Source organism: Zingiber officinale, chromosome 2B, assembly GCF_018446385.1.
Source record: "Zingiber officinale cultivar Zhangliang chromosome 2B, Zo_v1.1, whole genome shotgun sequence".
Lineage (NCBI taxonomy): Eukaryota > Viridiplantae > Streptophyta > Magnoliopsida > Zingiberales > Zingiberaceae > Zingiber > Zingiber officinale.
The window spans coordinates 12,706,693-12,778,781 of NC_055989.1; the positions used below are offsets into that span (position 1 = coordinate 12,706,693).

The 72,089-nt window shown below is 39.4% G+C and overlaps 1 pseudogene; it reads left to right on the top strand.

Moving 5' to 3' along the window:
* Nucleotides 1-38,758: 38,758 nt before the first annotated feature.
* Nucleotides 38,759-40,707, top strand: LOC122048157 (annotated as a pseudogene).
* The last annotated feature ends 31,382 nt before the right edge of the window (nt 40,708-72,089 follow it).

Consider the following 72,089-nt stretch of genomic DNA (forward strand, 5'->3'; position numbering starts at 1 on the left):
TGGATGCATGATTCATAATTTTGGGCTTGCTTTTGTAGTTTCTCGAGCTAGACGGCTTGGTCGTGGTTTTTATTTTTATCCACAGTAAGTGCTCGTTCGAACCCCAACAGCTGCTCAAATTGGCTCTCCAACTCTTCCTTTAGTTGAGCCACCTAAACCTATAGTCGCTCGGCTAAGGCTTGGGATATGGTTGTTCCCCCGATCGAGTCCTGTGATAGTTTACACTCGTGTCAACTGGGCCAACCTCTGGCACATTGCTAAATAATCCACCCAAAACTATCAAAATAAAGGAGCGGCTAGTTGAATCATACAGAAAAATATAAGTGTTTAAGTGCCAAATAAATTTACCCCAGTGAAGTGTTGACTAAAGCGGTCGAAAAACTCCTCGGGAGAGCTAGTCATCGCTTAGGCTCGGACATCTACCCAAGTTTAGGGTAGGGGCTTTGCATTCTAATCTTGTGCTCTAGGATGCATGACTCACTTCGGTCAGGATAACGCCATTCATTAGTAGGCAGCTTCAGGACGATCGTGATCCCCCTATGTTTGCCCGAGTCGATAGGCTCAGAGCTGGATTTGGTTTGGCACTTGGCGGCAGTGATTGAGTGTATTGCCGAGATAGGTTGCGCAGGTTGGACTGGAGGTGGTAACAAGAAGGCGACTGGTTGGGCCGGAATAGCTCTGATCGATAGTGCAAAGAGTGAAGGCATCCTATCAGAGGAAGCTGGAGTGGATCGATCGATTGTAGCTTCAAGGATAACTAAAGTGAAACTCTCAACCCAATCAGATGGAGTTCGAGCGGTTGATGCCTGTGTTGAAGCTTGAGGTAAAGACGCGGCTGATCAGACTGGCATGTCCCTCAGCATCCTTTACGACGTTAGAGAAGGATCAGTGGATTGGCAAAAGTTGTTGACTCAAAAGGGACAATTTCTGGTAGCATGGATGGTCGCACGCACCGAGGGGTGCAGGATCGAGACATGCTGGTGTTGGAGTGTATACTGAAAGCCTAAGCTTTGTAAACATTCATTATGAATAAAGAATCACATTTGGTCTAATTATCTACATTTGTTTTGTAGTTGTTCATTTAATTTATATTGTAGATAACATAGTATGTGGTGTCACATACAGAAGATGATGTTATCAGTACCTTATAAATTATAAACAGTAGCTCACGACCAGAATGGAAAGGAACAAACCATTAGAAGGTCGTAGTGTAATTAGGTATTAGTTTATCTTGACTATATAATTACACTAGTACACTCAGAGTGTATTGAGTAGGACCATTTGAGGTCGTTCCTTTTATACTGACTTTATAAAGGAACAAAGACCTCAGTTATTATGGAAGTGTGTGCTCTTAATCCTAATATAATAACAAGCACATATGTTTGATATTTATTTCTTTAATTTATCAATGGGTGAGATTTAGTTCGTTGAATCAATAAACCCGATAAATTGGGAAATGGTATCACTCATAGTGTGTGTTGTTGATTATAGAAGGAAACTGTGTCCTAGTGATACTAGGTTGATAATGTCCTCAAGAGGAGCTCATAAAGATTGTCATGTTAAACCCTGCAGGTGGACTTAGTCCGACATGATAATAAGGTTGAGTGGTACTACTCTTGGACTTAGATATTAATTAAATGAGTTGTCAGTAACTCACTTAATTAGTGGACATTCGATATCTTAAACACAGGGAGATTAACACACTCATAATAAGAAGGAGCCCAAAAATGTAATTTGGGATTGGTGCGGTAGTTTAATGATAGTTCTCTAGAGGAATGAATTATCATTGATAAAATTAAGTTGTGTGTTCGGGGCGAACATGATGCTTAATTTTATCGGGAGACCAAAATCAATTCCTCCTCTCGGTCCCTATCGTAGCCTCTTATTTATAGAGTACTATACCCACATATACCAACCTTCTATACCCACCTAAAGGGGGCCGGCCAAGCTAGCTTGGGAACCAAGCTAGGGCCGGCCTAAGCTTGGGTTTAAGGTGGCCGGCCCTAGCTTGAACCCAAGCTAGTAGGGCCGGCCATAATTAAATAAAAAAGAAATTTAATTTTAGATTTTATTATTATGTGGAAGATATAATTTAAAGAGAATTAAAATTAAAATATCTCTCTTGTAAAAGATTTACAAAAGATTAAAGAAAGAGATTAGATCTCTTTCCTTATTTGTAGATTGGAGAGTTTTTTATTTTCTTTAAAATTATTCACATGTTAATAAAATTAAAATTATAGATATTTCCTTTTATTAACCATGAAGAGATTTTTAAAGAAAAATTTTATTTTTTAAAATTTCCAGAAACAAATAAGGAAAGTTTTAATTGTTGATTAAAACTTGTCCAATTTGCTTCCTCTTGATGTGGCCGGCCATTAGAGTTTATTTGGGAAATTTTATTTTATTTTTCTCAAATAAATCATGTCAAGGAAATTAAGGAAATTTTATTGTAATTAAATTTCCTAATTTGCCTAGGCCAAGGAATATAAAAGAAGGGGTGAGGGTGCCTTCACAAGACACAACCTCTATTGTTTTCTCTCCCTTTCTCCTTGGTGTTGTGGCCGGCCATTACCCTCTCCCTCTCTTCCTCTTGTGGTGGCCGAATACTTCATCTCTCTTGGAGTTCTTGTGGTGGCCGGATACTACTTGGAGAAGAAGAAGAAGAAGGAGAGAAAGCTAGCATCTCTTGGAGCTTGGTTAGTATTTTGATTTTTTTCTTTGGTAAAGTTCTTCCTTTGTGGTCGAACCTTGCTTGGAGAAGAAGAAGGTGGTTGGTGGTTTCTCATCTTGGTAGATCGTTGCCCACACAACGTCCGAGGTTAGAAGAGGAATATGGTAGAAGATCAAGAGATTTTTTCTACAAGGTATAACTAGTAATTTCTATTTCCGCATCATGCTAGTTATTTATGGAAATAATACCAAATACAAGAGGCTTACGTTCTAGTATTTCGAATATGTTTTTTCGAAGTTGTGTTCTTTTGTTTCTTTCTTTTCCTTGTGATTTGATTGTTCTCTTTGGTTAACCTAAAGTTATTTTAGGAAATTAAATATTAGCTTTCTATTAAAGGTTTTGTCTAGTCGGTGGTGGTTGCTCCCATATCCAAGAAGGTCATGTGCCTCGCCACGTCAGTACTGGGAACCTTTGATGGAAATTAATATTTAATGAAATTAATAACTTAAGGAGACTTGGGTCGAACGTGTTAAGTTCCGCAGAAGATCCAAGTCAAAACCTAAAAGAACAAATAGATTAAGTTTTGGATCAAACGTGTTAAGTTCCGCAGGAGATCCAAAATTTAATTTAAAAGAACACATGGTAGCTAGGAAAAGGTTCAGATCTTTGTACAAAATTTTGTGGAACCTATAGGCTTTCCGAGTAGCAACCAACAATTGGTATCAGAGCTAGGGTTTTGCCTCTGTGTATTTGGTATTTAGTTTAATTATGCACATGTCATACATAATTTAGGCAGGTTAATAGTAGGATGCGCTAACTCTATGGATGCAGGATCCAACTGTTATGACTTTTAGTTAATTATGTGTGTGATTGGACCCTTGGACATGTCAAGGACAATTTATATGTGTGTGCATGATTGTATTAAAATACAGCAGGAGCTGTATTTAGTTTTATTAGGATTTTATTTTTGATCTAGATACATGTACATTCCTTTTATGGAATATAGGATCAAAATGTAAAATTCTATTTATGTCGCGGATCGAATCTTGCAAAACGTGGAACCTTCTAAGGACCAGAGGCGCAGCGGAACTCGGAGCAAGATGGATGCGACAGTTAGACCCGATGGCGGTGGCCAAATATGGCAGCAGCTTCGGATGACAACACACGGAGGACAATTAAAGATAAAAACCATAATAGTTGAAAATTAGATTTTCTATTTATTGCTTTTATATTGTGCTGTGTGTGCATGTTAGTTTACAAGTTTAGTAGGCTAGCATAGTTAAAATTCCTCATTTATAAATAACTAAGTGGGAGAGGGATTTTTAAGTAAATCCCATGGTCTCCATTACTGGTTTGTAAGTGATGCAAACAAGCTTGCGCGTTGGCTCTGAGTGCCTTCCTCCATAACGGATGAGCTTGTTTGCGGATCACTAGAACAGACTTCCATTTTTGGATGACTATAGGAAGTTAATTAAGAGCGTGTGATCTTCCCCAACGGAAGGGGCATAATCTTATTAATGGACTTAGTGTCAAGTAATGGTGTACACTTAGACACATCTAATAGTATCCTCCCCAACGGAGTCACTGCTATTATGTGTGTGACCAAATAATACCAACTATTAATTTTATTTGTCAAAAAGTTAGGTTGACAAGATAATAAAATTAATGGGTTAAAACCCTCCTTTTACAAATGTAGAATTTGTATACGTCCACACTAACGTGGCATACAAAATTCACGGTGTTTTAAGGTGTTGGTTAATTTAAAATAGTATTGTTTGAGGAATCAATATTATTCTAAATTTAGAGTTCTGACCAAAAGTTATTTGTGATTCTTAGGAAGACTTTCAACCCACTGTCCATCATACTTCAACAAAATAGACTTACTGGACCAAATTACATAGATTGGAAAAGAAACCTGGATATTGTTCTTACTGCTGAAAGCTATAAATTTGTACTAACTGAGCATTGCCCTGATGCACCCACTGGTGAATCTACCCAAGAGGAGATTGAATATCATAGGAAATGGGTAAAAGCGGATGAGATGGCGCGGTGTTACATTTTGGCTTCAATGTCAAATGTATTGCAACATCAAGATAAAGATTTACCAACGACTATGATATTATGAACAATCTCAAGGAACTCTTTGGTCATCGGGATAGGGCTTCTAGGCAAGAAGCTATGAGAAAGATAATGACACCACCATGCAAGAGGGTACTCCTGTAAGGGATCATATCCTAAACATGATGGCTTATCCGAACGAAATACGATCCTTGGAGGAGAAATTGATGGGGAAACCCGGATCGATATGATCCTCCAAACCCTACCTAGAAGTTTTGAGCGTTCGACTGAACTATAATATGAATAAAAGGATTTATTCATTAGGGGAACTACTGACAGAACTTCAGCAGAAGGGTTATTTCGTCACAATGCTCAAATTCACTATGTTGAAAATGGTTCTACTTCTAAACCGAAAGGTAAGAAGAAGAAGAAACAAACTGGTTCAGCAAAGAAAGTGAATAAATCTCGAGTACGGATTTAAAGCTGGAATGAAGAAGCCGAAGGGTAAGTGCTTCATCTGCAAGCTCGGGACATTGGAAGGCTGATCGTCCTCGTAAGAACCAAAACAAAGGTATATCTCATACTCTAGTTGTTGAAACATGTTTAGCGGTGTTATCTACCAAAACCTGGTGTGTAGATACGGAGCCACTGATCATGTCTGCAATTCCTTGCAGGGGTTCCAGAAAACCGACGACTATCTGAAGGAGATTATCGTCTATATGGGCAATGCTACTAAGGTGGCAGCTGTTGCAGTGGGAGACGTCTACTTATCTTTTAGTAGAAATAGAAATTTTGTTTTAAGAAATTGTCTTTATGTACCCGGTTTTAGAAAGAATTTAATTTCAGTTTCTAAACTGCTTTTAGATGGATATTCAGTTTCTTTTCAGTAACGATGTAGTTATTAAAAGAAATAAAGTGATTATCTGTTCTCGTGCATTAGTTGGCGGTTTATATATTTTAAATCCAAATTCTTCCACAAAGCAAAACATGGAAATTTATAATTCATCTTCTAATTCTAATAAGAGAAAAGAACCTTCGAAATGAACCAAGCATATCTTTGGCATCTAAGGCTTGGTCATATTAACTTAAGTAGGATTCAGAGGCTTATAGCCGATGGACTTTTAAGTTCATTAGAGTTGGAAAATTTTCCAACTTGTGAATCTTGCTTAGTAGGTAAAATGACCAAGAGGCCGTTCAAGGCCAAGGGGTATAGAGCCAAAGAAGTGTTAGAGTTGGTTCACTCTGATTTGTGTGGTCCTATGTCCGTCCGGGCAAGAGGAGGTTTCGAATATTTCGTCTCTTTTATAGACAACTATTCAAGATACTGGTACATTTACTTGATGCACCGCAAGTCTGAGTGCTTTGATAAGTTCAAAGAGTACAAGGCTGATGTGGAGAAACGTCATGGTAAAAGTATCAAGACACTACGGTGTGATCGTAGTGGCGAGTACCTCTTAGGAGAGTTTAGGAGTTACTTATCAGAGGTTGGGGATTCAATCCCAACTGTCTGCACCTGGTATACCCCAACAGAATGGTGTGGCATAATGAAGGTATATGACTCTTATGGAAAAGGTTAGATCAATGATGAGTTATTCAGAATTATCAAATTCGTTTTGGGGATATGCTCTGAAACGCAGAGTATATTCTGAACTTAGTACCTTCTAAGTCAGTACCCTCTACTCCCATAGAATTATGGAATGGGCGTAAGCCTAGTCTAAAGCATATTCGGATTTGGGGTAGTCCAGCACATATGCTGAAGGGAGACACTGATAAGTTGGAATCACGTACAGAAGTTCGCTTGTTTGTAGGATATCCCAAAGGAACGAAAGGTGGTTTATTTTATAGTCCTAAAGACCAGAAGGTCATTGTTAGCACCAATGCCCAGTTTTTAGAAGAAGACTATATAATGGATCACAAGCCCAGTAGCAAAGTTGTTTTAGAAGAACTTAGAGAGGACACGTCTACTTCAGTACCAACAGTACAAGATGAAGTACCACAAGAGACTGCAACACGTGTCACACATGATACACAACCACAGACAGTGCCTCGTCGTAGTGGGAGGGTTGTGAGGCAACCTGAAAGATTCATGTTTTTGGGAGAGTCTTCGGACTTGATCCCAGGTAAACATGAACCTGATCCACGATCATATGATGAAGCACTTCAAGATATAGATGCAACATCTTGGCAAAAGGCAATGAATTCTGAAATAGAGTCCATGTACTCTAATAAGGTCTGGGAGCTTGTAGAACCACCTGATGGTGTAAAAGCCGTTGGATGCAAGTGGATCTACAAAAGGAAAAGAGGGACAGACAGGAAGGTAGAAACCTTCAAAGCTAGGCTTGTTGCGAAAGGGTACACTCAGAAAGAGGGAATCGATTATGAGGAAACCTTTTCACCGGTAGCCATGCTTAAGTCTATCCGGATACTCTTATCCATTGCTGCTCATATGGATTATGAGATTTGGCAAATGGATGTCAAGACAGCTTTCCTTAATGGAAGTCTTGAAGAGAACATCTATATGAAGCAACCAGAAGGATTTATTGAAAAAGGCAAAGAGCATCTAGTATGCAAGCTCAATCGGTCCATTTATGGACTAAAGTAAGCTTCAAGGTCTTGGAACATCCGGTTTAATGAAGTAATCCAGTCATATGGATTTATTCAAAGTCCGGATGAGTCTTGTGTATATAAGAAGTGTAACGGAAACCTGGTGGTATTTCTTGTACTATACGTAGATGATATTTTGTTAATTGGCAACAATGTCAAGGTATTATCAGACGTAAGGGTATGGTTGTCCAAACAATTTGATATGAAGGACTTAGGAGAATGTGCACACATTCTTGGGATCAAAGTTATAAGGGATCGCAAGAAAAGAATGTTGTGTCTATCCCAAGCTTCATATATAGATACAATCCTTGCTCGTTTTAGCATGCAAGACTCCAAGAAAGGTTTCTTACCTTTTAGACATGGAGTAGCTCTATCTAAAGAGATGTCTCCAAAGACATCAAAAGAGATAGAGGACATGAAAGCAGTTCCTTATGCTTCGGCTGTAGGAAGCCTAATGTATGCAATGCTATATACGAGACCGAATATCTGTTTTGCCGTAGGCATGGTTAGCAGATATCGAGTAACCTGGACAAGGACATTGGATTGCCATAAAGCATATATTAAAGTACGAGAAGGACTAGGGATTATATGCTAGTTTACCAAGCGGATGATGCTTCCTGTGGGTTACACGGATTCGATTTTCAATCAGATAGGGACAATAGTAAGTCTACATCAGGCTATGTGTTTACTTTAGGAGGTGGAGCCATTTCATGGAGGAGTGTTAGCGAAATGCGTTTGACTCAACCATGGAAGCTTCTAAGGCAGCTAAAGAAGCAGTATGGCTCAGAACTTTCTAATGGACTTAGATGTGATTCTGGTTTGCCCAAGATCATCACAATTTATTGTGATAATAGCGGCGTTGTCAACTCCAAGGAACCACGAGCTCATAAGGCGAGTAAACATATAGAGCGCAAGTACCACCGATACGAGATATCGTGAAGCGAGGAGAAGTTGTCATCGCCAAGATTGCATCACGGATAACCTGGCGATCCTTTCACTAAGGCCCTTCCCGAAAGCAGATCGGCATGTGGAGGAATGGGAATCGGATGTATGGTAGAAGATATGGCAGCTTAGTCATTAGTATAAGTGGGAGATTGTTGGAGTGTATACCGAAAGCCTAAGCTTTGTAAACATTCATTATGAATAAAGAATCACATTTGGTCTAATTATCTACATTTGTTTTGTAGTTGTTCATTTAATTTATATTGTAGATAACATAGTATGTGGTGTCACATACGGAAGATGATGTTATCGTACCTTTATAAATTATAGTGAGCTCACGACCCGAATGGAAAGGAACAAACCATTAGAAGGTCGAGTGTAATTAGGTATTAGTTTATCTTGACTATATAATTACACTAGTACACCTGAGTGTATTGAGTAGGACCATTTGAGGTCGCTTTTATATCGACTTTATAAAGGAACAAAGACCTCGCTATTATGGAAGTGTGTGCTCTTAATCCTAATATAATAACAAGCACATATGTTTGATATTTATTTCTTTAATTTATCAATGGGTGAGATTTAGTTCGTTGAATCAATAAACCCGATAAATTGGGAAATGGTATCACTCATAGTGTGTGTTGTTGATTATAGAAGGAAACCGTGTCCTAGTGATACTAGGTTGATAATGTCCTCAAGAGGAGCTCATAAAGATTGTCATGTTAAACCCTGCAGGTGGACTTAGTCCGACATGATAATAAGGTTGAGTGGTACTACTCTTGGACTTAGATATTAATTAAATGAGTTGTCAGTAACTCACTTAATTAGTGGACATTCGATATCTTAAACACAGGGAGATTAACACACTCATAATAAGAAGGAGCCCAAAAATGTAATTTGGGATTGGTGCGGTAGTTTAATGATAGTTCTCTAGAGGAATGAATTATCATTGATAAAATTAAGTTGTGTGTTCGGGGCGAACATGATGCTTAATTTTATCGGGAGACCAAAATCAATTCCTCCTCTCGGTCCCTATCGTAGCCTCTTATTTATAGAGTACTATACCCACATATACCAACCTTCTATACCCACCTAAAGGGGGCCGGCCAAGCTAGCTTGGGAACCAAGCTAGGGCCGGCCTAAGCTTGGGTTTAAGGTGGCCGGCCCTAGCTTGAACCCAAGCTAGTAGGGCCGGCCATAATTAAATAAAAAAGAAATTTAATTTTAGATTTTATTATTATGTGGAAGATATAATTTAAAGAGAATTAAAATTAAAATATCTCTCTTGTAAAAGATTTACAAAGATTAAAGAAAGAGATTAGATCTCTTTCCTTATTTGTAGATTGAGAGTTTTTATTTTCTCTTTAAAATTATTCACATGTTAATAAAATTAAAATTATAGATATTTCCTTTTATTAACCATGAAGAGATTTTTAAAGAGAAATTTTATTTTTTAAATTTCCGGAAACAAATAAGGAAAGTTTTAATTGTTGATTAAAACTTGTCCAATTTGCTTCCTCTTGATGTGGCCAGCCATTAGAGTTTATTTGGGAAATTTTATTTTATTTTTCTCAAATAAATCATGTCAAGGAAATTAAGGAAATTTTATTGTAATTAAATTTCCTAATTTGCCTAGGCCAAGGAATATAAAAGAAGGGGTGAGGGTGCCTTCACAAGACACAACCTCTATTGTTTTCTCTCCCTTTCTCCTTGGTGTTGTGGCCGGCCATTACCCTCTCCCTCTCTTCCTCTTGTGGTGGCCGAATACTTCATCTCTCTTGGAGTTCTTGTGGTGGCCGGATACTACTTGGAGAAGAAGAAGAAGGAGAGAAAGCTAGCATCTCTTGGAGCTTGGTTAGTATTTTGATTTTCTTCTTTGGTAAAGTTCTTCCTTTGTGGCGAACCTTGCTTGGAGAAGAAGAAGGTGGTTGGTGGTTTCTCATCTTGGTAGATCGTTGCCCACACAACGTCCGAGGTTAGAAGAGGAATACGGTAGAAGATCAAGAGGTTTTTCTACAAGGTATAACTAGTAATTTCTATTTCCGCATCATGCTAGTTATTTATGGAAATAATACCAAATACAAGAGGCTTACGATCTATTATTTCGAATATGTTTTTCGAAGTTGTGTTCTTTGTTTCTTTCTTTTCCTTGTGATTTGATTGTTCTCTTTGGTTAACCTAAAGTTATTTTAGGAAATTAAATATTAGCTTTCTATTAAAGGTTTTGTCTAGTCGGTGGTGGTTGCTCCCATATCCAAGAAGGCCATGTGCCTCGCCACGTCAGTACTGGGAACCTTTTATGGAAATTAATATTTAATGAAATTAATAACTTAAGGAGACTTGGGTCGAACGTGTTAAGTTCCGCAGAAGATCCAAGTCAAAACCTAAAAGAACAAATAGATTAAGTTTTGGATCAAACGTGTTAAGTTCCGCAGGAGATCCAAAATTTAATTTAAAAGAACACATGGTAGCTAGGAAAAGGTTCAGATCTTTGTACAAAATTTTTGTACAGTGGAGCCTATAGGCTTTCCGAGTAGCAACCAACAGCTAGAGGGGGGGGGGGGGGGGGGGGGGGGATAGCACTCGTGGATAATTTATTTATTTTGAAAAACTCAGAATAAGCAGCAGAAAAAAAAAGAAACAAATACAATCGCTAACATATTTCTTTTACTTGGTTCGGAGCCTATAATAACTTCTACTCTAAGGCCCGCAATCGTTGATCGCTTACGTTAGGCAATTGCTATAGATTTGAAATTCTTTATAAATATATAAGTACAAGTACTGAACTTAAAAATAGATTATACTAATAATAAATGATTAGAAATTGGTTCGTCGATTATCGGAATAGCAGCTGAGCGTTATTGAGTCATTTCGATGTAGCGCGCAGCTTAGAAGATCACTGTGAATGATGTTGTTCGAAGTTGCTGGTCGAGACCCCTTTTTATAGCCTCTTTAGACCTGATCCAGATTCTCTGATCTCAGGATCAGGTTTGACTCGACCCGAATCGATCGACCAATCCCCTGGTTCGGTCGACCGAACTTGCTGAACCTGCCCGACCTTCCGTCAGATATAACCTCTTCGGATAGAGCCTTCGTTCGATCGACTGATCCCGTCGTTCGATCGACCGATCAGCCGATGGTCTCTGTCTTATCTGATCCGATCAACCTGGCTCAATTAGGTCACTGCTTCATCTTCATTTCGGTCGATCGATCTCGAGGTTTAGTCGATCGATCCCTCGATCGAACCCGGTCTGATCTCTGAAACTCTGATCCTGCTACACTAAGGTTCGGTCGATCGATCTGGCCATTCTATCAACCGACCAAGGCTAAGTCTGACCCTACAAAACTTGTTAGTTTCCTACAAAATAGAATTAGACAAATAGCAATTAATATGTAAATAAATAACTTGACAGCCTTCGGACTGCTCGGTTCTGATATTAGATTTCCTCCGAAAACTCTAGGTCGAACCAACGCCTATTGTTCCCTTAGCGAGGAATGTATTCTCACCTACTTCTCTCAAGAGAAGTTATCTGTTGCTAGACCGATCGTCTAGACAGATTGGACTTTTGCTCAGCGCCCGAGGCTTTTGTTGGAACCCTAAGGTGTTTTGATGTGATCAAACAAGTTAAGTTAGATCCTACTTTGTCTAACCCTTGTGTCTAAGTGTGCAAGAGCTTAGGAACACAGGAAGTCGAGCGGAAGACGCGTCTAGTGAGAAGGACGACACGGGAGAGAGCCGACGGGCTCGGTGCATCCGAGAGATGAGGTGGCAGCGGAAGAGTACACCGGTGGACGAGAAGAACGTGCGCGGCGTTCGAGGGACGAGAAACCGGGAAGGAATGCTGCTCGAGGAGAAGGCCGAAACTTGGGTTCGGGTGAGCCCTATTCCGGATGGCCGAGATCACCCAAGCTAGCGGAGCTAGAGCGAAAGACCTAGACCGAGACGAGCTGAACCGGAGCAGAGGTCCCGGACCGAGAAAAGTCAACTTTATTGACTTTCTTGGTCCGGGCGCCCGGACCCAGATTTTGACCAGGATCGCATCAAACACGATCTGATCGTTGGGGGATAAAATTTTATCCCCCCAGGGCGCCCGGAATCCCTTCGGGGCACCCCGACTAGTGCTATAAATATAGCACTGATCTGCACAGTTAAATCAACTCACTTGTAATCAGTTTTCTCTGTGCTTTCATTTCTGTTCTTTTTATTTGTGCTGTCAACGCTGTAAAGAGGCTACTCCGCCCGAAGGAGATCATCAGATAGTGCACTTACTTTCCTTGGATTAGCAAACCCCTGATTGCAAACCAAGTAAATCTCTTGTGTCTGATCTTTTCATTTAGTCTCTTCTTTTTATTATTACAAGTGTCTATTAATTAGTTGAATATTCGAGAAAGGTTTGTGGTTTATTTTTGTAGGTAATTCACCCCTCCCCTCTTGTCGGCCTCCAAAGGGACCAACAAGTGGTATCAGAGCAAGGCGCTTCAGGAGGACTAACCGCCGATCGAAGCAACGAGATGGCCGGACCAAGCATCGTTCCACCAAAATTCGAGGGGGACTTCGCAGACTGGAAGCGACGTATGGAGGTATTCCTAAGAACTGATTTTGAAATTCGGTTTATTATGAAGTATGATTTTGTAGCTCCGATGAATCAAGATGGAGAAGAAAAAGAAGAGAGTCATTGGACAAAGAAGCAGCAGAATGAGTCTGTAGCGAACAGCCGACAAAATATCACCTGCTGAGCGTGTCGCCGCCTCAAGAGGTCAACCGCATCGGAAGCTATTCATCTGCTAAATAACTTTGAGAGAAGTTCCTGGAACTCCACGAAGGCACGTCCGAAGCAAAGCTCGCTAGAAGAGACAGCCTCCGGAACAAGCTGATGAACATCCATCTGGAAAAGGTGAGAAGGTAGCCAATTTACACGTGAAGGTAAAAGAACTGATAACTGGTCTCGAGAACCTCGGAGAAACGGTAACAAATCGGGACACAATACGCTACGCACTCAACGCATTTCCCAGAACTTCAGAATGGACATCAATCGTCGACGCTTACTACATTTCAAAAGACCTGGAGGTAAGTACTTTAGAAGAACTGTTCTCCACTCTTGAATTGCATGAAACCAGGTGTGCAGGAACAAAGGAATCAAGCCAGATGATCGCACTAAATGCAACCAATAAGGATGAACCCGAGTCAGATTCAGAAGACGATCAGGAAGCATACATGGTAAGGAACTTTAAAAAGTTTTTTAGATCTAATAAATTCAAAGAAATGCAGAATAAAAAGAATCCAAGAAATAGAAGAAGGATGCGTTGCTACTAGTGTCAAAAGGAAGGACACCTAAAAGAGGATTGCCCAGAACTAAAGAAGGACAAAGGCAAAATTTTCAAGAAGCACAAGAACCTAAAAGCTACTTGGGACGACACTTCATCAAAATCTAAAACAAACAAACAAATCTATACAAAGAAATGTTCCCCGGCAACGGCGCCAAAATTTGGTAGCTATCAAAATTGATGTCACAAATAAACTCCCAAATTAATATTATGATCGAAAACCCACAACTACACAAAGAAATGTTCTAGTATAAGGGTCGAGTCGAATTTGCGAGGTTTATGCTAGAAACAAGCTTGTCTTGGATTGAGAACACTCTTTTTGGGTTTTCTAGTTATAAAATGGGGATTTGGTATTCAAAATGAAATAATAGAACTAGAAATGAATTCAAAAACTTCAATTACCTATTGCAGAATTAATTCTAAGAACCAAAAGAAATAAAACTTCAAACTATTCCTGTACTGATCTATAAAGCTGCAAAAAATGCAAAACTTCAGAAATATCTCGCACTAAATGAAACTCAACCTGCTATAATTATTAAAACCTGCACATTCTGGATTCATCTAAATTAAACTAGAAAACTAATCTTAAGCTACCAGCAATTAAAAGAAACTAAATATGCTTAGCTAACCTAGTTTACCTAATGCAGAATCAAAATGCAGAATTTTTAGCTCTGTACATTGCAAAACAGAGCTCAACGAAAACTTGTCACACATCTAACTAGTCACACTAGACATTAATTACTCATTTATGAAACTTACTTATAAACTAATGAATAGCTTAAACAAAAACACAGCAGAACCTGTTGTGCTAAACAGAACACGAAAACAGAACTAGGAAGAAAAGAATACAAAAACAGAACACAAGCAAGAACAGATTCGTTTAGCAATTAAAACTGCAAATAAATCTAATCTATAAACTATCAGATTCAGAAACAAAGGTGCAAAAACAAGTAAACCTAAATGAAGAAACAAACTACAGGAAATCTAAACATCCCTACACCTAAATCTCGGACCAAACTTGTCTTCTCATTGCCGTCACACAAGGAATCTGCAGAGAACACTCCAACAGAAGCCAGATAGTGTCCTCAAGCTCAAGACAAACTCAGATTCACTTGTATCAGCTCACAAATCATCAGCTAGGTCAGTTTCTGAAATGGTTCTCTGATGCACGCTGCTGCGTTTTCTGAAGCTGGAGTCGCGAGCTGGACGAAGGGAGCAAGGAACGTTGAAGTGCTGTCGGAAAAGGGTTCAGAATTACTGGAGGACCACCGCCGATAATCCCGTGAAGAAAGGGAGGCTCAGACCAGAAGAACGCCGCTGGTCTGAGCTGGAAATCGCAGCTCGCAACTACAGTGCTCCGCCCGCCAAATGTTTCGCTGATGAAATACGATGGATGGAATCTGGTCATCGGAGGTTGAGGAACTCCACGCCGATGAGGACAAGCTTGCTCGAAGATCTGGAAGAAGGAAGGGAGCCGCGTCCGCGCCATCACGAAAACTGGCACGATGAACAGTAGCGCGAGCTCACTGTTCACCGTGCCAAAAATTCCCTTTTATACCTAGGGTTTGGTCCAGCTGGGGTTTGGCTCGAATCCAAGCTCAATTGGGGTCAGTTATGGTTTTGGGCTCCATTTGGTTGAGTGAACCATGCCTCCACTTGAATCATGAACCCATTAGTATCCTACAAGACCAAATTCACATAATGAGAAATAAATCATGCATAAGATGGAAAAACATCATAAAGCTCATAAAAACCTTGTTTGGGGAAACATGATCAAAATTGGAATTAAACATGTGCAAATATATAAAGAACACCAAATATTAACCCAAAATTAATGTGTCAATTCATAGCTTATCAAATCCCCCACACTTATTTTTGCACGCCTCGTGCAAGTGAACCAACTAAAATAACAACTAATATGGTACCTCCTTCTCCTAACTAGTCTTGATCATGTCCAAAAGAAAGTAAAAGGAAGTTATATGTAAGTATCAAGTTTCATAGACTCACACATTCATGACCTCTATTTTCACCTTGGTTCAATACTTAGTAAATTTCATCCATCATGAATAAAGTGAGAATGATAACATTTCTAATTCTCCCAAGGTAATTTGAGGTGGCTCTCTATTAATCTCAAATCTTGCAAAGGTGGAGGGCACTCAAGCTACTCTTAGCAAATCCACTACCATAAGCTTGCTTTTCATCTAATTCAACCTTCATCACAATATCAAGATGCATAATTATGAAAATTCACAACCATTGGAAAGTAGAGCAAATTAAAATGTAAAGGGAAGAATTAATTCTGATAGAGCAAATAAAAAGATAAAGTTCAACTCAAGGTGGAAGACATGGAATTAGAATGCTATGTGATGTTCAATTTCAGCCACGCATGAAGTTCTGCATTTCTTCATCCCATTGCTTCTTGTTACTGATTTGGTTTTGTAAACACACCAATCTGCACTCTTCCTTTAACTTCGCTCCATTCCCAGTGCAGATTGTATAGCTGCAGTGCAGATTGTATCCTCAATTTTCAGAAACTGAACTAGCAACTAACATTCTGTTCCTACAACTCCATTCATTTCCTACGCTGCAGCTTCTTCGAAATCCCCAATTGAATCTGAAATTCTGCACTCTGGAATAGCAAGAAAACCTTGGAAGAAAGTTAATAATTTAACTCCATTCATTTCAGATTAAAATAGCAAGATAACTTGGCACAATTCAACAAATTGTCTTTGGCACAAAACTGGTCTGCCTTTACTCCGAGCTAAATCAGGATGCAGTTTCTTCTGCAAATGTTCACTTCTTTTCTCTTAACACTCTATTCTGCATTTGACAGGCAGTAAAGCTTACTCTCTTTCCCTGTAATAGCACAAAAATTTCAGCTTGGATTTACTTTTTCTCACTGCAGTAACAGTCCAAAATTCAGGCTGCCATTTTGGTTCAGTTTCAGTTTCCAGCTTTGTTTCCTTGTTTGGTATACAATTTCTTGTCTTAAATCTTGTAAACTCTGGAGAAGAAGGATAACCAATTATCAATACTAAGTGGCAGCTAGATTTCAGATTTTGCTATGGTCATTAGCCCCTTAAACTCCATTATGCACTCTAGTTTCAGCTTTCCTTCAATGCTAGACTTTGTATCAATCTAACATGTTCACCCACAAGAAATTTTCAATACTCCTTCATATTGTCTCTACAGACCCTTTACAATGCATATCCAAAGTCCTTCCATTTTCCAGCAGCTCTGGCTCATCGCAATTATCATTCCAAATTGGCACAAAACTGCCATTTTATTTTCTGCAAAACTGCATCTTCTGATTTTCTGCACTATACTCATTCATGTCATTTCAGCAATCCCCCTCTTTGTTTTCCTTGCTCAATTTCAGATTTGACACTCTATTTCTTGGATTGATTATCACTTCTCAACATCACTATCTTCTCTATTCTTATCATTCAACCCATTTCAGCTTTTCAATTACTATCCAGTGTCATTGCCATTCCATCTTGCAGTGTTAAAATGAATTTTGTTAGAAGCTACTGATGCCACATTCCATTTGTTACTTCATGTTTCAGCACTTCATCTGAGCTTCAATTATCCTTGAGATCATTCCTGAAATCTTGATACTCCATTCATTCCAAAGTTCCTGGATTTGTAAAGCTTCCAACTCTTTCAGGACTTCACATAGAATTCTGAACTTCAGGTTTGAACTCTTGATATCTCATCTGATGCTACTGCTTACTCAATTCAAGCTTTAACAATTTATTTCCATAGATCTTTACAATCAATGAATCAAATAGTAGCTTGAATTTAAATCTTGTATCAGCTTATAACATCAATTAAAAGTTCCTGCACTTCAGAATTTCAGTAATTCTGCAACTTCCGGAATTTTGTCCAGCAATTTAATAAGGAATGGAAAAGTAATAAACACAATTCGCTGCTGGTAATACAAGAATTCCATTTAGTTCCCAAAGATTTCAACGTTGATAATGAGATAATTGCACATACTTGTTTCCATTTGCACAGAATTCTGCTTTTCAGATTTCCTCACTGTATAAAGTTCTAATTTGCTGCACTTTTCTTCAACTTTTCCAAGTAAATGATAATATGTTCAATTGCTTCATTGATGAAATGTTAACCACCAATTGAATTCCTCATTATCATCCATTGTGGGCAGATTTCTATAGTCACAGAAATTCATTATTTCTGCATTCTTTTGTGCCCAAATAGGTTCCTGAATTCATCTTTCCTTGTTTTGCAGACTCCATGAAGGGTAGCCTACCATTTGTTTCAGCACATTTTTAAATTTCAACTAAGCTTACAATCATTTGAATTTTGCATTCTGAAATTTGATACAAACTGATACTAGATTTTCAGCTCAGCACTTGAATTTCGACAGATTTCCAATCTGGTTCCAGAATTCCAAGCTGCACAAATACTTCATCTCGCATTCAAATGTATCAAAACTTGGAACAAACACTCAACAAACTTCCACTGTGCTTCCTCATTTTAGCATTCTTTTTCTAATTCCAGCACAAAAGAACTCCAATTTCAAACTAAACACTTCCCCCACACTTAATCATTTGTCCGTCCCGGCCAAATAAAATCATCACATATCATCCAAATTAACCACATCCAAAGAAATAAAACATAAGAAAAGAATAAAGATATGATGAGTCATGACAAGAGAAATAGCAAAAATAGGTGAGGGCAAAGTGATAATGGAGTAAGTTTCATAAAAATGACTCAACAATGATCTAAAGGTATAAATCAGATTTGAAGCAAGTTCTAGAGTGAAATAAGCTATAAGTGCATCACTCAAAATAGGCTCAAACCGCACTAGGGATATAAAAGTATCATCCATTCCATCAATCAAGAATCCATCACTAGTATCAACCTATTGCAATCCTAGAGTTCAATCATGCCATAAAGTCTTTAAACATGATAACCAAATTTAACATTCCTTTTCAAATCCCTAAAAATGATACAAAGAAATGTCAAAAGAAGGAAGTACCATTTATTCCAAAAACAAAGACTATCAAACTCAAAGAAATAGAAACTATCATGAACATAAAACCTAATGTCCAAAACTAAAACTATGCAAAAATAAAAACTACTAATGAGACTCAAAATTTATTTATGCAAGAAAATTCTAAATGAAACCGAAACTTCTCCTAACAAATAAGAAAAACTACTAAAATCTAAAATTTATTCATTTGCAAAGAAACAGAAGATAAAGTGAAACTCCCCTCTAACTCGGGTAGATAGCATCAACATGTTCTATTTCCTCCACCACCAAGCCCTTCACTTCTTCATGAAACTTTTTAAGCCTTTGTCCATTAACTTTAAAAATACGGCCAGTAGACATATCCTGGATCTCAACCACTCCATAAAAGAAAACATTAGTAAAACAATAAGGTCCTTCCCATCTAGATCTCAACTTACCTTTAATCAATTTGAGACGAGTTGATATAAAAGTACTTTGTCACCAACTTGGAAGTTTTTCACCTCAATTTGTTTGTCATGAAATCTCTTGGTCTTTTCTTTATAAATCCTTGAGTTCTCATAAGCTTCCAATCTAATCTCTTCAAGTTCTTGAAGTTGCAATTTCCTTTCTTCTCCAACCGTTTCACTATCAAGATTGCATGCTTTAACCGCCCAATACGCCCTATGCTCAATCTCCACGGGTAAATGACAAGCTTTTCCATACACAATCCTTTATGGAGACGTTCCTATAGGGGTCTTGAAAGCGGTCCTATAAGCCCATAGTGCATCTTCAAGTCTTTTGCTCCAATCCTTCCTATCTGGTCTCACAGTCTTTTCAAGAATTGATTTCACCTCCCTGTTAGACACTTCTGCTTGCCCATTTGTTTGAGGATGATAGGATGTAGAAACTTTATGTGTAACCCCGTACTTATGTAGCAAAGTCTTCATGTGTCTGTTACAAAAATGAGACCCTTGATCACTTATGATCGCCCTGGGTACTCCAAACCTGCAAAATATGTGAGACCTGACAAAGCTAACAACAACAGAAGAGTCATCAGTCCGAGTGGGAATGGCCTCCACCCATTTGGAAACATAATCAACTGCCAATAAAATGTAAGCAAAACTGAAAGAAGCAGGAAATGGACCCATAAAGTCAATACCCCAAACATCAAAAATCTCACAAAATAATATGAATTGTTGAGGCATTTCATTTCTAAGTCCTATGTTCCCAGTTCGTTGACACCTATCACATGATCGATAAAAAGCATAAGCATCACAAAAAAGGGTAGGCCAATACAAACCACATTCTAAAACTTTCCTAGCAGTTATTTGTGGTCCAAAATGTCCTCCACACTCAAAAGAATGACAAAAAGTAAGTACAGACTGAAACTCAAAGTCAGGTATGCATCTCCTAATGATCTGATCACTACAAAACTTCCACAAATAAGGATTATCCCAAACATAGAATTTTGAATCACTTTTTAATTTATCTTTTTGAGCTTTTGAAAATTGTTTGGGATAAACATGTGCAACTAAGAAATTCACTAGATCTGCATACCATGGAGACTCACCCTGCAGCTGTAGAAGCTGCTCATCCCTGAAATCATCATCAATGGCCGAATGGTCCAAATCTCCTTCTATCCTGCTCAAGTGATCTGCAACCAAGTTCTCCTTCCTGCTCCTATCACGTATCTCTACGTCGAATTCTTGAAGCAGAAGCATCCATCTGATTAATCTAGGCTTTGCATCAGGCTTCTTGAGGAGATACTTCAAAGCTGCATGATCAGAAAAAATAATCACATGAGAACAAAGAAGATATGATCTGAACTTATCTAAAGCAAAAATAATAGAAAGAAGCTCTTTTTCTGTTGTTGTGTAGTTTGCCTGAGATGAATCCAAAGTCTTAGAAGCGTAGCAAATAACATGTGGTGCTCCATCCACTCTCTGTGCCAGTACAGCTCCCACTGCATAATCTGAAGCGTCACACATCAACTCGAAAGGTAAGGACCAGTCTGGGGGTCTGATAATAGGTGCTGAAGTAAGAGCCTCCTTCAATCTGTCAAAAGCCTCTCTGCACCTCTGATCGAAATCAAACATAACATCCTTCTGAAGTAGCTGAGACAATGGTAGAGCAATCTTACTGAAGTCTCTAATAAATCTCATGTAGAATCCTGCATGACCAAGAAAAGCTCACACCTCCCGCACGCATGCGGGGTAAGATAAAGAAGATATAGCGCTAACTTTAGCAGGATCTACTTCAATGCCCTTCCTAGAGACTATATGACCTAAAACAATGCCATGCTCTACCATAGAATGACACTTTTCAAAATTTAAAACCAAATCTGTGTCGATACATCTACTCAAAACTCGAGACAAGTTTTCCAAACATGCATCAAAAGAAGAGCCATAAACAGAAAAATCATCCATGAATACTTCCATGCAATGCTCTAATAAATCACCAAAAATATTCACCATGCATCGCTGAAAAGTACCTGGAGCGTTGCACAATCCAAATGGCATCCTACGATATGCGAATGTACCGAAAGGGCAGGTGAAGGTAGTCTTCTCCTGGTCCTCTGGGTCAATGCAAATCTGAAAATAACCAGTGTACCCATCAAGAGAACAATAATGTGATTTACCTGCCAGCCTCTCCAACATCTGATCAATAAAAGGAAGTGGATAATGATCCTTTCGGCTTGCTTGGTTCAGCTTCCTGTAATCCACACATACTCTCCAAGAATTCTTTACTCTCGTGGGCACCAGTTCGTTCTCTTCATTAGCTACCACTGTCACCCCTGACTTCTTCGGAACCACATGGATGGGACTTACCCATTTACTGTCAGAAATCGGATAAATGATGCCCGCCTGTAAGAGTCTAGTCACCTCCTTCTTTACAACATCCAAGATCAATGGGTTCAGTCGTCTCTGTGGCTGTCTCACTGGCTTCACATCCTCCTCCAAATAGATCCTATGCATACAAATGGAAGGACTGATCCCAGGAATGTCTGCCAGAGTCCATCCAATGGCCTTCCTATGTTGTCTCAAAATCTCTAACAATCGTTCCTCCTGATCCGGTTCCAAATTCTGAGCTATGATGACAGGTAGCTGCTGATTCTCTCCCAAATAGGCATACTTCAAATGCTGAGGTAATGGCTTCAATTCCTCATGTGTCTGGTCAATAGTAGGTGATTCTAGGGGTAGTGCTGCTGAGCAAACCCCTACACATACCTCTTCCTCTCTGAGCGATCCTAGGGGTAATGCTTCTCCTAAGCAATCCCCTACGCATTCACTTAAGTTAACATCAGATTCCACATCTAAAATATCTCCCAACAATGCAACGAATTCATTCTCCATATCAAAATCAGAAACCTCTAATTCTAAATCAACATCTGACAAGAACTCCATGCCATCCAACTCCTCTGAGATATCCACGCTAAGTATAGAATGATCCTTTCTAGGATGCTTCATAGCCTCAAAAATGCTGAAACGAACCACTGTGTCTCCTATCTCCATAGAAAGAGTTCCTGCATGCACATCGATCTTGGTTCTAGCAGTCTTCAAGAATGGACGTCCGAGGATAAGCGGAGCCCTGTTTGCAAGCACATCACCCTCCATATCTAAGATGTAAAAATCTGCAGGAAAAATTAACTCCCTCACTTTTACCAATACATCCTCAATCACTCCTGCTGGGTGTGCTTGACTTCTATTGGACAACTGAATCACTACACCTGTAGGCTGCAAAGGTCCAATTCTTAATGACTGAAAAACTGATTTAGGCATCACATTAATAGAAGCTCCAAGATCTAACATCGCATCCTCAAAAATACAATCTCCTATAACACAAGGCACGGTCAAAACTCCTGGATCTTCACACTTCTGAGGAACTGGCTGAAGTAATGCTGAGACATTTTTTCCCATACTAATCAATTCATTTCCCTTCAACTTCTTCTTGTGCACACAAAGATCCTTAAGGAATTTGGCATATTTAGGAATTTGTTTGATCATGGTAAGCAAAGGCACATTCACTTCAACCTTGCCGAATAATTTCACCAATTCTTGATATTCTCTAGCCTTTTCTTCCTCCATTTCTTTTCTTGGTTGTACACTTCTTTGAGGGAAAGGTAACGAAATGGAAGACTCAGCTCCTTGCTGGGTAATATTGCTGTCCAGATTCTGTGCAGAATCTTCCAGATTCTGTGCTGAATTTGGAGCTGCTGGTGGAGTAAATTCCAAGCCGAAATCTACTCCATCTATTTGATCAGAATCTGAAACTTCTGGTTGATTGAAATGTTGCTGATCAAATCCAGTAATCCCATGCTGTGCAGAATCTGGCTGCTCTGAATTTGCTAGAAAATTCTGGAAATTCTGTGAACTCAAAGCTACAAATGGCCTGGAAATATTTTGCTGTGCTCCTGCTGAAAAATTTGGATTTGGTTCTGAAATTGTTTTACCACTTCGAAGAGTTAATGCACTCACATTTCCTTTAGTATTTGGAGTCGGTTGTGAAAGCAATTGTCCAGATCCTTGATTTTCCATCTGATTAATATTACTAGCCAGCTGCCCAATCTGCCTTTCAATGTTTTGCAGTGCTGTATCAGTCCTTTGCTGATGTTGCTGCTGTTGCTGTTGAAGCACTTGCTGCATCAAATCCTCAATTTTTGAGCTGCTAAAGTTTTGCTGAGGTTGCATTGATCTTGGGCTTGTAGAAGAAGGCAGTGCAAGCTGAGATTGGTGCTGATTTACATTACTTTGCTGTTGGAAATTCTGAACAGGTTGCTGAACATGCTGGAAATGTGTGCTGATTCTGTGAATTCTGAAATTGTGGTTGACTTGCAACATTTGAATGCTGAAAATTCTGGAATGGTTGAAATTGCTGATTTTGGCTGAAGTTTTGCTGAAATTGAGGCTGCTGATATTGCTGAAATTGCTGAGAATGTCCTGCTAGATGATTCTGGTAATAATGTTGATTCTGTTGATGCTGATAATATGGCTGATGAGTCTACCCTTGTGGTTGTTGCTGAAAAAATGCATTCCCATACCTCAAATTAGGATGATCCCTCCATCCCGGATTGTAAGTTGAAGAGTTGGGATCATATTTGTGTTGCTGAAATTGAGGTCTTGAAATGGCCGCAATTGATTCATCTTGATGTAGATTAGGACAATGATCCGAAGAGTGATCTTGGCTTGAACAAATTCCACACAATTTCATCATTGGTAAAGGAAAATTGGAAATATGACTCAAATTTTGCAACGCCATTTGCTTTACTAGAGAAGTCAATTCTTGCAAATTGTTCCTAATTTCTTATTGTTCAGTTGAAACCAAATGAGTTTCATTAACCACTCTAGTACTAAGAGCTCTACTCCCAAATTGCTGTGAGTTTTCCGCTATATTTGAAATTAGCTCTCTTGCTTGATTTGGAGTCTTATTCACCAAAGCTCCTCCAGCTGCTGCATCTATCATGCTCCTATCCATGGAAAGTAGACCCTCATAAAAATACTGAACAAGGAGCTGATCACTAATTTGATGTTGTGGACAACTCGAGCACAACTTCTTGAATCTCTCCCAATAATCATAAAGAGTCTCTCCCACTACTTGTTGAATACCACAAATGCTCTTCCTGATAGTTGCAGTCCTAGAAGCTGGGAAAAATTTCTCCAAAAATGCTCTCTTCATATCAATCCAACTCGTAATGTATCTAGCTGGAAGGCAATATAACCAGTCTTTAGCTGCTCCCGTCAAAGAGAATGGAAAAGCCCTCAACTTAATGTCTTCTTCTGAAATCCCTTGTGGCTTCATGGTGGAACAAACCACATGGAATTCATGTAGATGGCGGTTGGGATCCTCTCTTGATAAGCCTTGAAATTTGGGAAGCAGATGAATAAGTCCTGATCTGAGTTCGAAATCTCCTGCCAAATCTGGATAAGTAATGCATGAGTACTTATAAGCCACATCTGGTGCTGCAAGCTCTTTCATAGTTAGATCCCCTTCTGTTATCTGATTATCCATCTCTGAAATTCTGCTCTCACAAGTTGCTGCTGACCTAGCCTATCTCCTTAAAGCCCAAAAGGTTCTCTCAATCTCCGGGTCAAGTTCAAGCAATGTTACAAAGGAAGACCTAGTCATGCAAGCCAATAAACAATCACAATTCAGTAGATATTCAATGAAATCAGAAAAATCAGCAAACTAAAGCTGAGAAAATTATTTACAATCCAAAACAAACAAACAAATCTAGCAAAGTTTAAAGTTCCCCGGCAACGGCGCCAAAATTTGGTAGCTATCCAAATTGATGTCACAAATAAACTCCTAAATTAATATTATGATCGAAAACTCACAACTACACAAAGAAATGTTCTAGTATAAGGGCCGAGTCGAATTTGCGAGGTTTATGCTAGAAACAAGCTTGTCTTGGATTGAGAACACTCTTTTTGGGTTTTCTAGTTATAAAATGGGGATTTGGTATTCAAAATGAAATAATAGAACTAGAAATGAATTCAAAAACTTCAATTACCTACTGCATAATTAATTCTAAGAACCAAAAGAAACAAAACTTCAAACTATTCCTGTACTGATCTATAAAGCTGCAAAAAATGCAAAACTTCATAAATATCTCGCACTAAATGAAACTCAACTTGCTGTAATTATTAAAACCTGAACATTCTGGATTCATCTAAATTAAACTAGAAAACTAATCTTAAGCTACCAGCAATTAAAAGAAACTAAATATGCTTAGCTAACCTAGTTTACTTAATGCAAAATCAAAATACAGAATTTTCAGCTCTGTACATTGCAAAACAGAACTCAACGAAAACTTGTCACACATCTAACTAGTCACACTAGACATTAATTACTCATTTATGAAACTTACTTATAAACTAATGAATAGCTTAAACAAAAACACAGCAGAACCTGTTGTGCTAAACAGAACACGAAAACAGAACTAGGAAGAAAAGAATACAAAAACAGAACACAAGCAAGAACAGATTCGTTTAGCAATTAAAACTGCAAATAAATCTAATCTATAAACTAGCAGATTCAAAAACAAAGGTGGAGAAACAAGTAAACCTAAACGAAGAAACAAACTACAGGAAATCTAAACATCCCTACACCTAAATCTCGGACCAAACTTGTCTTCTCCTTGCCGTCACACAAGGAATCTGCAGAGAACACTCCAACAGAAGCCAGATGGTGTCCTCAAGCTCAAGACAAACTCAGATTCACTTGTATCAGCTCACAAATCATCAGCTAGGTCAGTTTCTGAAATGGCTCTCTGATGCACGCTGCTGCGTTTTCTGAAGCTGGAGTCGCGAGCTGGACGAAGGGAGCAAGGAACATTGAAGTGCTGTCGGAAAAGAGTTCAGAATTACCGGAGGACCACCGCCGATAATCCCGTGAAGAAAGTGAGGCTCAGACCAGAAGAACGCCGCTGGTCTGAGCTGGAAATCGCAGCTCGCAGCTACAGTTCTCTGCCCGCCAAAATGCTTCGCTGATGAAATACGATGGATGGAATCTGGTCGTCGGAGGCTGAGGAACTCCATGCCGATGAGGACAAGCTTGCTCGAAGATCTGGAAGAAGGAAGGGAGTCGCGTCCACGCCGTCACGAAAACTGGCACGATGAACAGTAGCGCGAGCTCACTGTTCACCATGCCAAAAATTCCCTTTTATACCTAAGGTTTGGTCCAGCTGGGGTTTGACTCGAATCCAAGCTCAATTGGGGTCAGTTAGGGTTTTGGGCTCCATTTGGTTGAGTAAACCATGCCTCCACTTGAATCATGAACCCATTAGTATCCTACAAGACCAAATTCACATAATGAGAAATAAATCATGCATAAGATGGAAAAACATCATAAAGCTCATAAAAACCTTGTTTGGGGAAACATGATCAAAATTGGAATTAAACATGTGCAAATATATAAAGAACACCAAATATTAACCCAAAATTAATGTGTCAATTCATAGCTTATCACTAGCGCTGATGGCAAGCTATGAAGGGCAAAGCACATCAAAACCTAGCATCGATGAAGGGGGAGCGACCTCAGATGAAAGCAGCAAAGCAGGGGGAGATTCAGGCTTCAAGTCTGATATGGTAAGTGAAGTATGCCTCTTACCCCCTGATCAACTTTACTTTGGTATTAAGGCAATGACTAAATCCATGTATAAATTAGAAAATAAAAATACCAAATTAGAAAATGAAATTTTAGAAACAAAAAGAATTTTGGAAAAATCATGTCTTATAGAGGATTTAGATAAATTGAAAATTGAAAATGAAAAACTAAAAGAAGAAATAGAAAGATTGAAAAAGTCTAATGGTTCAAATATTTCTACTTTTAGAAATTATAGAGGACTAAACTGGTATTATAGATTTCACCAAAATCAAATTAGAAAAATATCAAAGGCCTATGTACCTAGAAAATATTTAATTAACCCTGTAGGAAGGAACCTTTATTGGGTTCCAAAAACCTATTTAATTTAAAATTAAAATTAGACTTAGCATTTTCAGCAAGAAAATTAAACAACTAATTTCTTTATGAGGCTTTGTCTAAGGAAGTGGTTGTTGCTCCAATAACCAAGAAGGCCTAGTGCCTCGCCACGACCGGGAAGACAAGTATCGAAATGAAAAGTTTAATTGACTAACTGAAAAAGTATTAATTTAATTTACTTAATGCTTTAAAAGAGTTATTCAATTTGTGTTAGAAAATATTTAAAATTGATTTAAAAAAATTTTTTACCTTAGAAATTTTTTATTATGGAAATTGACTTAGAAATTTTTTATAAACTTTACCTTAGGATTTTTTTAAAAAAATTGCCTTTAAATTTTTTTAAATTTGACTAAGAATTTTTTATGGTAACTGCCTTCGAAATTTTTTTTATGAATATTGACTTAGAAATTTTTTTAAAAAAATTAGAAAACTTTTTTAGAAATTGTTTTTCAGATTTGCCATAGAAACCTTTTTTTACCTTAGACTTGTTTAAGAACCCCTATTTTTTAAGTGATCAAAGGGGAAGAAGGATATTAAGTCTAAGGGGAGGTAATATATTTTTTTTTAATTGAAAATTCTTTAGACTTATTTGCAAATTAATTGCAAATTAACTGTTTTATTGCATCTGTTTTACCCTAACTTAACTTGGGTTGCTCACATAAAAGAGGGGGAGATTGTTGGAACCCCAAGGTGTTTTGATGTGATCAAACAAGTTAAGTTAGGTCCTGCTTTGTCTAACCCTTGTGTCTAAGTGTGCAGGAGCTTAGGAACACAGGAAGTCGAGCGGAAGACGCGACTAGCGAGAAGGATGGCACGGGAGAGAGCCGACGGGCTCGGTGCGTCCGAGGGACGAGGTGACCGCGGAAGAGTACACCGGTGGACGAGAAGAATGTGCGCGGCGTTCAAGGGACGAGAAATCGGGAAGGAAGGCTGCTCGAGGAGAAGGCCGGAACTTGGGTTCGGGTGAGCCCTATTCCGGATGGCCGAGATCACCCAAGCTAACGAAGCTGGAGCGAAAGACCCGGACCGAGACAAGCTAAACCGGAGCAGAGGTCCTGGATCGAGAAAAGTCAACTCTGTTGACTTTCCTGGTCTGGGCGCCCGGAACCATTCCGGGCGCCCGGACCCAGATTTTGACCAGGATCGCGTCAAACGTGATTTGATCGTTGGGGGATAAAATTTTATCCCCCCAGGGCGCTTGGAACCCCTTCGGGGCGCCCCGACCAGTGCTAAATATAGCACTGATCTACACAGTTAAATCAACTCACTTGTAATCAGTTTTCTCTGTGCTTTTATTTCTGTTCTTTTTATTTGTGCTGTCAACGCTGTAAAGAGGCTACTCCGCCCGAAGGAGATCATCAGATAGTGCGCTTACTTTTCTTGGATTAGCAATCCCCTGATTGCAAACCAAGTAAATCTCTTGTGTCTAATCTTTTCATTTAATCTCTTCTTTTTATTATTACAAGTGTCTGTTAATTAGTTGAATATCCGAGAAAGGTTTGTGGTTTATTTTTGTAGGGCAATTCACCCCTCCCCTCTTGCCGGCCTCCAAAGGGACCAACAACTTCAGGACTTTCTGCTGAACGCCTGCTCCATGACTCGTTCAGTCTTTAACCTGATTCGCGACCACTAGGGTTTTCACCTAGAGTCCCCAACTCTAGGATTTTACCTAAAGCGCTCGACCTGCCAAGACTTTCTGCGTAGGATTACCACCCCCTAGGACCTAGGGTTATCACCCCCTAGGGGTTTTCCATCTCCCTAACAATAGCTAGGACTTTTTGTTGGTGCAACCTTAGGTCAAGGTTGACCTGGTTGACCAGACTCGAGTTGATTTGACTCGAGTTGTGTTTTGATGTTTGACGAGTTGTGTTTGACAATGGTTGTATCTTGATGTTTGACAAGGATACAAGCTTGGGAGATTGTGGGTGCAACCCGTGGTCAAGGTTGACCCGAGGTGAGTTGACTTGACTCGGAAAAGTCCAAGTAGGGAGCTTGGCACGGGAAAAGTCCAAGCAGGGAGCTTGGCATGGGAAAAGTCCAAGTATGGAGACTTGGCACGGAGAAGTCCAAGTATGGAAGCTTGGCACATGGGAAGTCGGAGAGGGATCGGTAGCTTGTTCTCCGGACTGTGGTCAGAGAGGGCTCGGGAGCTCGTTCTCTGGACCGGATGGAAGTCGGAGAGGGCTCGGTAGCTCGTTCTCCGAACTGAGGTCAGAGAGGGCTCGGTAGCTCGTTCTCTGGATCGGATGTGAAAAGTCCTGGTGAGTGAAGCCAGGCAGACGGGAAAGTCCTGGTGAGTGAAGCCAGGCAGACGGGAAAGTCCTGGTGAGTGAAGTCAGGCAGTTGTGAGAACCCTAGTGAGAGAAGCTAGGTTAAAGTCCTGGTGAGTGAAGCCGGGCAAGGGAAAATCCAGATGGATCAAGGGTGATCGGACATCTGGTGTTGAGAAGGTCAAGTAGGTCAAGGGAGTGATCGGATACTTGACACGAAGAGAAAAGTCCAAGTGGGTCAAAGGGATTGACCGGACACTTGGTAGGGAGTCTTAGCAGGTCAAGGGAGTGACCAGATGCTAAGCATGAGATACCAATAAGTCAAGGTTGACCGGATATTGGTTTGGAAGGCTTGGGACTTGGTTTGGGCAAAAACCAAGCTTTGGATCGATCAGTGGATCGATCCGATGTCTGAATCCGGATCGGTCCGGTGACCGATCGGTGACAAACAGTAGCCTCATCGAGTGTTATCGATCGCTCGCACCGATCGAAACAATGATCGAAGGCAAAAGCTCGGGAGAAAGGAAGGATCGGTCCCTGGACCGATCGAGCTTCGATCGGTCCCGGACCGATCAGATAGCCTGGACCGATCGGGAGCATGCCGATCGGTCCAGAGCTTCAATGGACCGATCGGTGAAGCTCGATCGGTCAGTCTAACGTAGCAACGACTAGTTTCGTGTCTTCTTCGCAGTTATAAAAGGAGTTCAAGGGTTTCTACAGTGACTTCTTCTTCCTCTTAGTTCCTGGTTGCTGCTACTGTTTCTCTAGAGCTTTGCTGAGCTCTCATTGTGCTGAAGCTTCGGGTGAGCTTTCGTGCTGGTTTTCTAGCGATTCTAGGAGTCGTGAAGCTGCTGCTTCATCAACAAACTCCGACGAGAAGGCAAGCAAGTGTTGTTCACATTTCTGTTAGTCTTGTTCTTCTTGTTCTATTTTGTTGTACTCCTTATTGCTGTTGCAAAGGATTTGTGGTGAGGTTTCTCCACCCAGAAGGAGTTTTCATTAGCCGATTTTCCGGGGTTTCATCCACCGACGGATTGATAGGCTTCGTCCACCTTACGGACACGCCGAGGAGTAGGAGCATCATCTCCGAACCTCGTTACATCGGTTTGTTTGAGGTTTGTCTTTCTCATTTTCGTTTCTATTGTTTATTTCCGCTGCGCTAACCTAATTCGTAGGAAGAAACGAACGATTTGGGGTCGGCTATTCACACCCCCCCTCTCTAGCCGCGACCATCGGTCCTAACAAGTGGTATCAGAGCGAGGCCGCTCTTCGACGGATCAACACCTGGGGGAGCACGGGCTAGAGATGGATCTCTATGGAGAAGATGTCACGATTCAACCCTTCTACGAGTCTCACGACAACTTCACATATTGGAAGGTAAGGATGATGTATTTTCTTAGGACTAATATGTTAAATTAGTTTTGTGTACAAGAAGGGTTTTCCCCTCCGATGGATGAGGAAGGAAAATCTATCAAGAAGAAGGAGTGGACGAAAGAGCAAATCCGACAATCCGAAATCAATGACGAGGTAAAAAAAATTATTGAATTTGCTTTACCTAATAATGTTTTGTGCAAGATAGATAGGTACAACAACGCCAAGGAATTGTGGAACAATTTGGCAAAATTCCATGAAGAGGAGCCTAGTGAGCCAAGTAGCTCACATCATGGAGGAAGCGAATTGGGAGTTGAGGGTTACTCAACATCCAAGGAAGAAGAGGAGGAGAGCTCTTGTTCAAGATCGGAACAAGAAGAGGCATCTACCTCCGGAAGGGATGAAGAAGAAAGCTCATCTACATCCACAACCCTAGGTAACTCAAACACTATGATTTCAAGCAAATTACACATAATGTGTTTTGAGTGTAGGAAGTTTGGGCACTACAAGAGTAAGTGTCCAAAGAGGGTTAGAAAGACTCCACCGGCACCAAAGGTCAAGGAAGCCGGAGTCCCGACATGCAAGAGAAAGAAGCACGTGGTGTGCTTCCAATGCAAGCAACGGGGACACTATAGGAGTCAATGTCCAAGGGGGAGGCAACCTCACAAGGACAAGAGGCCAAACACGTGTAAAGGGGGAGCTAAGGCAAACCCTAAGGTAACATTTAAAGCTCATTCTTGCAATTCTAGTAGGATGCATGCTAGTAGTCTTATTGCCATTGTCAATAATGATAAGCATGTTAACACTAGAAATCGATACATGTGCTTAGGAGCCAAGCATGTTAGCCTAGATAAGAACAATTCTAGAAATGCTAACCCTAGAATTAACTCATCTAAGGATAAGGAAAATCTAGATAGAAATCCCAAATCATCTAGACACATGCCTAGGAATACCTCAAAGAAAAATAATAAATCAAAACTTGAGGTATCAGAGAAAGAAAATCAAGTCTTGAGGTCAAGACTTGACTCTCTAGAAAAGGCTCTTAAGGATTTGACTCTAGGGTCTAGGGGTCAAAAACCCAAGTCCAAGGACAAGAAAGGTTTGGGTCACAAACCTAAGTCCCAATTGGTCAAGCCCACTTATCATAATGTTTCATTCGATTATGGAACAAAACCTAAGGCTAGGAAGACCATTACCAAGGTCACAAGGGGAGTCATCCCTATAGTTGACCTTGATGAGACCCAAATGACCAAGGCTTTAAAGCCTAAGAGGGTCATTAGGAGGGTTGCTAGGGAAGTTATCCCTAGTGAATATTTAGTGAACCCAATGAGCTCTAATAGGTATTGGGTTCCTGGGAGCATCTTCTCTACCCCATAGATGGGTTAGAAAGTGTCAACTCCGATTAGAAGGGTAGTTAACCCAACTTTGAGGAAATTGACACTCAAGGAGCATTTTCAAGGTTTTGAGAACTTTTGAAAATGAAATGGAATTATCATTTACTCCTTTGAAGAGTTAAATGTGCCTAAAGATTGGAAATTTCATTTTTACTCAATTGGCACAATTTGGAAAAATCTAGAGAACTCTCGAAGAAAAAAAAATGAAACATGCCAAGTTTTGAGGATAAATTTGATCTTTAAGTGGCATGAATTAATCTAGAGTTCAAGAAGTGTCAAAATTAGGATTTTGGCATTTTGGGGCAATCTAGGATTAAATTTGAAGTTAGCCAAGTGGTTAAGGATACTTAGATAGGTAATCTAGGTATATTTATTTATGCTAAATCTTGCCATGATTGTTTGTCCTCACATGTCATGACATCATGTTTAGTTTTATTATCATTTGAAATGTCATGATAATGCTCAGGCTAGTTTTTATGTCATGTTTATTTAAGTTTCAAACTTTATGCCATGGCATCATGACGTTGGCACATGTTTTCATTTATTATACCATTTTATGCCATGTCATTATCTCTTGCATTAATAATCAATTGAATTGATTTAAGGATGAAAAACACATTTTGATATTGAGATCAAATTTGTGTTTAGAAAATGCATGAGACCTTAGTCTAAGATACCTAAACCCATATCTCACATCAAAATTGCCATGGATGTGTTTGATACACTTTAGATGTGTGTGAGATATTAGGATCATGAATTAGGATCAAGGTGCATAGTTCTTGTACCTAGATGAGCCTAATTCAAGAAATGGAGGATTATAGGGAAAGCTTGTGTACAAGTCATGTACATTTAGCCCTAAGATTATGGTCCTAAATTAAAAGGTTTAAAATCATTTTGAAATTGATTTGGAAAACCTTGGTGGAGCCATTTTAGTGATAGCATTCATCATTGAACATTGTAATACAAAGTTGACTTAACTTTGAACTATTTCAAAGTTTTTGAACTTTGTATCAAGATTTGAAAATGGAAGTTATTTTCATCGAAAATTATTTTTCCATGATAGTGTATGGTATGAGGAATGTATCCTCAAAATTTTACAATTTTTGAAATTTTCTGTGATTTTCTAGAGGTTTCTGAATTTCGGGAGAAGAAATCAGAAATCTGATATCAGACTTGTGGACCGATCAGGAGGTTGCCTGATCGGTCCAGGGGATGCTGGATCGGTCACTGTGACCGATCCAGGGAATCCCTGATCGGTCTGGTGACCGATCAGGGCGTGCCAAATGCTGATTTTTCGACTGTTTTGTCCGAAATTTCAGCTGGGAGTTGGTGTTTTGGATTTCTAAAGGTTTGAAACTCACCAAGACATTGTTGGTGCAATGGTCAAGGGGGAGTTAACCTTTAGGGGGAGTTTTACTTATTAGTCAAGGGGGAGTTGACTTTTAGGGGAGTTTTTACTCCTAAAAGACTTGAGTGATATGAGATTATCACTAAGTTAATTATTAACTCTAGTGTCAAGGGGGAGATTAAGAGTTTCAATGAAAGGTATGGGACTTTCATTAGGAAGAAACTCTTGACCTTGATTCACTCTTGTTGATGTGTGTCAAAAAGGGGGAGAGTAGAAAGGAGAATGGAGAATGTCTAGAGAATGTTCAGGGAAGAACATTGGAAAACCTAAGTTAGGTTATCGGGTTAACCTAACTTGATTATGGGTTTTGTCAAACATCAAAAAGGAGGAGATTGTTGGTGCAACCTTAGGTCAAGGTTGACCTGGTTGACCAGACTCGAGTTGATTTGACTCGAGTTGTGTTTTGATGTTTGACGAGTTGTGTTTGACAATGGTTGTATCTTGATGTTTGACAAGGATACAAGCTTGGGAGATTGTGGGTGCAACCCGTGGTCAAGGTTGACCCGAGGTGAGTTGACTTGACTCGGAAAAGTCCAAGTAGGGAGCTTGGCACGGGAAAAGTCCAAGCAGGGAGCTTGGCATGGGAAAAGTCCAAGTATGGAGACTTGGCACGGAGAAGTCCAAGTATGGAAGCTTGGCACATGGGAAGTCGGAGAGGGCTCGGTAGCTTGTTCTCCGGACTGTGGTCAGAGAGGGCTCGGGAGCTCGTTCTCTGGACCGGATGGAAGTCGGAGAGAGCTCGGTAGCTCGTTCTCCGAACTGAGGTCAAAGAGGGCTCGGTAGCTCGTTCTCTGGACCGGATGTGGAAAGTCCTGGTGAGTGAAGCCAGGCAGACGGGAAAGTCTTGGTGAGTGAAGCTAGGCAGACGGGAAAGTCCTGGTGAGTGAAGCCAGGCAGTTGTGAGAACCCTAGTGAGAGAAGCTAGGTGAAAGTCCTGGTGAGTGAAGCCGGGCAAGGGAAAATCCAGATGGATCAAGGGTGATCGGACATCTGGTGTTGAGAAGGTCAAGTAGGTCAAGGGAGTGACCGGATACTTGACACGAAGAGAAAAGTCCAAGTGGGTCAAAGGGATTGACCGGACACTTGGTAGGGAGTCTTAGCAGGTCAAGGGAGTGACCAGATGCTAAGCATGAGATACCAATAGGTCAAGGTTGACCGGATATTGGTTTGGAAGGCTTGGGACTTGATTTGGGCAAAAAACCAAGCTCTGGATCGATCAGTGGATCGATCCAGTGATACGCTGAGTATCTGGATCGGTCTGGTGGCCGATAGCCTACTGAGTGTTATCTGATCGGTCTGCAGACCGATCAGGAAACAACGATCAGAAGGCAAAAAGCTCGGGAGAAAAGGAAGGGGATCGGTCCCTGGACCGATCAGAGAAAGCTCTGATCGGTCCCCAGGACCGATCAGGATAAAGCTGGACCGATCAGGAGCATGCCTGATCGGTCCAGGAGCTCTGTGGACCGATCAGGCTGAAGCCTGATCGGTTCATGTCCTAGCCGTTGCGTAGCAACGGCTAGTTTCTGCTGTGTCTTCTTCGCAGGTTATAAAAGGAGTTCAAGGGTTTCTACAGTGACTTCTTCTTCCTCTTAGTTCCTGGTTGCTGCTACTGTTTCTCTAGAGCTTTGCTGAGCTCTCATTGTGCTGAAGCTTCGGGTGAGCTTTCGTGCTGGTTTTCTAGCGATTCTAGGAGTCGTGAAGCTACTGCTTCATCAACAAACTCCGACGAGAAGGCAAGCAAGTGTTGTTCACATTTCTGTTAGTCTTGTTCTTCTTGTTCTATTTTGTTGTACTCCTTATTGCTGTTGCAAAGGATTTGTGGTGAGGTTTCTCCACCCAGAAGGAGTTTTCATTAGCCGGTTTTCCGGGGTTTCATCCACCGACGGATTGATAGGCTTCGTCCACCTTACGGACACGCCGAGGAGTAGGAGCATCATCTCCGAACCTCGTTACATCGGTTTGTTTGAGGTTTGTCTTTCTCATTTTCATTTCTATTGTTTATTTCCGCTGCGCTAACCTAATTCGTAGGAAGAAACGAACGATTTGGGGTCGGCTATTCACACCCCCCCCTCTCTAGCCATGACCATCGGTCCTAACACTTTTACCTAAGAACACTTAGGATTTTCCTGCAATCTCATTCAAACTTGATAGACAATAAATAACCTTAACTTTGAACCCTTTGTCATTATCAAAACATAGGTTCGATTATCTGATGCTTCTTGCACCAATAGGGGGTTCCTTTGTGTTAGCAACAGTGTCGCTTCCCACAATCTGACTTGTTTCTTCTTCGTCGGTCAGTCCCTCAGATGTCGATCGGCAACAGTCCATGGATCTCCAACTTGGCTGCTCCCTGAGCCTCTATTTCATCATCTATTAGCTTAGTGGAATCACTCAACAAAGCTTTCCATATGGTTTTAACTGCAAAGCAAAACCTCACCGAAGTTGTCAGGCAATAAGGTTCGAATGGAACTCAGCCCAAACATATACAACACCCCCTTAGTCAGTAACCAATGGATGTGATACTTTAAACTAGCTAATTGAGTGGAGGCTTCCAAGTAGACTGACTCCCATCTATATCTGCTTAACTCGGGAGGATTGGGCAACTCCATTTGCCACCCGATCGGAAAAGAAAAGGGTTGGTCTGGTCGAAGGAAAAAATAATGGGACTTCCAACCCCTATTAGAGTTGGGAATTTTATTAAAGAAGACCGCTCCCACTCGGGCTTGGAAAAGGAGACGCTCGACTCGGACTTCTTCGGGTAATAAAAGTAATGAAAACCATGAGGGTATAAAGGAATCCGGTATAGTTGAAAAAGAACTACGACTCCACACAATAGCCTAATAGACTTAGGGGTTAGTTGTTGCAAAGGGATATGGAAATAAGAGCAGATTTCAGAAAGAAAGGGATGTAAAGGAAATCATAGACTGACCATAAACTGGTCCTTAAAAAAGGTAACAAAGCCGGCCAGGGGGAAATTGGGGCGGTCGTAGCCCGAGGGAATTACAATGCGATAAGAAGGAGGGATATGATAGGAGTGATGTATTTCACCCACTTCATTGCCGTTAAAATCAGATACAATGACAAGCTTGAAAGATCATTGAGGAAAGAATGGACGAGGAGAGGAGTTAAGAAAAGAATGGAGGAAAATGGACTTACGCGAGAGATGAAAGCTTGAAAGATCATTGGCAATGACAAGCAAAGAGCAATGGAGCAAAGAAGAAGAAGCAGACGAAGAAGAAACACAAAAACGATAAAGTGGCATTGCTACAGTAAACCTTAGAAACCCTATTAGGGATGCTTAAGAGTCGTTTGATCAAGAGCCTATAAAAACGAGATTTAATTTTGATCGTCGAATTTGAAAAGGCAGCTATCATATTAAATCTCAACCATCACCTATCACATTGAATATTCTGCGGTGCTAGCATGCAACATGTGGTGATAAATCATAGGGCGTGTTTATGAGGAATGGGAAGTAATCAGCAAGCTTATGACAAAAAATCATGCTTAGCATGTTGCGGATTAATGATAGGTGATTTGCTTGATTTCCAATAGGTCAAGGTGATGTCACCTAAGCTTTTCATCAGCGTTCAGTCAAAAATGGGAGGCCTCAAAAATATCGAAGGTTGACTATAATAATTGTTTAAGGCAAGGAACGCCCGAGCGGAAGACAAGAAGCGCAAATAGCACTAGAGTCCAGCCAGTTGGACTTGCAACCTCCTTTGACTAGACTTGAAGTGGAGACTTGTAATATGATGGTTAAAGTAGGCCCCTCTTGAGGAAAGTCAAAGTCTAGGAGTCGACTGACGGAGCGACAGAGTCAAAGGATGGTCAGCATTCTGCTCAGACAGAGAGTTCGCCCGACCATTCCCTCTGACTGATCGGGCCTTGAGATCTAAACTCCCTGTGCATAAAGGAGGCGCGCATAAGTTCGCCTGACCGTGCGCTCGAGTCGGATGGGCCCCAGACCCCAATCTCCTAACATTGATGAAGTACGGAGCCAAGTATTAACTAGCCCGACCAGGTGCTCCAGTCGATCTGACATAGGGTCCAAGCGGACAAGTTGGACGCTTGGTCGTCCCTAGTTTAACTAAGGAAACCAAGCGAAGTCTGAGTCGCTGACTGCAGTCATAAAAACTGATTGGGTACCTCTCATAAGATATGGCCGGTATATCAGTGACTCGGTCGGCTGACTCAAGTAGTGGTGGGCCCTGCAACCCAACAACCTAATATTCATTCTTGGCATTTTGTGTCGCCGATGGCTGAGAATATTCTGAATGCAAACTATACTTTCGAAGCTTCCAGCCTGTCAAATCACAGAGATTTGTAGACTTGTTTTGGGAAAGCTGTCAGAGTCTCTTTATGTCCTGTCCTTTTTTGAAAATATTTGAAATTCATGCATAAGATACAACAATGACAATATTAAAAGGGGTCTTCATCTACAGGCGGAGGTGTGCGACGCTACTCAATTACACACACTCGTTGCTACTGTTCTTTTCATTATTCTTCTCCTAAAATCGATCACTGACTTGAGCATCGAAGGGCCAAAGTCAGGGATCTCTTCCCTAGCCCGATAACTAACACTCTTTGTAACACATAGAACAATGAGGAGTCTCCACCTAGTTAATGTCAGAGCCACGTTCTTAGTCAGCCACCTTCACTACTTTTAGATAGGATCACTATTAATCAAAGAGTTTTTTTTAAAAAAAAAGTTTAATATTTTAGCTGGTACAAGATATCCAAGCTTTCTCCTAATCAAGTCCGGAGATAAAAAATATATTTTACTATTTTATTAAGAATATGATCCTGTACTAATTAATTTTGATAAAATCTAAAAGTAAATTACGTTAATATCATTTTTTAAAAAATAAATTTAAATCTTATTAGTAATTTTATCTAATTATTTTTTATATTAAAAATATACATGATCATAATTCTCTTTAACCCTATATCTTAGGATTGACAACATCACAAATGGAGAAATTTGTATAAATATCTTAGATCGATGATATTAAAAAATATATATTTCTTAATCTTTTAATTAAAATGAAGTATAGTATCAATTCTAATTAAATTAATTTTTGTTTATGAGTGAGAGTCCTAGCTATCGTTTCTTTAGTCTAATTGATTAATTTATAGGTTGGGATACTAATATGCGCTGCGCGATGACTATAATTTAATTATATACCCTGTGGGGCCGTTACTCTAACGGATTCCACTTTTACTAAATCTTGCTCCGGGTTTACGGTGGCCTCAGGTTGCCATCCAGGCATCTGCGCGGCGTCCGCCACGAGCGCTTCTTAATTTTTCCGACGCCGATGAAACTTCCAACGGAAAATGAAGACGGTGAAGAATCCGTGTTTGCGTTTGACGTCTCTCTGCCGCCGCCACGCTTCCTCCTCTTCCACCGCCGCCGCTTCCACCGACGTCGATTGCGATGGTGGCGTAGGCACCCGGAGCGACGGGAAGCACCTCTTAACTGACAAACCCTCCCACAATGCCTCACTTCGCCACCTTAACGACCAACTCCGCTCCCTGCTCGACTCCGCCTCTCCCGGTCGCCTCTCCGCCACCTTGTGGATCCTCGGCGGCATGCTTTCCCCCGACTCCGCTTCCCCGCCTGACGCCGCCACTCGGTCGATCGTTTTCTCCAGCCTGGCCAAACGAAGCCAGCCCCTGAGCGAGGAGTCCCTCGCCCTCCTCGTCGAGATGGCCAAGATGGGATTTTTTCCGCCCGACGCTTTTGTGTTCACTCAGCTCATCAGCAAACTGTGCCGCGGCGGCGCCACCTCCGGTGCCTGGGATTATTTCCACGCGGTAAAGGATGCTGGCGGCTCCATTGAGGCCCCTGTGTTCAACGCCCTCTTGATCGGCCTCGCTGCAATTAGAGACGTCGCAAGGATGAATCTTCTGTTTTCGGAGATGAAAGACTTGGGCGTGCGCCCCCACGTAGTCACCATCGGTATACTCATCAATCACCTCTGCAAATCTCGTCGACTCGACGATGCACTGAACGTGCTCGACGCAATGTCAAGCTCAGATTCGGGAGTGCCCCCACACAATCATTTTTAACACTCTCATCGATGGTCTCTGCAAGGCTGGAAGGCTTCAAGATGGTCTCTTCTTGTTTGATTGGATGAGATCAAGCCATGCTTGTGATCCTGACAATGTGACTTACACCATCTTGATCGATGCCTTCTGCAAGGCTGCAGAGTTTGACATGGCTCATGAATTGCTTACCAAGATGGAGAAGGAAAGGATTGCCGTCAATGTGTTTACGCTGAACGCCTTTGTAAATGGAATGTGCAGACATGGTATGATCGGAAGTGCCCTTGATTTTTTTCGAAAGAAAAAGGTCGAGTGGCCAGAAGTTAAAGGCAATGCTATCACCTATAACATCCTGATTGGTGCTTTTTTTCATTCCAACAATGTAGGAAGGGCGACAGCATTGTTTGGTGAGATGATCAAGGAAGGAGTTTCCTCTAATTCTGCAGTATACTCCACTCTCATCTCTGGGTTGACTCAAGTTGGTAAATTGGATGATGCTTTTTCGAATGTGTTGCTGATGAGAAAGAATGGTTTTCGAGTAGACATAAAGAGCTATAACACTTTGATCAGTGGGTTTTGCAAGAAGAAGAGGTTGGATAAGGCATTCGAGATACACAACGAAATGTGCGAGGCAGGGCGTAGGCCTGATATCTTCACTTTCTTTGATTGATGCTTTCTGCAAGACTGGTGATTTTTCGAAGGCTGATAAATTCCTCAATAAAATGGTCGACGATGGATGCAAACCTGATGTTGTCACTTACGGAGCTCTGATCAATGGTTTCTGCAAAGCTGGTGATCTTAACCAGGCCATGAAGATCTTCAGGAGCATGGATGTGTCAGTGGTGCCGCCTAACACTGTTATTTATAACATCCTCATTGATTCTTATTGTAAGAATCAAAAAGTTGATGCCGCAATAGACCTTCTTGACGAGATGCAGAAACAAGATATATTGCCCAACGCCACGACCTACACCTCCATTTTCAAGGGTCTTAAGGACCATAACATGTCTGATAAAGCCTTAGAGCTTATGGACAAGATGAATTCGCATGGTTGCAAACCAAACTATGTGACAATGGATGTTCTTACAAAATGGTTAACTGCAATCGGTGAGATAGAGAGACTGAGACTATTTGTGCAATGGACGATATCTTCTGATATTTAGACTCAAGCAATCTTTATGTTTAATCTTATAGATGCTTCGTATGTAATGTTGAGTTGTACCATTATGGTATGATTTCTTAAGCTCCTTTTCATAATTCAAGCAATAACTTGTCACTGTGTTTCAGATCGTTGCCTGTCTATGCAAAGAAAATTGGGTGGAAATTGGATTTAGTAACTCTTTTGCAGTTCTTTGTTGGAAAAAATCTATGTATAATTGCACATTTTAATTTGTAATCTGAAACTGTTTGGTTCCATGAGTGTTTCCTTTTCTCATCCTAATCAAGTTGCAGTTTTGCTATGCTCACTGTAGAACAGTATTAGTGCGAAGAGTTCGATTAGGACACTTCACATCTACCTGGAAGTTAGATTTTCTGTGGATTTTCCTTTGAATAGAAGCGCCATATTGTAGCATATTTTGATCGAGTCATCTAACCGTAACGATCCTATTATCTTTCATCTCAGGCATTCGATTCTTGCTCGTCTGTAGGGCGTTCTTTTCTGTTCTTTCACCCCATGCGGCCATGCCCAACAATATTTGGCATAAACAACACTACATCTATTATTGTCAGATTGATATCGCATCAAATATGAAGTCGAGCTTGGACTAGAGGTCACAAATAATGCAACTCAATCAAGGTGAAACATTACCAGAATAAATTACATTTTCAATCGTGTAATTTATATATTTTTTTAAATTTTAATTATGGTATTAGTTAATTTACATTTTTAGTCCATTAACTTATAATATTCTTTAATTTCAGTCTTTTTTTAAAAAAAATCAAATTCCACGTAGATCATAAAAAAAAATAAAAGCCACATTGATAGAAAATTTAAATTCCCAAATTTCATTTTCCAATGAAAATTTTAATTTTAGAGAAGAAGGATTAAAATTGAAAAATATTATAAATTACTGGATAAAAACATAAATTGATTCATAACAAGATTAAATAAATCACTTGACCGAAAACATAATTTTCTCAGCATTAGCTTAGCGTGGTCTCTTAAGGTGGAGATACATTAGTGGAGGTTTGTAGAGGGATGTCTCATCTCATCTAAGATGACTATCAATGTTGATATCAATTGCTTGAGGTGTATGAGATTAGACTTAATTAAATTAATAATGAGAAGACGCTCGACCACCAAATTTTATATTTTTGGGGGAAAAAATTGAAAGGACAACTTTGATTATTTGAATAGTTAAAAGAACATTTAAAAACAATAGTCAAAAAGATATTGAATCATATTTTTTATATAAAAATATTTTTATTTCAGTAATGTTGTAATAACTAGAAAGTAGTTACTATAATGTTACGATAACATATAACGGCGGTTATATTATTGTAACAATTACTTAAATGACTGCTACAATAAGTTTAGGATGATTTTAATTTTTTTTAAGTGATATTGTGATATTGGTAAGTTTAAATAATTTTAATTAAGTTATAAAGAATTTTAATATAAAAGTATTAAATGTATAACATTTTTGGCAAATTAAATTAATTAGTATATCTTAATATGTTGCCTAAGAGATAGATCTGTTATCTTAGCGACCCCCATAATATATTGCCTAAAAGGAGTCACGAAATGAGGATGTTTTCAATATGGAAAATATGCTAGATGTTTTTTTATTTTTTCATTTTTTTTTTCAAAAAAGAAGCCTCTTGATGATTCCATTAATTTGGAGTGTCATCTTGATTTCATCTTTTATTTTTATTAATTCATATAAAATTCTAATATACGTAAAAAATGGTCCATTGAGTATTCAACCTATGTAATTGTCAACCTATTAACTTGGCGGTTTTGATGTTCAATTCTAACTTTCAAAATGTTGGACTCCAAAGGGTGGGAAATTATAGGTGATTCTGTCCGAAATTTGAGTTAGATAGATGTCACGCCCCCAAAGGAGTCTCTGCCAGACAAAAATCCGACAACATCTCCCCTGTACCGGTAACAATCTGAAGCATCCATACAAGCAAAATACATCAGCCACATACGGCTGGAATATTTATATACACAACCACGCAGTTATAATAACAGCCCACTCGGTTGAAATGAAACAATCACAACCACGCAGTTATATATAAAACAGCCCACACGGCTGTACTAAAACACAGCGGAAAACAAAGGAAAGCCCACACAACACAAATAAATACAATGCATGCCGGCACGGCTTAAACACAAATACAACACCAAAATCATAAGATAGCCACATGGCTATACATAAATACAATGCCAAAAATAAGAAAAGAATATACAAAAGAAAACAAGCACGGTCTTCGGATGTGACGTAGGACCCGGCAGACAGGATACTCTGAGCGACACCAACCATCTACAGGCTACCTGAAAACATAAATGTATACATGCGGTGGTGAGTATAGGTAACTCAGCGGGTAATAGAAAAGATAGTGCATGGTCCATAAACAACATGGAGATCACAAGTATACAGTCTCAGTAGGGAATAAGAACATGATCATACTATCATAATCAATGCATCTGAACATACCTGACATAATAACCTGACATAAACTGTACAAACCACAACTAACATAATAACAGATACATACCCAATCTGGAATCAACACATGGTACAATGATCAGTAAACTCACCGGATCTGCAACAAATATACCCGTGACACCTGTGCAATATAGATACGACTGCATATACATGTAACATAAATGACATGTAGGTAGCATGGCAACCAAATGAAACAACCATATCTCAATCAAATGCAACAAATCACAATCACATGCAACTAGTATCTACTAGACATGTATGCAAATGCAGATGTACCGCGCATCAAATGCAAGAATAATAACTGCGTATGCATGCTCCATGGTCACCCCCGACACCTCTCCAGACACCACGACCCCAGTATGGCCGAGAGGCTTGGGTCCGTGACAAACCGTACAAGCCTCACGCACGTAACCACTATAAAGCGACTGAGGCGACAGTATACTATGTAGTTATCTAACTACATAGCTAAGGGTCCCTGACCACTCACAACTCAAGCTCTCCGACTACTGTACCCTCAAGACCCACTACTCCAAAGTGGTCGAGGCTGACAGAGTGACAACACTGAGCAGCTGTGTAAGCGCGACAGGATATAGCTCCACTCCCAGCTACCACTCTCCATCAGTGGTAGAGTGGACAGCTATAAAAACTGACAACCCTCTCAACTACAAAGGAGACGATAGTTGTCAGTATGCAATGAATGATGAACATGATATATATATGTAATCATGATACAGACACCGTCATCATCCATGCAAACTCTAACTCCACATAAGCACTCCACGACATGAATATAATCGTCATGATAAATCCACACATCCCACCAAACATATGTACACAACTACACACGTATAATCAACCAAAAATCTCCAATAATCTCACTGGACACATATGCACAGAACGTAAGTACAATCAACATGTATCCTCCAATAATAAACACATCAGACACGTGTATAAACCACAAACATACAATCAACACCACTCCTCTAAAAGTACATAACCAAATACGTGTGTACATACAATATGCAAATGTACGGTCAACATGATGTCTCCTAAAACACATACCAAGCTACGTACAGTCCACATTATATGCAAGATCAGCATGATAAATCCAACCACTCGACAATCCCTACAATACATACTCTACACGCGTAATCACAGCAGAGTAGAAATCAAGAGTAGAGACTATATATGAATCAAATAGAACATCTCTAAGCTCAAGCAAAGGTATCAAGTAGGAAAAACAGCAAACGAACACGGTATAAGGTAAAGTAACCTAATCCGTCAAATAACAACCACGCACAAGCTCAAAGAAAATCTACATAGAGGCAGAGGAAGAAATACCCGCCTTAAAATGTAGATCGTGCCAAGTAATCCCGCGTCGAGACCCTCGTCCCGAATCCAAGTCCTGCAGCAATCAATATATTTATATTCTATTTAGCTAAATTTATATGAATTAAATAGCTAAATAAAATCCCTAACCCAATAGGATCACTCCAATCAAAACTGATCTCTGACTAATCCTCCAAATCAACACATTATTTACTTCCAATAACAAATCCATCTCTTAAATACCAATCCACCACATAATGAAATCCACCCACAATAACCTATCATAAAATTGAATCTCCATCATAAATCCACAACAACCTAACATCATCATCAACAACCAATACATCAACAAAATGCACACTAATCTCCAAACACACAAATGAATCAGTCATATCTCACAATTAACACATCTTAAATCCAATTCACATAAATCATCATCAATCAAACACTAATCCAAACTCATCATAAATCCTTCTAAACCACTAATCACAATTTATCCAAACAAACCCAGATCACGAAATCTCCATCATAATACAATACAAATCCTTATCAACCTACATCTCAATTGATTTCCTTAATTCTCACTAATCGATCACTATTCAAATCTCCTTATAACTCCTTCAATCTTTCCAAACATAACCTACCAGTCATCAATTAATCCAACACAAGAGCATCCAACTACAACGAATCCCTCTACATGCTTCCATGTGCTCTAAACTAAACATGATCTAATATCCATTAACAACACTGATAGAACAGAGCAATAATAGAAGGATCTAGAGATACATCACCAAAGAAAACTCACCTAAATTGATCCCCACCTCTTCAATCGAGACCTCCACAGCTACTAGAAGTGAAGAGACAGTGAATGGCAACAGGGAAGTCCACAATCCATGCATTTCTCTATTCTAAAACAAGAAGAATAAGAAATCAACCGGGCAATCTATTCCTCACCAAAAATCCAAGAACAAGAATAGCACCCATTACCTCTTTCAATTCAGTCGCTGGTGTTGATCACAGATCCAACGAAGAAAGTGATCCCTAATGGAGCTGTGGTGGCCGAAACCCAAAACACCGTCACTGCCTCCCAAAAACCATTACCCAATCAACACTATAAAGAAATTGAACGCTCAAATTCACAACCAGATCCAACCACTTACCTCCAAGATCATTGCTAGGGCACGGTTGATGGAGAAATTGTGCCGGTGTAGCTACGATGTAGGGATCAAGAGGGTGGCTGGAATCTTAGCAGAAGGTAATCAAAATTCCAATGATGATGAAGGGTGCCCGAGTAAGAGATTGTTGCTGGTTGCAAGCTCGTGGCTGGTCGGCACAATCGTGGCGACGCCGAGAAGAAGGGCGATCGGTATCCGTGAGATCGAGAGAAAGAAGGGGTTAAATCCTTAATTAACTCCCATTTAAATGAGTATCCCAAATAGGCTCCGCTTAGCCCCCCATTCATCCTTCCAAAATAAGTCATACGGGCTCCGTTTAAATCCCGAAAAATTCCTAAAAATTCCTGAAAAATCCAATAAGATTTTTCGTCCAATAACATTTATTATTTAATTTTTTGCGATATCTTACAATAGAGATCGGCGAAAATAGTATTGGTATTGATGGAGAGGCGACTTTGACACACCTAGTGTATGTACCCCGAAAGAATGAACCCCCACATGGAACTCAAGGATAGTGGTGAAGAAACTGGCAGTACTTAGGCTCTGCGCATACTCAGACAAGCACATGGAGCGTTAGAGACCAGAAACTAGGAAAAAAGTTCCCGGTGCAGGCCCTCCGATACTCAAGTCAGGTACTTTTTCCCTAGAAGAACAGTGTATGAAGGAAAAAAAGAACTGTAAAAAATGAGTGTGAATGTGCGCATACCTGGCTAAGGGAGAGGACCTCCCTTTTTATATAACGTTGCGTACCTTCAGAGCCTGCATGTTGTCAGAGAATGTCAGGTGTCAGGGCTTGTCAGGTGAGAGAAGATGTACGGTGACCTCCTATTGGTGGAGGAAAGTGTTGGATTGAAAAGCGCTAGAAGGGGGGCGTGAATAGCGCTCGTGGATTTCACTTGCGTTTTGAAAAACTAAGAGTAAAATACAGAGGAAAATAAAAACAAACAATTGAAGACACGAACACCAAGATTTACTTGGTTCAGAGACTGAGGCGACTCATACTCGAAGGCCCACGCTCGTTGAGCGTTTACTTTGGGCAATCACTATAAGTTCGCAAGCGTACAATTTTAGAGTATAGCAATTAAGTACAGTAAGAAAATATACCAAGAACATTTAAGAATAGGAAACTCGAAGCTTCAGGTTGTCGATGTCTTGCTACAGCTTTATCGGGTGGTTCTTTGAGCAGTGCACGGAAGATGGATCGTGTTTTCATTGTCGTACCAAGTTGCTGCTCGAAACTGCCTTTTATAGCCTGTGGAGGCACCCTCAACAGCATGGAGGGTGCCCTCATCCACGCCGAATTCGCAGCATGGATGAGCTCTGACCCGGTCACAGTTTATCCGCCTGAGGGCGCCCTCAACCTCCATGAGGGTGCCCTCGCGCCAGTGCCCAGGGCGCCCTCAAGCTCCATGAGGGCGTCCTCACACCTTACTGCAAGAGGGTCTTCTCCAGGTTACTTGAGGCAAACACTCCAATTCACTTCTTACAAAATATGTTAGTACAACATACCTTGTAGAACAAAGTTAGGACATAATAAGACATAGAATTGGACAGTCATCAAACTCTCTGGTTCTGACTTCGGATTCCCGATCGGAAACCCTACCTCGAATCGACGCCTACTATTCCCTCACCGGGGAACGCGTCCTCACCTACTCCACTCAGGAGAGTTTACCTGTTGCTAGTTGATCCTCCAGACCAACTGGACTTTTGCTCAGCGCTCGAGACTCTAGGACTTTCCGCTGGATGTTTGCTCTATGACCTGACCAGTCTTTCACCTGGTTTGCGACACCAGGACTTTTCACCTAGAGTCCTCGACTCTAAGACTTTTGCCCGAAGCTCTCAACTCGCTAAGACTTCCTGGCAAGGGTTACCACCCCTAGGACCTAGGGTTACCTCCCCTAGGGTTTTCCACCTGTCTAACCGCAGCTAGGACTTTTGTCTAAGTACACTTAGGACTTTCCTGCAAACTCATTCACACACATTAGATAACAAGTAACCTTAACTTTGAACCCTTTGCCATTATCAAAACTTAAGTTTGATCGTCGGATGCTTTCTGCACGAATAATCTCCCCCTTTTTAATTATCGCAATACAATTCAAAGTTAAGTAAAACAAAAGTACTCAAAAAGTATAAATGCAATATTAAGAATCGAGTAATTGCAACTAAAACATATTGTTAAGTAATTGTAGCAAATTTAAAAATGTAAAGTAATTGTAGCAAATTAAAAAATGTAAAAAATATAAAAAATGTAAAATGTTCTAGTTTTCACTTTTATTTACTTTTACTTTCTTAATTTTCACTTTCCTCTCCCCCTTTGCCATATAACAAAAATATATAAAGTATAGAAATGGATGAAAAGAAATGATAATTTGTCCCCCCTGAAAGGAAACATTGTTATTTGAAACTAGTAGTTGAAAAATTCAAGACTTAAAGTAATAACTTAGCAAATATTATCTAGTCAAAATAATAGGTTTGCAAGTTAAATTAAATTCAGGTTTTAAAACCAAACTAATTTAAATTGAAGTTTTAGTGAGTACTTACAAACTTTTGATTTTAATTGAAAATTGTACACAGTTAAACACTTTGAAAAATACTAGGCTCAGACTTTTAATTTTAATTCAGACTCCAATTCAAAATAATTTAATCCAACCTTAAGCATAAATAAGTCAAAAAAAATTTTATTTCAAAGCCAAGTTTAAAAAAAATTATTTTTCACCCAAGTCAAAAATAATTTTTCATCTAAGTCAAAAATAATTTTTATTTTAAATCCAAGTCAAAAATTCTAAGTCAAAAATAATTTTTAAATCCAAGTCAAAAAATAATAAGTCAAAAATAATTTTTATTTTAAATCCAAGTCAAAAAATAATAAGTCAAAAATAATTTTTATTTTAAATTAAAGTCAAAAAAATAAAAACAACTTGGTTAAAAGAACTTTTTCCACTCCCCCTTGATTCATGTCAGCCAATTTATCAAAAAAATTGAAAGTCCTAGAGTCCAAGCATGAGTAACAAGAGATAAAAATTCTACATTCAAACAAATGTTTATCCTTTAGTTACTAGCTATTTACCAAGAGATAGTAACTTTCACTTGGTTACTCAAATTAGGTAAATGTTCCAGTTAGTTTTTACTAAATATGGATTACTTAATTTGATTAATATGAATTTTCTATTTATTTTCCAGACTTATGTCGATGCACAGACATAAGCATTCTTAAGTCCAGGCAGTACCCTATGCATCTCACATCATTCTAAGTATTTTTCATACACAAGCAAGGTAATCCTAGTGTGCTTGTGAGATGCGGCTGAAACAAGGGTACATGTTTTCTAGGGGGTAAGTTTCTAGGCTAAATCCATTATTTTTAAAAACTAATAAAATTGGGATTTTGAAAATATTTTTCCTAGGATTTGAAATCAAAGTATTTTGAAATTGCAAACTAAGAATCAATTTTTGAAAGCAACCTCGATTCTACTAAGCACATCCCTATTTGCCTTCTAAGTACACTGAACTCAAGTTCATGTAAGGGTTTTATGAAAATGTCAACCAGATTTAGCTTGGACTCAACATAATTAAGTACAATGACACCCTTAGCTACATGATCCCTTATAAAGTGGTATTTTACTTCTATGTGTTTAGTCCTTGAGTAGTAAATTGGATTCTTAGTTAAGTTAATTAAACTTATAATATCAATTGAAATTTTTATGTTTTTATATTCTAGTTGATAGTCCTTTAAGGTATGCATTATCTATAATAGTTGAGATGCACATACCCCTAGGGCTATATACTCAGCTTCAGTAGTGGCTAGAGCAACACAGTGTTACTTTTTGCTTGACCAACTTACTAGGCACTGGCCTAGAAATTGGTAGCTACCACTTGTACTTTTTCTATCTAATTTGCATCTGGCATAGTCCGAGTCAGAATAGTCGATTAGGTCAAAGGTGCAAGTTCTAGGGTACCAAAGTCCTACATTTAGGGTTCCTTTAATATACCTAAGTATTCTTTTAACATTTGTTAGGTGTGAGTCTTTTGCACAAGATTGGTATATTGCACACATACCTACTGTAAATAGTATGTCCATTCGACTTGCGGTTAGGTAGAGTAGACTCCCTATTTCACTTCGATAATAGTTTAGGTCTACTGATTTTCTTTCTAAGTCACAGTCAATTTTAATATTCGTAGCCATTGGAGTATTTACATTTTTTGAATTTTTCATTCCAAATTTTCTAATTAATTCTTTGACATATTTTGTTTGAAAGATATAAATTCTATCTTTGGTTTGTTTAATTTGTAAGTCTAAGAAAAAGTTGAGTTCTCCTACTAGGCTCATTTCAAATTCACTCTCCATTAATTTGGTAAATTCATTTAAAAATTTAGTGTTGGTTGAACCAAAAATTATATCGTCTATGTAAATTTGGGCCATAAAAATATCTTTTTCTAAGGTTTTTATAAATAATGTTTGATCTATTTGACCTTGTTTAAAATCTTTAGATATTAGATAATTTGATAGTCTTTCATACCAAGCCCTAGGTGTTTGTTTTAGTCCATATAGGGTCTTTTTTATCCTAAAAACATGATTTGGGTGTTCCAGATTCTCAAATCCTAGGGGTTGACTAACATATACTTCTTCCTTATTAAACCCATTTAAGAAAGGGAACTTTACATCCATTTGGTATAGCTTGAATCCTTTATGTGCTGCATAAGCCAACAACATTCTAATAGATTCAAGTCTGGCTACGGGTGCATAGGTTTCATCGTAGTCTAACCCTTCTACTTGGCTGAACCCTTTAGCAACTAACCTAGCTTTATTTCTTACTATTTCTCCCTGATCATCCAATTTATTTCTAAATACCCATTTAGTGTCAACTATAGTTTTATTTATGGGTTTAGGTACTAATTCCCAGGCCCATTTTCTTTTAAATTGTGCTAACTCTTCCTGCATTACTAATGTCCAATCTGGGTCAAGTAGGGCTTCTTCTATAGTTTTGGGTTCAATTTTAGAAATGAGGGCTATTTGACTTAGGTTTTTATAAGATGACCTAGTCCGGATTCCTACAATTGGATCACCCAAAATTTAGTCAGATGGGTAGTTAGTACTTGTTCTTGATGGTCTTATGTTAGTGTCAATGATTGGTTCTTGTAATTGACTAGATTTAATTTGAACGTTTTCATCATCTTCTCTGTTTCTTTCATTAATATTTTCAGTATTCTGATTAATATTCTTATTTATTGAGTTAAGTAAACTATCTTCTTCATTAAAAACCACATTTATTGTTTCTTCAACTTTTAGGGTATTTTTGTTATAAACTCTATAGGCTCTACTGGTTGTGGAATACCCTAAAAAGATTCCTGGGGTTGATTTTGATGTGAATTTTCCTAAGTAGTCCTTAGTGTTTAAAATATGCACTTTACACCTAAACGCTTTTAAATAGTTTAAGTTGGGAATTTTATTATAATATATTTCATATGGAGTTTTATTTAGAATTTTATTGATTAAAATTCTATTTTGAATGTAACTGGCTGTATTAATTGCTTCAGCCCAAAATTGATTATTTAAGGTATTCATTCAACATGGTTCTAGCGGCTTCTTGTAGGGTTCTATTTTTCCTTTCTACTAAACCATTTTGTTTGGGGGGGGGGGGGGGGGGTTCTAGGGCACGAGCATTCATGGTTATATCTATTAATCTCACAAAATTCAATAAATTTTAGGTTTTCAAATTCCCCCCATGGTCACTTCTAATTCTTTTAATTTTAGTATCTTTTTCATTTTCTACTAAGTTACAAAAGGTTTTAAAGATTTCATAGGTTTTATCTTTAGATTTTATAAATTTTACCCAAGTAAACCTTGAGTAATCATCAAATATTACTAAGTAATATTAATTTTTGCTTAGTGACTTAGCCCTATGTGAATCAAACAGGTCTAAGTATAGGAGCTCAAGTATTGAGTTAGTTCTACTTAAGTTGGTTGATTTATGGGTTGACTTGGTTTGTGTTGGATCGAGAAGCGCTAGAGGGGGGGTGAATAGCCCTCGTGGCTTTTACACGTTTCGGATTCGAAAAACTTGATGAGAGTAAGGCAGCGGAATAGAAAATAAAAGCAAAACACAAGGACACTAAGATTTACTTGGTTCGGAGCCTTGGGCAACTCCTACTCCAAGGTCCACGATTGTTGATCGCTTTCGGTTGGCAACAACTATAATATCGAAAGAGTGTTACAAATTAAGTATAATTAAAAGCTGTAATAAAACTTATACCGACAATAAAAACACTAAGTTTGAGGCTCCTTCTCATCGGGGACTTGCTACAGCTTCTCTGGATTGTCTATTGAGCAACATGAAGAAGATTGATCGCTTTAGAGTTGATTCCTTGAGGTGCTGGTCGAGATCTTCTTAAATAGGCTATTGGAGGCACCTCACCCCCCTCATGGAGGCACCTCAAACATGAAAGCTTATCCCGCTTTCTGTGCTGTGATGAGTTTCGGGTCGCTGCCACTTATCCACCTGAGGGCGCCTCCATCGTCACTCTGAGGCGCCTCCAAGCCAGTGTCCAGGGCACCTCCAAGTCCCATGGAGGCGCCTCCAGCTCCTCTACGTAGCCAACTTTGCCTTGCACCCGAGGCGCCTCCAAGCTCCACGGAGGGTGCCTCGGGTACTGTTCATCCGAGGCAAACTTTCTTCTTTTGACCCTACAAAATATGTTAGTCTCACAAACAAACACATATCCTACAAGACAAAGTTATCACATAATAATAGCATAATTTATAAATGTTTGACAGTCACCGGACTGCCCGGTTCTGACTTCGGATTTCCAACCGGAAACCCTAGATTGAACCGACGCCTACTGTTCCCTCTTCCGGGGAATGCGTCCTCACCTACTCCACTCAAGAGAGCATACCTGATGCCAGTCTGGTCCTCCAGACCGACTAGACTTTTCACCTAGGGTTACCACCCCCTAGGACCTAGGGTTACCACCCCCTAGGACCTAGGGTTACCACCCCCTAGGGTTTTTCACCACCTAGAGTTATCACCCTCTAGGACCTAAGGTTACCCCCCTTAGGATTTCCACCACCTAGGGTTACCACCCCCTATGACCTAAGGTTGCCGCACCTTAGGGTTTTCCTCCACCTAGGGTTACCACCTCCTAGGACCTAAGGTTACTGCCCCTTAGGATTTTTCACCTACCTAACCGCAGTTAGGACTTTCCTGCAAACTTATTCAAGCACATTAAATAACAAATAATCTTAACTTTGAATCCTTTTTCCATTATCAAAACTAGGGTTCGATCGTCAGATGCTTCCCGCACCAACAATCTCCCTCTTTTTGATTATGGCAATAAAAATTCAAAGTTATGTAAAATAATGCTATAAAGAATTTTCAAAGAATAATACAAGCATGACAGTATAAATTAAGTACAATAAGTGAAGAACTCCCCCTTAATAAAAGCTTAAGTACAAAAAGGACTCCCCCTTAATAAAAGCTCCTCTTTGAATTTTAAATTTCTTTGAATTTTCTTAATTTCTTTGAATTTTCTTATACTCTCCCCCTTTTCCATATATCAAAACTATCAACAAAAAGAGGGTAAATAAAGAAAAATTGTTGAAGTGGCCATTGGCCTTAGCTAAAAAAGATATTAGCTTTTTAGAAGTTTTTTTTTCAACAACTTAGCCTTCAAAAGTATAGTTTAAAGAGTTAAACTTAGAAAATTTTAGTTTGTCACAAAATCCTCTAGCTAAAACTTAAAGAAGACAAATATGTAAAATATTGAAACACTAAGCTAAGTGAACAAAAAAAATGTTTATCAAAAATAAGAAAAATGAGCTTAAGATAATTTGATTTTGAGAGAATACTTAGAGAAATTTACTTTTGGAGGGAAAATTTAGCTAACTTTAACTTAAAACACTTAGCTTTTTAGAATAAATTTCTTTGTAACACTTTTTAACTAAGTGAAAAAGTTTTATTATAAGTTTAAAAAGGCTTTTTAAAAAAAATCACTTAGTTAAATTTGAAGAACTTTTGCAAGAATACTTAGCTTTTTAGAGGAAATTTTTGGCCAGGTAAACTGAAAATCTCAAAACTTAATTTTAGAAAGAAATTGGGCTAAAGGGAAGTTTTGATTTAAAATATAATTTAGCTAAAAAGTTTGTAAAAATAGATAACAGATCTTTAAAAAATCTGATTTTAAAACTACTTGATTTAAATAATTTTAGCTAAGGCCACTTTTAAAAAAATCATTTAAAGAGTCCTATAGTCCAAGCATGAGTAACTTCATTTCCTTAACCACATGTCTAACCATTAGTTACTAGCTGTTCACCTAGAGGGCAACAATTTTCACTTGGTTAGTCAAGTTAAGATAGTGATCCAGTTAGATTTGACTAAGACAGGATTAGTTAACTTGATTAATGTATTTGGTATTTAACGCCCAGACTTATGTCGATGCACATACATAAGCATTCTTAAGTCAAGGCAGTACCCTATGCATCTCACACCGTTCTAACTATTTTCAAACATAAGCAAGTTAGACCAAGTGTGCTTGTGAGATGCTCTGGCTGAAACTAGGGGTATATGATTTCTAGGGGATAAAATCCTAGCTAAACTAGATATTTGAAAGAACTAACAAAAGTTGGAATTTTGAAAAATAAATATATTTTTTATTTTTTTTTTAAGATTTTGAAACCAATTTTAAAAATAAGTTGAAAAATATAGTAAATAGAAAATAAGTTCTATTCTACTAAGCACATCCCTATCTGTCTTCTAAGTGAACTGAACTCAAGTTCAGCTAAGGGCTTTGTGAATATGTCAGCTAGATTTGATTTTGACTCAATATAGTTAAGTATAATGTCACTCCTAACTACGTGATCCCTTACAAAGTGGTGCTTTACTTCTATATGTTTAGTTCTTGAGTGATGAATTGAGTTTTTGGTTAGATTAATTGAACTTATGTTATCAATTGAAATTTTAGTATTCTGATATTCTACTTGATAGTCTTTTAGGGTGTGCATCATCCATAATAATTGAGATGCACATTCTCCTAGGGCTATGTATTCAACCTCAGTGGTAGATAAAGCAACACAGTGTTGCTTTGACCAACTTACTAGGCATTGACCTAGAAATTGACAGCTGCCACTTGTGCTTTTTCTATCTAACTTGCACCCGGCATAATCTGAGTCAGAATAGCCAGTTAGGTTAAAGGTACAAGACCTAGGGTACCAAAGTCCTACATTTAGAGTTCCCTTAATATATCTAAGTATTCTTTTGACAAAGATTAAGTGAGACTCTTTTGCAGAAGATTGGTATCTTGCACACATACCTATTGCAAAAAGAATATCTGGTCGGCTCGCAGTTAGGTACAGTAGAATCCCTATTGCACTCCGATAGTATTTCAAGTCTACTGGTTTACCTTCTAAGTCTGAGTCAATTGTTAATATTAGTAGCCATTGGTGTATTAATATTTTTTGAGTTTTCCATTTTAAATTTCCTAACTAATTCCTTAGCATATTGAGTCTGATAAATGTAGATTCCATCTTTGGTTTGCTTGATTTGTAAACCTAAGAAAAAGTTAATTTCACCTACCAGGCTTATTTCAAATTCATTTTCTATTAATTTGGTAAATTCTTTTAAAAAATTTGAGTTGGTTTATCCAAAAATTATATCATCTACATAAATTTGGGCAATAAAAATATCTTTTTCTAAGGTTTTTACAAAAAGGGTTGGATCTATTTAACCTTGGTTGAACTCTTTTGATATTAGATAATTAGACAAGTGTTCATACCAAGCCCTGGGTGCTTGTTTTAATCCGTATAGGACCTTTTTTAGCCTAAAGACATGATTTAGATATTCTAAGTCCTCAAATCCTGGGGGTTGACCTACATATACTTCTTCTTTGATAAATCCGTTTAAGAAAGCGAATTTTCTGTCCATTTGATAAAACTTGAATCCTTTATGTGCTGCATACCAGCAACATCCTAATGGATTCAAGTCTCGCTACAGGGGCATAGGTCTCATCATAGTCTAACCCTTCTACTTGGTTGAACCCTTTAGCTACTAACCTTGCTTTGTTTCTAACTATTTCACGCTGATCATTTAACTTATTTCTAAAAACCCATTTAGTATCAATTATGGTCTTGTTAATGGGTTTAGGTACCAATTCCCAGACCTGATTTCTTTCAAATTGGGATAGTTCCTCTTGCGTTGCTAGTGTCCAGTCTGGGTCAGGTAGGGCTTTATCTACAGTTTTAGGTTCAATTTTGGAAATCAGGGCTATTTGGCTTAGGTTCCTATAGGATGATCTAGTTCTGACTCCTAGAGTTGGATCACCCAAAATTTGGTCAGATGGGTGATTGGTATTTGTTCTTGTTGGTCTTATAGTTGGGTCAGTAACTGGATCTTGTAATTCACTAGATTCAAGTGGAATTTCTTCATCATCTTCTAAATTTCTTGAGTCAATATTGATATTTTCATTTACTACATTATGTAAGTTATTTTCTTCATCAAAAATTATATTTGTAGTTTCTTCAACTTTTAGGGTATTTTTATTGTAAACCCTATATGTCCTACTAGTTGTTGAGTACCCTAAAAATATTCCTGGGATTATTTTTTATGTGAATTTTCCTAAATAGTCTTTGGTGTTTAAAATAAATACTCTATAGCCAAATACTTTTAAATAGTTTAAGTTAGGAATTTTATTATAATATATTTCATAAGGTGTTTTATTTTGATATTTATTAAGTAAAATTCTATTTTGTATATAACAGGCTGTATTAATTGCTTCAGCTCAGAATTTGTTAGATAGTTTGTATTCATTCAATATGGTCCTAGCAACTTCTTGTAGGGTTATGTTTTTCCATTCTACTAGACCATTTTGTTGGGGGGTCCTAGGGCATGAGTATTCGTGTTTATAGTCATTAATTTCACAACATTCAATAAATTTATGGTTTTCAAATTCTAACCATGGTCACTTCTGATTCTTTTTATTTGAGTGTCCTTTTCATTTTCTATTAATTTGCAAAATATTTTAAAAACTTCGAAAGTTTCATCTTTAGTGTTTATGAATCTTACCCAAGTAAATCTTGAGTAGTCATCGATTATTACTAAGCAATATTGGTTTTTGCTTAGTGACTTAGCTCCGTGTGAATCAAACAAGTCTAGGTGAAGGAGCTCAAGTATAGAAGTTGTTCTATTTAAGTTGGTTATCTTATGTTTTGACTTGGTTTGTTTGCCTTGTTGACAAGCATTACAAGTTAAATTTTCAATAAATTTTAATTTAGGCAAATCTCTAACTAAACCATTTTGACTCATTTTTGAAATGAGTCTAGTATGAATGTGACTCAGTCTCCTGTGCCACAACTCTGTTTTCTCTTGTTATGTCAATAGACACTCTAGTGAAGAGGTAGGTAGGTCTATTATATATATGTTCTTTTTCCTAATTCCCTTAAGTGTGATTTTAGGATTATTTATATTTTTAATTTTACATTCAGTTTTTGAAAAAGTGACCAAGTAACCTGAGTCACATAATTGGCTAATACTAAGTAAATTAAAACTAAATTGTTCAACCAATAACACTTTTCGAATATAAAAATCGGAATTTAATTGGATGCTACCTATTCCGATTACCTTAAGGGTTCCGTCGTTGCCGAACACGACATACCCTAGGTTCTTGAGTTTCAACTTAGTGAATTTCGGGCTGTCTCTAGTCATGTGTCTGAAGCATCCACTATCTAGCATCCATTGATCTAAATCTTTATGTTCCTACATAAGATATTTAATCAGGGTCAATTTACAGGATTTAGCAGATAGTTTGACTGAAATTATCTTAATGTTCCATCTCACCCAATCTAGATGATCAACCATGGTATTCCTATGGGTGTTTGTGAGATAGTTTATTAAGTTAATTGAGTCAATTGGGTTAAGTCAATTTAATAAAATTGAATTGGATTTTAGTCCATCTCACCCATTTCTAAATTATCAATCAGGAAACCTTATGGATTTTGTGAGATGGTTAATTTTATCTTTGATTTAAATTATGTCTAAGGATTAATTTACATTTGGATTAGACTCAGGTTTTTCAATTGATCAATTAAATATACATTTCAAAGATTGGCTTCTAGGCTGTGGCGAGGCACTAGGCCTTCTTGGGTATGAGATCATCCACCACTTCTAGACAAAGTCTCTCAAAGAAATTGGATATTTAATTTTCCTTTTGAAATCCCTAGGTCTAACTAGTCAAGTGTAAATTACGCCTAAGTCCTTATTTAGCCTAATCTAAGCATGTATAATAAAAGCAGTAAAAGCAATCATCAAACAATTCTAAAAATGGTCTTCCTATCAGCTCCCCCTGGATCATAACCTCGATATGGTCTATCAAGGTAATGGATTTGATCCTTGGGGATCAAATATTGTCCAAGTCCAACTTGATTAACCAAGTTCGACTTGGGGACCCATGCTTAGACTAATTTGCTATTATTTCTATTAACCAGGGATAAATACAACTTGTATTTTCTTTTAGCTTTGAATCCAAGTCTGGATTGATTATAAATGGCTTGCTGTTTTCCAAGAATCAGATCAAGATTCTTGGAACCCAGAGTAAACCGTTCCAACATGTCCTTTAGTTCCTTGGCTTGATTTTTCAGGCTAGAATTCTCTTCCTCAAGCTTTTGGACTTGAATTGAGGTTCCAAATTGATCGAGATCAGTCAAGGAGCTAGGGTTAGTCACTTCTTTAAGGGTTGTTACCTCTTTTTGAAGTGACTTGACCCGGACATTAGATTTAGCTAACTTACATAATAAATAATTAATTAAATTATACAATTTATCTATTTGACATGCACTTACAGTGGGTTTAGGCCCTTCAGAAATGGATACGGATCTGTGACTTCGCTCAGACTCAGCTTCTGATTCACTCTCAGTCTCCAATTCGTCAATGTGTTCCCGGGCCGTCAGTGCAAGAAAGCTCGTCTATTCGAGCTCTTCGTCAAAATCTTTTGAAGAGGACTCATCCCATGTGGCTTGTAGTTCCTTCTTCTTCCTCTGCTTCTTTGCTTCTTTGCTTCTTTTAGGCTCGCACAATTGGCCTTGATGTGTCCCTTTTGATTTACCTTTTTGGACTGAACCGCCTTCTTGATATCCTTCTTTGTGAGCCCCTTCTTCTTTATGTAGAGCTTGTATACTAGGTTGATGAGTTCGGCTTCTATCTCATCATCATCATTATCTGAGTCCGGTTCTTCTTCGGACTCGGGTTCGATCTGATGCTTCTTTCTTGCATCCTTTGTCTTGCTTGTACCTGCAAAAAATACAACACCTTTCTCGACCGGCCAAGCATTATTCTGTTCATGTAATTCGAATTCAAGAAATAACTCATCTAATTTAATTAAAGACAAATCCTTAGAAACTTTGTAGGCATCAACCATGGATGCCCACAAAGTGTTCCTTGGAAAGGCATTAAGCGCGTACCTTATAACATCGCGGTTCTCCACTTTCTGTCCGATCGCATGAAGTCCGTTCAGTAAATCTTGAATTTGCATGTGAAGCTGGCTAGCTGTCTCTCCTTCTTGCATTTTGATGTTATACAATTTATTAAAAAGTAAGTCACGCTTACTTACCTTTGTGTCGGACGTGCCCTCGTGCAGCTCAATCAATTTCTCCCACAATTCTTTCGCGCTTGAGAATGGGCCAACTCGGTTCAGCTCCTCCCTTGTAAGGCCGCATTGGAGGGTGCATGTTGCTTTGGTGTTGACCTCGACCTTCTTGATTATGCTTGCGTCCCAGTTCTCGCATGGTACCGATTTTCCCGAGCCGTCAAGTGGAAGTATAATCCCAGTCTTGATGATCATCCATATTTTGAACTGAGTTTGGAGGTATGACTCCATTCGACCCTTCCAGTAGTTGAAGTCCTCACCGGTGAAGAGTGGAGGGTGGGTTGTGCTGTAACCTTCTTGATGGGCCATTATAGCAATGGAAATCTTGCACAGACAAAAAAAAATAGAGAACTTGTTCCAAGACTTAGTCTTGGATTAGTAGTGTGGGATTAAAAAAATTAAAACATGAATTCTAGTGGTATTGCACCAACTTCGAGCAAAAATTTCGATTACCAAAAACTAGATTGGAAGGCGGTAATTCTACCGTTTCCGATCGACTCCGGAAAACTAAAAATTACCACTAAAAAAATTCTTGAATGGTGGTTGCACTAATTCGAAGCAACCCCGCTCTAATACCAATTGTTGGATCGAAAAGTACTAGAGGGGGGTGAATAGCGCTCATGGATTTCACTTGCATTTCAGAAAACTAAGAGTAAAATGCAGCAGAAAATAAAAACAAACAATTAAAGACACAGACACCAAGATTTACTTGGTTCGAAGCCTGGGGCAACTCCTACTCCAAGGCTCACACTCATTGAGCGTTTACTTTAGGCAATCACTATAAGTTTGCAAGAGTACAATTTTAGAGTACAACAATTTAGTATAGTAAGAAAATATACCAACAACTTTTAAGAATAGGAAACTCAAAGCTTTAGGTTGTCGGTGTCTTGCTACAACTTTATCGGGTGGTTCTTTGAGCAGTGCATGGAAGATGGATCGCGTTTTCGTTGTCGTACCAAACTGCTGCTCAAGACTGCCTTTTATAGCCTATGGAGGGCACCCTCAATAGCATGGAGGGCACCCTCATCCGCACCGAATCTGCAGCGTTGATGAGCTCCGACCCGGTCACGTCTATCCGCTTGAGGGCGCCCTCAACCTCCACGAGGGCGCCCTCACACCAGTGTCCAGGGCGCCCTCTGCTCAGCATCTAGGGCGCCCTCGTGCCTTGCTACGAGAGGATCTTCTCCAGGTTACTTGAGGCAAACACTTCAATTCACTTCCTGCAAAATACGTTAGTACAACATACCTTGCAGAACAAAGTTAGGACATAATAAGACATAGAATTTGACAGTCATCGGACTGTCCGATTCTGACTTTGGATTCCCGACCGGAAACCCTAGGTCGAACCGACGCCTATTGTTCCCTCACCGGGGAACGCGTCCTCACCTACTCCACTCAGGAGAGTTTACTTGTTATCAGTTGATCATCCAGACCAACTGGACTTTTGCTCAGCGCTCGAGGCTCCAGGACTTTCCACTGGACGTCCGCTCCATGACCCGCCCAGTCTTTTACCTGGTTCGCGACACCAGGATTTTTCACTTAGAGTCCTCGACTCTAGGACTTTTGCCCGAAGCCCTCGACCCTCCAAGACTTCCCACCTAGGGTTACCACCACCTAGGACCTAGGGTTACCTCCCCCCAGGGTTTTCCACCTGCCTAACCGCAACTAAAACTTTTACCTAAGTACACTTAGGATTTTCCTGCAAACTCATTCACACACATTAGATAACAAATAACCTTAACTTTGAACCCTTTTCCATTATCAAAACTTAGGTTCGATCGTCGGATGCTTTCTACACCAACAATCTCCCCCTTTTTTATTATGCCTACACAATTCAAAGTTAAGTAAAACAAAAGTACTCAAAAAGTATAAATGCAATATTAAGAATCAAGTAATTGCAACTAGAACATATTGTTAAGTAATTATAGCAAATTGAAATAATTGTAGCAAATTGAAAAATGTAAAATGTTCTAGTTTTCACTTTTATTTACTTTTACTTTCTTAATTTTCACTTTCCTCTCCCCCTTTGCCATAGAACAAAAATATATAAAGTAAAAGTACCTAGCCTGGGGCGAGGAACCCATCCTTCACGCCTTGATCACTGTAGGGGTGGCCAGGAATTTTTTTTAGTAAAAGTACACAGCCTGCTCACACAGCTTGAGCTGATGAAGTTTGATCAGTCGGGGGCATGTCAGGAACTAATCCAGGGCTACTCTTACATCTCAGATCTGGGGACCTGCCCTACCTATGGCCGACTAGGAATTATGTGACTGATGAGCTAAGGCGGTTTAACTCCCTCTTTCTCCTAACGGTTGATTGTCACATCCCCTTGACTTCTGACCACCATGCCCCCTTGAATTTTGACTACTCTTGACTATCACGTCCTCTTGACTTTTGACTGTCTGGCTTTATCGGACCCCACCTTTATGTACCGTAACAAAAGCCTCTTCTCCAAGTCTAGTAGAAGGAGGCTCAAGTCCGACTGACTAGACCCAAACTCGAGTTTCATTTACCTCACCTTTATGACCATAACTGCTGATTCTTTTCTCAGACCATCAGTATAGTAACTTGTTTAATTTCTCAATCAACCTTGACTAATCTACCTCGAGTGAAGGGCTACTTTAATCTCTGATAAAGTCAACTTTTCCCATCTTCCTCTTTAAAAGCGACTGACCCCCTCCCATAGATACATACTTTCCTCTAACAGACGTTCGTTAATCATGGTGTTGAACTTCGAGTTTGATGAACTGCAGCACCTTCGCCAGCAACTGGCTCATATGACCCAACTGCTTGCCCAGAGGGACACATCTTTAGCCAAGATGACGTAGGAGAGGTATCTTCAGTCTTCCCTTCACAGGGAAACTAAAGAACTCTGGCTAACTGCTAAATCACTAGCACGTGCTGAGATAGGGCTAAAATAGAAAGCCTATTCAGATTTAGAGAGTCAAGCTCAATTCATGATTTATTTGAAAGAGAAACATGCCTCTTCTATGTCTCTTATGAAAGAAGAAGCTAAGATTAAGGATGAAACAATCGTTAAACAACGATGCACTCTTCAGTTGACTCAAGATGAGCTAGAATAGGCTCGAATCCATCTCTAAAAAGCAAATCAAACAGCACACTTTTGCCCTGGGTACCAACTCGCAGCTGGCCCTAGAAGAGAATCTTAAATCCTTAGATGACCTCTATGTTTTTATTGATTTAAGAATGAGCTTTTAAGGACACTCCCCTATAATTTATCAATGAAATGACCTGCCCATGTTTCAGTCTTTTATTCCCGCCCTTTTACCTTTTTCCTATTAGAACTTCCTTGCTTCATGCATACACCTTTAACAAAAAAAGGAATTTTGGAATAGAAGATGCTCTACAAATTACGTGACGGTAGCAACATTAATCATCCCCAGTTTAAAAAACGAACACGTGATGTGCTGACGAAAGAGGCGGGTGTTGAGCAAGACCATGATTGAGGAAGCTATCTCATCAGAGAAACTACTTCTCTGAGCCATGGCAAGGGCCCTTCTCGTCTATCACCCATGCTATGGTGAGTTCAAAATACCGACCGAGAGGTAGTTGGTCGTGAGAGCAAGCTCACTTATAACTCGCGTTGAGGTGAGAGTCTGGAATCCTGATCGAGAGGTCTTGGACGTGAGAGCATACTCACTTATAACTCGCGCTAGAGTGAGAGTCTTGAACATCGACCGAAAGGTCGTTGGTCGTGAGAGCATGCTCACTTATAACTCGTGCTAGGGACAAAGTCTGGAATGCCGACTGAGAGGTTGTTGGTCGTGAGAGCATGCTCACTTATAACTCGTGCTGGGGCGAGAGTCTGGAATACCGACCAAGAGGTCATTGGTCGTGAGAGCATGCTCACTTATAACTCGCGTTGGGGCAAGAGTCTAGATTACCGACTGAGAGGTTGTTGGTCGTGAGAGCATGCTTACTTATAACTCGTGCTGGGGAAAAAGTTTGGAAAGCCGACCGAGAGGTCGTTGGTCGTGAGATCATGCTCACTTATAACTCGCACTAGGGTAAGAGTCTGGAATGCCGACCGAGAGGTCGTTGGTCATGAGAGCATCTTCACTTATAACTCGCGCTGTGACAAGAGTCTAGAATACCGACTGAGAGGTCATTAGTCGTGAGAGCATGCTCACTTATAACCCACGTCGGGGTGAGAGTCTGGAATACCGACTGAGAGGTCGTTGGTCGTGAGAGCATGCTTAATTATAACTCGCGCTGGGGCACGAATCTAAAATACCGACCGAGTGGTCGTTGGTCGTGAGAGCATGCTCACTTATAACTTGAATTGGGGTGAGAGTCTGGAATACCGACCGAGAGGTCGTTGGTAGTGAGAGCATGCTCGCTTATAACTTTCGCTGGGGTGAGAGTCTGGAATGCCGACCGAGAGCTTGTTGGACGTGAGAGCATGCTCACTTATAACTCGTGCTGGGGCAAGAGTCTGGAAAGCCAACCGAGAGGTTGTTGGTCTTGAGAGCATGCTAACTTATAACTCGTGCTGGGGTGAGAGTTTGGAACACCGACTAAGGGGTCATTGGATGTGAGATCATGCTCACTTATAATTTGCACTAGGGCGAGAATATGGAAAGCCAAACGAGAGGTCATTGGTTGTGAGAGCATGCTCACTTATAACCACACTGGGGCAAGAGTCTAGGAAGCCGACCGAGAGTAGACCTGACCACGGTTCGGAACCGTCTGTTCGACGGTTCGACGGTTCGGAACCGCCGGTTCGACGGTTCTAGGCAGGTTGACCCTTAACCTTAACCGCCCAAGACAGTTACGGTTCATGGTTCAGAACCGCCGGTTCACGGTTCGTCACAGTTCAAGATTAATATGTTAAAAAAAATTAAAAATTAAAAATTAAACATTAAAAATTAGAAATTAAAATTTATTGAAAAAAGGGCTTGCACTTATTTAAGTTACCTACGTATCCCTTTAGGGGAATCAAAGCTCACGTAGTTCTTTTACATTTTTATCCTTTTACATTTTCATTCACTTCCATTTCTTGTTCCTGTCGTATTTGTTCCTTCAGTATCAAAATCTTCAACTTCGTCATCTGAAAGTTGCATTCCTTGGATTCTTTTCTCCGCTCTGTTCCAATCATCCAGTAATACTTGGGCTTCCAATGAGTCGGGAGACAAAGTTGATCGTCGTTCATCTAATATGTTGCCGCCGGCACCGAACGTCTGCTCCATAGCAACAGTTGACACTGGACAAGCTAAAATTTCTTTTGTGATCACGGAGAGAACGGGAAAGCTTTGAGTCTTCTGTGACCACCACTTTAAGATATCGAAGTTTTCGCTATCTGCTTCATTAAAATCAAAAGAAGTCGTAAAATAATTCTCAAGTTCCTGTGTGGAACTTGAGGATCCTCGTGGACGTTTTGTTCGTTCTTTTAATAAGAGTTGTGCTTTTGTAAGTTTTAAATTACTACTAGTAGTTTGTTGAATTTCAGAAATATTAATTTGTGTTCCATATTTTGCATAATATTGATTATAAATATCATATAAATAAATTCTAACATTATATATAATATTAACTAGATCAGGGAAGAAGAATCTTTAATTGGAATTAAAGCGTCATAATATAAAGTTAACATTTCTTATAAAACTTCTAATTTAAATTTAGGATCTAAAGCAAATACAATTAAATAAATTTCAGGAATTAAAAAAAAATATTTTTCCCATTTAGTTTTCATAGCTAAGATGCAAGGAGATAAAGATTCATTATTAATATGTTCATTTAAAACTAATACTATATTAGAAAAATTTTCTAAAACTAATTGAGCAGTGGGATAATAAACACCGGAAAGTTGTTTGGTTGCATCATTAAATACTTTTAAAATTTCACAAATACTACTACAAATATTCCATTGTTGTGAAAATAAATATATATTAGTATTAGTGTTTTGTGCAAAAAATGAACATAATAATTCTTTATATTGAAATGAATCTTGTAATAATTGGTATGTTGAATTCCAACGTGTTGGTACATCACGTGGAAATTTTTTAGGTCTCATTCCATTAATTTTACAAAACCCACCCCATTGTTTCATTATAGATGGATGAGACAATAAATAAGAAATTGCAATTCTAATTGGTTTAATATAACTTTCTAAAATTTTTAAACCATCTTGAACACATAAATTTAAAACATGGCATACACAACGAATATGAAAAAATAAACCTCCAATAATAGGTTGACAAATAAATTTTAGATCATCTATACAAGCGGTATTTGAACTAGCATTATCTAATGATATTGAAAATATTTTATGAGTTAAACCATATTCTTCTAAAATTAAACATAATAATTGTGCGATATTATGAGCATTATGTGATTCATCAAAAACTCTATAAGTTAATAATCTTTTTTGGAGGTTCCAAGAGTTATTGATCCAATGGCAAGTCACACCCATATACGAATGTGTTTGCCAATGATCACTCCAAATATCGGAACATAAAGAAACTTTATTATCTAATTTACTAAATTCATCAATTAAATTCTTTTTTCCTTGTTTTACTAATATTTTAATTGTATGAGTAAGTGTAGTCCTAGGAACACGTTTAGCACATGGATTAAGAGATTCTTTACAAAAATCTTCAAATGTGCATTTAGATCCAAAACTAAAAGAAAGATGCTCTACGGAAATAAATTTAGCTAATGATTCTCTTAATTTATTATCCAAATATAAAAATAAACCGGAATCGGTACTACCGCTAGTTGAAGAAAATCTTGATAATTGTGTTTGAGAATTGTCAAGTCCATATTCCGTCGGGTGCTTCGTTTCTACATGTCGTTTCAACGACCCATAGCCGCCGCCGGCTTGGAATTTGTAGGAAGCATTACAATGCTTACATTTTGCACGCATTTCTCCCGCCTTCTCAAAATATTTAGTGAAAATAGAAGACTTTAGAGGAGGAAGTTCCCGAACCTTAGAAGTAATTGCATCGGTACTTCCTTGTGTTTCGGGTGTCGGATTCGAAAGATGCTCGATCTCATCATCGGTGGATTGAATGTTGGGGTCCTCCTCCCGCGGATTCATTATTTTCTTTCCCTTCCAAGCTCGAGATGATGCACCTTCGCGGCCTCCTTCCATTGTAATTGAAATTTGAAAATGAAAGCGTGTAGAGATTAGAGAATACGAAAATGAGATTAAGAGTAGAGAAGATGTGTGTGAAAAATGATGAAATGAGCTCTCTATTTATAGAGTTTTGATAGTAACGGATACTAAATCATAACCATTGATCAAAAAATGGTCAAATGATCCTAACCATTGAAAAAAATACCCAAAAAATCCTCCCAACGGCTACAAACCGCCGGTTAACCGGCGGTTTAAGCCGTTTAAAAATAAAAAAAAATTACGGCTGAACCGCCGGTTCAACCCGTCGGTTAACCGGCAGCTCGCCGGTTTTACAACCAATGAACCGGAACCGGCCCGACAACTTGCCGGGCCGGTTCCAGTTTGACCCGGCGAACCGGGTCAACGGGCAACCGGCCCGTTGACCCGGTTACGGGCCCATGCCAGGTCCGGGCCAGACCCGGCCCGGGGTCGGGTCTAACCGAGAGGTCGTTGGTCGTGTGAGCATGCTCACTTATAACTCGAGCTGGGGCAAGAGTCTAGAATACCGACCTAGAGGTCATTGGTCGTGAGAGCATGCTCACTTATAACTCGCGCTAGGGCGAGAGTCTGGAATGCCGACCGAGAGGTCATTGGTCATGAGAGCATGCTCACTTATAACTCACATTGGGGTGAGAGTCTGGAATGTCGACCGAGAGGTCATTGGACGTGAGAGCATTCTCACATATAACTCGCACTGGGGCGAGAATCTGGAAAGCCGACCGAGAGATCGTTGGTTGTGAGTGCATGGTCACTTATAACTCGCGCTGGGGTGAGAGTATAGAAAGCCAACCGAGAGGTCGTTGGATGTGAGAGCATGCTCACTTATAACTTGCGCTGGGGTGAGAGTCTAGAATGTTGACCGAGAGGTCGTTGATGATCAAGGGAAATGAGCCCATGGACCTATCCTCTACGACCCTTGAAGTAATATGTAATCATGACTTCTACATCACTCTATTGCAATTAAGATTTGACCAAATTTGAATCTTTCTCTAATTTCGAGGTTAGGGTGAGGCACCAAATTCTGATCAGTGACTCCCGCCACCTTCTATTCCATTTCCTGAGGTAGTCACATGGAATTTTCAGTTCTCGAGACATGGTCTCCCCGAGGCATAGTGCCAATGCTCTCATATCAATACTATGATTTGCCTATCCTTTCAATCATAAAAGTCGTTTCATAAAAAACTACCATGTGTCTGACTTGCTCCTTCCGATACGACATCTAACGCAAGCTTTCTACACACGACCCAATGGCGCTTCTCTTCTCTTGATATGATGGCTATCGTGTGTCACACTATTACGATTGCCTGGCTTAAATGCCTAGGTCTCTTAAGGGTTTTGGTTTAAAAACCCTAAAGGCCTCAAGTGGCTATTCATTAGCGCTTCATCTTCCTTCAACCTTTCTTTTTCTGCTTGTCCTTCGTGCATCTACTTTGTAAGTGCTTCTTCTCCCTCATCTTCCGCTCCTGCGTTTGTCGATTTAGTAATGGCCGGAGAAATGGTAGTCCCCTGGTATGCATACTTCTATTCCGATTTGGATAAGAGTGGCCTTAAGTCAATACACTCTAGCCTGCAACTTTCTGAAGCATACCAGCTTCACCTTCCTGGGCCTGACGACCATCCTTATTCTCCTCCCCTGGGCTTCGTGACTTTCTTTAAGGACCAACTTCTTAGTGGTCTGAGATTCCTTATCCCTTTTTTCTTCTCCTTGTTGAGTCAGTATTTTGGTATCCCTTTATCTTAGTTCATCCCCAATGCCTTCCGTGACATGTGCAGAATAGTAATTCTGTGTCGCCTATATGAGATTCCTTTAACTCCTCAAGTTTTCCATCATTTCTATTCCCTCAAGCGATCAGAGTCAGGTGTTTTCATAGTGCAATATAGGACTGGGTACAAGTTTTTCGAGGGCATACCTTCTTCCAACAAAGGTTGGAAGTCGCATTTCTTTTATGTATAATTGCCTGAATCTGTGACCTGGCCTGTTGAATGGCGTCCTAGTCTCCCCTCTCCTTTTGAGTTGAGTGTTCATCAGCACCGGCCAGATTGCTTCATTGCTTCTGAGAAATTGGCCAGAGTGCAATTCTGACTCCCCTCCTTGTTGCAGGAGAGTGTGTGGTACACCTTTGGGCTGAGCTTCATACGGATGCCTCTAACTACGCCTTTTGGTACGATCAAACGACTCTCCCTTCATGTCTTCACTAGTTGAGGTATTTTCTTTTACCTGCAGAAGTCGTCATATTCAAAGCATTCACCCTCGACTCCTCCTCAATGCTCAGTGACATCTTGAGGAAGCATAAGAGAGAGATTATGGTTGGCTAAGAGGCTCCCCGACCAGCGCTTCAGCAGGAGCCTCTTCCCAACAAATAGGAGGACACAAGGTTTCTGAAAAAGAATCTCGCCCTGCAACAGAACCTTTGGCCACTGCTACATCTGGTGAGAGGACTTCTTCTCCAGCGGTCGAGCATCCCTTGCGTCTTGAACGCAAGAGGCGACACGTGACTCTGTTGGTCCAGTCCTCCCCCAAGAGACCACCATTATTGATGTTATCCTCCCAGACCAAGACTCTTTCCTAGACCAGTACTCCCGTCTCTTCAAATGTCGCAACCTCCTCTCTAGTCGTTGCACAAGTCACGGACCAGACATCCTCCTGACCGGGAGGCCAACCCGAGACCTCTACACCCTCTCTACCTCCAACGTCCGTGGTTCCTGATAACCATGATTTTACTGTATTATTTTGATTCATACATGCTTGGTTTGATGCTATATTCATAGATGAAACCTATATATGCATCACATTTCATACATTGTCTTTATTCTTTGACTTAATTACAAAGTATCTTATTTTTGGTGTTATTTGATGCTAATATTTGATTCTTATTTTGTAGGCATCAAAGGATCTTGGATTTGGATCTATTCGAACCGAATTTGTGCTCAAATTGGAGTTTAAACGAGAAGATCAAGCTACAAAGCATTATGGGACGTTCATCAAAGATCAGAAGGATCTGAGCCATCCATTGAAGATCTAGTCCATCCGACCTAAGGGAGAGTAGATCCAGACCCTTGATCAAGATTAGTACATTTGGATTAGATTTTAGGTGATCTTTCACCGTTGATCGAGCTCTGAAGCATCCCAGTCGTCCGTTCATATCTGGATCTGATTTAAATAGAAGCTACAGTGATGTTCGTGTTTTGTCGATCTCCTCCGCGCAGCTTCATCCCGCGGCATTCATCTCCGAGATTCCGACCCCTTCTCCGATCAATCTCTCGAGCTTCAACCTCGATGGAGAGCTTCTCGGCAGCTTCATCCCGTTCATCTGGAACCGTCGTTGGGTGTTTCCTCCGGCGGAATTCTTATCTTGGCATTTCTCTGTTCCAACGCAGATTTGGAGGAGTTCCTCCAATCGGTGACTCTGATTCCCATCGGCGACATTTGGAGGCATTCCTCCGGTGTTCCTGAGCTCCATCCGACAACAAACCATCATCCGCAACTTCATCCCAGATCCAGAGATTCTGGATTGCAAATTTCCAAATTTTTGGCCATTTATGGGTCCAGGTTGTTTCCAGTGTGTCAGGGGCGTTCCGTCGGCGATGCTGAGCAATCCTGGAACTGATACGCTGTAGAGATTATCCGTTGAGGACCGGAGTTGGGCGTTCTCATCTCTGGCCTCTTGTGTGATAGCAAGAGCGTGTTGTTTGGAGGATTGATTTTGAGAATGGATTGGTTTACCCTTTTATTTCCTTTTATTACTGTTTTATAGCTTGACACAGATTTATTTTGATGTTTGTTATGTTTTAGCAAGTAATCAGCATTTCTTTTCCTTGTTGTAGTTTAATTTATTCTCGGTTAATTGTTAGGTTGTTAAGTTTAAGCTAGGGTTTTAATTGGCGCTTTAGATTAGATTTACCTTATGTCTTGTTATTTTATTTTATGCTTAAGATTAGATTTAATTTGATATTTGCTATTTCAATCTTAGTTCAAATGTGTTGATGGTTAGTCATAACGTAAGGTGACAATGCGTTATTGATTGATTATTGACACCTAGTTATATTTTCTTTATGCATTAGATTAGTTCTTAATTTCTTTGCTTTTCATTTTTTAGATTTTGATTCAAAGTTTAAACCTCCATTTTCATGTTAAAAACCCCCAAAAATAGGAATAAAATATGATCCTAAGATTATATCCTACCATTGGTTCCTCGAGAGATCGATCCTGGGCTCATTATTACAACATCATGGTGTAGTTAAGGGGTTCATGGAATATACATTGTTAATTTGATAAGCCCTTTTGTGACACATAGAATTTTGTGGCTTATCAGTTCCACCGTCTTCAGCAACTCTTGTGTCTTCTTCGCGCTCCAAGGACTGCTCGAATGGGCAGTATGCATTTACTTCCTCCTTTCAGCTGTCATTCATCCAAGTGCTGGGCACTGCTCCTTCCTCCAGCAATCCCCCCAACTTTGACCAGGTACAACTGCATGGCACCCTGACTGACTCCTGGAAGAACACGGCCAACCAAATTTTGGAGAACTCCCAGTTGGACTTTACTGACCTATTTTCTCAACAGATGGTGTCAGTGTTGGTTGCTACTCGGAATATCGTACCGGTTCCCTTGTACAAAAATTTTATACAAGTCCTGAACCATTCCTATCAACCTATTGTGTTCTTTAGAAGTTAAATTAGGAATCGCAAACAGAACTTAACATTGTTGATTCTAAATTTAACTTATCTGTTCTTAGAGGTTTAAACTTGGATCGCAAATGATGCTTAACATTATTGATCCAAATCCACCTATGTTATAAATTCGATTAAATATTTATTTCTAAAATTGGTTCTTAGGTCAAACATGGCGAGACACTTGACCTTCTTGGGTATGAGAACATCCACCACTACCTTGACAAAATCTTTCAAAGAAATTCAATATTTAATCTAATTATAGTAACTCTAGGTTTAACCAAAAAGAACAATCGAATCACAAGTTTAAAAAAACAAAAGAACACAAACTCGAATCACAAATTCGAAACCTAGAATCATATGCCTCTTGTGTTTGGTATTTCAAAATCTATACAAAGAAAACTAGTATGATGCGGAATAAAATTACTAGTGGTACCTTTCTTTGTAAGAAACAACCTCTTGATCTTCTATCGTATTCTTCTTCTTATCTCGAACATTGTGTGGGCAACGATCTACCGAGATGAGAACCACCAAGACTCCTCCCTTCTTGTAAGTTTTGGCCACCAACCTTCAAGGTCCAAGGGATGCGAGAGCAAAGCCTCCTTTCTCTCATTCTCCAAGCAAAATCCGGCCACCACAAGAACTCCTAGAGATAGTGTGATTCGGCCACAAGAAGAAGAGAGGAGAGGATGATCAGGGCCGGCCACACCAAGGAAGAAAAGAGAGAGGAATAATAGATGATATATTGTAAGGTGAGACACCTCTACCCCTCTTTTATATTCTTTGGTCTTGGCATATAAAGAAATTTAATTATAATTAATATTCCCTTATTTTCCTTGTCATTGGTTAATAAGGAAAATTTAATTAAAAATTCCTTTTAACCCTTATCATGGTCGGCCACCTCATGTGCTCCAAATAAGGTAAGTTTTAAACAT